Raw genomic sequence first — 62,482 nt, forward strand, 5'->3', positions numbered from 1 at the left:
AATCACATAAGCCTCCTGGGCAACAGTAAAACATGATGCTCAGCCCAAAAATGTTGTTCGAAATATCATTTCAAGTGTTAAAGCAAAATAAACTTGGCCGAGTTTTGAAAACAGTGGAAAATAACATGACTGAGTTCAACTATATATTCAAAACAGTGCGAAAATATCAACAACAAATCCCTAAAGGGTTCAAATAGCTGGCACTAGGCCCAAATATGGCATTCAGCTCAAATGATGATGATAACAATTAGTTTTCAGTTAAATACGCAGTAAAATCATCAATTGGGACAGACCAAGTCACAGTCCCCAATAGTAAAAGACCCCACGCTCGTCATCCAACGCGTGTCTCACCTCAATACAGCACTACTATATGCAAATCCGGGGTTTCAAACCCTCAGGATATCATTTACAATCATTACTCACCTCGAACCGGCGAAATCTCTAGCTCGCGATGCCTTTGCCCCTCAAATTGGCCTCCAGGCGCATCGAATCTATCCAAAAATCAGAACGAATACATCACAATATGCTAAGGGAACAAAGCCCAAGCGAAAACAATCGAAAAATATCAAAAATTCCGAAATTAGCAAAACCTGAGCCCTAGGCACACTTTTCAAAACCCAGAAATTTTCACATCAACGGGTTCCTTATCCTTCCACGAGTTCAGACATATAAAAAGTTCTTCAATCCGACCTCAAAAGGACCTTCAAATCCCAATTTAAAAGTCCAATTTCTCAAGCCCTAGTTTCTTCAATTTTAGGCTTAGTTTCCACGAGTTTCTAGGTGGATTTCACAATAAAAATGAGTATTGAGTTCAAAAATCTTACCTCTAGGTGATTCTCCTTGAATCCCTCTTCAATTTCCTTCAACAAGCTCTCAAGATGATCAACAATGGGGGAAATGAGCCCCAAAATCGCGGATGAAATGACTTAAAACATTCTGCCCAGGTCTGACCCTTCCTTCTTCGCGAACGCGGTCAACCTCTCGCGAACGCGTAGCACAAAATTGCGTTGACCAACTTTTACTCTTCGCGAACGCGTACTCAACCTCGCGAATGCGGTGCATCACTTCGCCATCCTACGCGAACGCGAGCCAGTCTCACGCGTACGCGATGCCTACCGGTCCAGCCCTCCGTGAACGCGAAGTCTCTCTCGCGAACGCGAAGGCAAACCTCCTGGACTTCCTCAATCCTTCTTCGTGAACGCAAAGAGATAAATCTCTGTAACAGCTGGAATGATTTTTCTGCAATTCGAAACTCCAAATATGGCCCGATTGACCACCCGAAACTCACCCGAGGCCCCGGGACCTCAACCAAAAGCACCAACACATCTTAAAACCTCGTTCAAACTTGTTCCAATTATCAAAACACCTCAAACAACATCAAATTATCCAAAACTCATTGAATTCAAGCCTAAGTTTTCTAAAAACTTCCGAAATATGCTTTCGATAAAAAAACCAACCAAACCACGTCCAAATGACCTGAAATTTTGCAAACACATCACAAATGACATAAAGAAGCTACAACAACTCTCAGAATTCCGTTCCGACCCTCGGATCAAAATCTTACCTATCAACCGGAAATCGCCAAAATACTAACTTTGCCAATTCAAGCCTATTTCTACTCCGGACCTCCAAAACCAATCCCGATCACACTCCTAAGTCATAAATCACCCAACAAATCTAACTAAATCATGAAAATTTCGATCCAAGCTCATATACAAATAAGTAAACTCTTGGTCAAACCTTTCAAATTCAAAGCTTTCAACTGAGACTGTTCTTTCAAATTCGTACCGATTTCCGTGAAAACCAAAACCAACAATTTACATCAGCCATAATACATCATACGGGGCAAGTCATGCCCGAGAACTGGAGATCAAAGTGTAAAAGTTCAAAACAACCGATCGGGTCGTTACATCCTCCCCCACTTAAACACACGTTCGTCCTCGAACGTACCCAGAGTTGTTCTAAAAGCCAACCTGTAGTTGAATAACTTTACCATGCATATACCCGGGGGTGATCCCACATCACCCTATCTCACATAGGTTCGATAACACAATATAACTGAAATTTCACAATCCATCCTAGCCCATAAGCCATAGAACCACATTTCCACTTCTGAAACCATCAATACTATCAAAATCCACATTTATACTGTGAATAACTCCAAACAAACTATAAAAACCATATCTGCTATCTCAGGTGCAATCACATGATATACCACATAACTCAAACACTAGCAGCGATAACTTCTAATCACAACAGCTGTACATAACAACCAAATACCGATAGGAAACCTCTTATCAACTAAAGTCTCATTCTAACACATCCATATACTGCCAATGATAAATAAAACACGCAATAAACCATAACCATTCCTCAAATCAATCATTCATAAGGTCACTTCTTCTTTGGCAAGAACCATAGCAAATTTCTAAGCCGAACCTCGATATTTATCCTCCCGGCATGCTGAAATTGAATCCGTTTGTATTCATTAATGTTCCCAATGATCTTATCTAATCCAACACACCACTCTGGTGACATGACACAACAATATAGGCCCAAGCCACAACTTGCATAACACGCGCACCAATAAGCAACGGTCCGAACATACTCAAATCATGAAAATGACTCAAATGAAAGAGTTGTACCTCAAGCTCACCAGTACCATCACAACACAAGGCTGAGGGCCCGTCTCACATCATAGAATAGAACACACGAATCTAACCCGAAAATCATACCTCCACATAATCTTCGTTGCAATGCACGACTCTATCCAAACACTGCTCCACATGAAACACCTCAAGCCACTATGCTCGAAGTCGACAACCACATATAATTTGATGTCTGGAACCAAAGCAAATTCATTACACACACGGTGAAGCAAATAACATATACCACGCAAACCCGATAGGACGTAACCAATACGACATTCACCGAGCAACACCCAATTACTCTTCCCGCTCGACTTCCACTATGAACCCCAATAGAACCGCACCATATGTGCCCATAACCAACAAATCATAACATCTCGCAACACAGAAAGGCAACTTATAGATCTCCCCAGATCACTAATAAGCTCAATAACGGTCGAATTAACCTATCCCTCAAAAATATAATTCGGGGCCCACCAATCCGACTCAAGCTAGAACGCATCCACCTTGGCCTGCCAACGAACTCTTTATCAAGGAAAAACCTGAAGTTGTTCCTTCAACTCCTTAACTTTGCCGGTTCCATACGATACGGTGCCGGTACAAAATCAATATCGAAATCGACAACCCTGCCCGGCGACATGACCGGCCACAAGAAACACATATCGAAAAGTTCCTCAACACCGGAACTGAATCAATGGTAGAAACCTCTACTCTGACATTCATCACGAAGGCCCAATTAAGAAAGGAAATCCTTCCCATCCGTCCGTTGGGTCCTTGAAATATAAACCACTTTACTAGAATATGATCTGACGCACCTCGCCACTCAACCCGTGGCATTTCCGGCATAGCCCAAAGCGCAATAGTCCAGAATAACCCATCACTGAGACAACCAGTCTAAACCCCAACATCACATCCAAAGCCCATCATACCAAGCAAAGAAAGATCCACTCGGGCCTCCAAATCCCGGTAGTTGCTAAACAGTGCTGATACACACAATCTACAACCACAACATAGCCTGAATATGAGAACTTCCATCTCCACATCCACACGGCACATGAATCACCATATCCGATCCCAATTCCTCCGTCCGAACACATGCCACCCCTTTAATACCCAATCATTCCACGAGAGATACTCTAAAATTCGTTTGTGCCACCAAGAAGACTCGAATATCAGCAGTCGATCTAGCCAGAAAATGCTGCAATACTACTTGTAAGGACGTGATTTTTTCCCTATATGAGAATTACTCCCAAAAATTCAAAATAAAATGATTTTCCTTGGTGTGCAATTTTGTGATATTTTGTGATATTTTTGAATAATTATTTGTATTTGTCTGTGCATGTTTATTTGTTAAATTAATAAAAATACAAAAATATGTCGCATTTTGTAGGTAGGATTTAATTCTACAATTGTTAGTAATTAAGTTTGTGTTACAAAAATTAAAAATTACAAAAAATAGGCATCGTTTGCATTTTTAGCATTTAATGTCCAAATATACAATTTTATGCTTAATTATTACTTAATTGTGCGTTAATTATTATTGAGAGTTAATTTGCACTTTTATAACTTAATTTAGTTCTTAATAATAATTTAAGTACTTTTATAATTTAGTTTTAGAAAAATAAAAGAAGAAAAGAGAACAAAAATACAAAGAAAAATCGAATTGGGCCACTTCTTCAATTTTCAAACCACAAGCCCAAATAATTGCCCAATCTTCCCCATGACCCGGTCCACTTCAAACCGGGTCGACCCGGTCCGCTCCATTAACCCAAATACCCAACACCCCTTCTTCATTTTTGTCCAACACAAAACAAAACCAAAAAAAAAACACAAAAACCCTAAAAAACTAAAAATGATCCCCCCCCCACTTTTGCTTCTTCTTCTCCAAACCTTCCAAAACACCCCATCCATGGCTACCCTTTCCCCCTCACGCCTCACTCACGCACACACACCACCAAGAAGCCCATCTTCTCCACGTCGAGCTCAAAAGCTCGTCTATGGCTGCGTCTTCGTCATCGACCAGTCGCCATGGCCATAACGCCATGTTTGCTACTTCTTCTGCTGCCCGCTACGTCCGGCTCAGAACAACCAACGTCACCACCCCTCGTCATCGAAACCCTAACCCCTGGGTTGCTGTCTTCCTCCTCGCGTCGCACGAGCACTCTACCAGTCGATCACCACCATCCACGTCGACCTCCCCGTCTGCTTCACCGCTGCTTTTGCTGTGTTTTTGCTCGTCGAGCACTACTTCTGCTGCATCATCTACTCCATCTTCATGGCTGCCTACCTCGTCGTCAACCCCCATTTCCGTCGACTACAGTCGACAACCAGTGACGACCCAAACAGTCCACCTGCTGCTCACGCAGCTGCTACTGCTGTCACTGCCCTCGTCGACCACTCGCTTCCATGGCCAAGCTGTTTCCGTCGCTGCTTCATCTATTTCAGCTTCCTTGCGCAAACAAACCAAACGCACCCCCAGCTGCTTCTGTTCTGCCGCGTCAACTACTGCTACTGCTTCGGCGTTGCTTCAGTTGTTTCTTAGGTTCGTGTTCGTCGTCGTTTGTTCGGGTTTTGGTCGAGGCTCATCAAAACAGTCCGTACATATTTCGTTTCGATCCGGTTAGTAGATTTTGAGTTTTATGTTTGTCCGTATTTCGTTCTGATAGTTCTCGAATCTAAAATCGGTAGATATTTGATTTTTTGTTTTGTTCATGTTCATATGTTTTGTTGAATTAATTTTCAGATTTCAAATGGAAATTTAATTAGTTGTTTTTCATGTTTATTTCATGTTTGTTTTATTGTTTAGGTAAAAATTTGTTAGTTTAATGTTTGTTAGATTCAAATTGAAATTTAATTGATTATTTCTTCAATTTGTTTCATGTTGTTATGTATTTTCCAGAAATTATTAATGTTGTTTGAGTCATTTAATCCGTCATGTTTGTTGCTTAAAAATAGATTTAATTCATGTTCATCTTTGTTTGAAGTTCATTTTAAATCCAGTGATTTAATGTGAGTTTATGTTTTGGTTTTTGATTCGTTGATGAATCATGTATTGTATTGTTAATATTGTTGTTTCCTTGCTCATCCATTTTTGGTCTGAGTTAACCAGGATTGGTTCCCGATATGGTTAATTTATTTCCATTAATTTGGAGTTGTGTTGTTCATCGTGTTCATGTGATTTGTTGTTGAAGATTGTTGAGAAATTGGTCATCTTGGCTATATTTTGGTTAAGTGATGATTAATTGATTGTTTAGAGCTGATGGGGGTAGTTTGGTAAATTGCAGTATCGTTCAGGGGTAAAAGGGTAATTACAATAAGATCGGAGGGGTAGTTTGGTAATTGAACATTATTATAATTGTTTATGTAGGCATGAGGGATAAAATATAATGGGGTGGGGTTTGATATAATTGTTTAACATAATGGGGGACAAGACATAATGTAGTGGAGGGGAATATTGTATTTGTTTATGTTAGGTATGGGGGACAAATTGTAATGGGTTGGGGTTGATGTATTTATTTAATGTAGGCATGGGGGACAAATGTTTAAAATAAAGAAAACATTAATTAGTGGGGACAAAGCATGCCATTGGGGGAATATTTTGGGCTAGAGGTTCAAGACAAGAGTCTTGCTATAAATAAGAGTCATTCTTGACATAAGAAAGGAGGAGGAGGAGAATTATTTTCTAGAGAGATTTTTGGGAAGAATATTCTTTGAGAGTAATACATTCTGAAAATCTGAAGAAGTGTGGTAGAGTTTTGAAAAGAGAAAGACAATTTGAACTTTCACTTGAATAATTTCCGTTTGCCTTTCCTCGAGTGTTATTCAAAATCAGTAAACTACTGCATCTTGTATCCGTCTCTCTTCTGCTTTGACTGCGATTGCACTTTGGTACTGCTGATTTTTCAATCTGTTACTGGGTTATTCTATTGGTCGTTACTGGTTTTGCGGTGTTGCTGAATCTGTTGTTGCTGAGTTATTACTGCTGCTGACTTCTCCTTCTTTTGTTCTTGTACTACCATTTCCAAGTACATATTTGTACACTCTCGGCTTGAAGCAAAATGAAATATTAATCAGGCTTTATTCCTGTTGAATTCCTCCTGTTTAGATTTGTGTTTGAATATAATTTTCCTTTCTTTGTATAAAAATGTAGTTGAATGATTAATGAGTAATGATGTTGCATATGTATAACTTCTTCATCTAATAATGTTAGTTTAAATTAATCAAAGAATAGTTAATCTGTTTTGATATTATTGTGCGTCAATCTCATGTTCCAGTGTTATTAAATAATAGAATATAGAACGGAAGCAATCTCTCTTTGTACAAACTCGATTGCAATTTTCTATTTGCATTAGCCGTAAATTAATAACTAATAAGTTTGACTTTTTCAGCATGTAATTAATTGAGGGATTTCCTTTTATTTTTAGAGACGAACTTAATAGAAAAATGTAGTCACTATAGGTTTATCCTTTAAAATAAAAATGAGACGAGCCTCGCCAAATAAAAATACAAAATTGCGGGGCCCTCAGTAAATATTTGCTTTAAAATTGCTTAGACTTCGGGATGGACTGTTTAGTAAAATTTCACGGCCCTACCCAAAGTAAATGATACGCTAGTCACTTTAGACGCGTATTTAATAATGTTATCTTCCTAAACTCGGGTGCACATTTATGTGACCTAAATCCCAATCTCAACAGAGTTGAAATGTAGCTATAACCACGGGTACATTGATTGTGACGTGGTTCGAGATGTGTTTCCACAATTTTGCAATTCTTGATAAAATAATAGTAAATGATAAAAGCGGTTAAAAATTAAATTTTGCACATAGGTTCAACATGTATTAAATCAGATAATCAAGCCAAATATGACAGTTGAGCGACCGTGCTAGAACCACGGAACTCGGGAATGCCTAACACCTTCTCCCGGGTTAACAGAATTCCTTATCCGGATTTCTGGTGCGCAGACTGTAATATAGAGTCATTCTTTTCCTCGATTCGGGATTAAATTGGTGACTTGGGACACCCTAAATCTCCCAAGTGGCGACTCTGAAATAAATAAATAAATCCCGTTTCGATTGTCCTTTAATTGGAAAAAACTCCTTCACCCCTTGCGGGGGCGGAAAAAGGAGGTGTGATACTACCGAAGTGTCATCAACTTAATCACATTGCCCTTTTCCTAAAACATACACCCTCGCCAAATCACCTCAGTTAGCATTACCATTTCTATAATCATCCGAAGATCATTTCTCAAATCATCTAAAATTGCTTGTGATGCCTAAGAATTTTATGACTTTTTGCTCAGAATTGAACTATAGCCTCCCGCACGCAATTGTCAATCCTCCACAGCCTACTACATATGCCATACCATCTTAGGATAATATGAGAACTTCATCTTCCTTTCGAGCCACAAACATCTACATACTCACTTGGTCAAGAACTTTCCATTGGTCCCAATGTAGAAGAAAAATCACTATACATCCCATGCTCCGCATGCCCATAGAAAGTATACATCTCCAAACCTTGGTAACAACCATCAAGAACTCTCCGAGTTCCCTTTACACAAATTAGACCTGTCAGGACTGAATCCTTCTAACTCGATCAAGCTAAGCAAGCCATCAAAACCTAAGAGCATCGCCGCAAAATATTTGAAAGAACTTATTACCTCGAACACACACAAGGAATTAATCATATCCTTACCATACCGATTCGGTCTACTATCAAACTATTCCATCTATCTAAATTTCCTTCTTATTAATTCTCAACTTGATATTCTCTCTTACTGTAGCACCACAATTCCTCAACCCAGGCTCACCACACGAGACCCAAGCACAAGACCACATTTTCTAAGACCTCTAAGCGGCTGAATACTCACTCAATTACTCCCAAAGCACCACATTCTAGAACACTTTACTCTGAGGAACTTCCTGCGAATCTAAATCTGTTACCTTTGCTTTCCTGATACTGATACATAGAATCCTATAATCCATATAGAAATATCACAAGTCTTGACCTCTTCCAATGAAAACACAGTGTCTACCCCGTATACAACTTTAAGATACCCAATTGTTACATGTAGAACCTCGAAAACATTAGAACCATTCTCGAGAGTCACTCACTCTCTTCAAACTGTAATTAGCCTGATCAACGAACAAAACCACCCATGCCTCATTGGCACTCTGACACCACAGAATGAAATCCTCATCCCAACACATCCAAGAAACTTCCTGCTCTATGCACCGAGTATTCTTTACCAACAACAACTTAAGACATGCCGAGATTTTTTTGTTTCTTACTCTATGAAGCATAATATAACCTTTGTCAAAAAATTTCCTCTACTCGAGTCATTCTCGGTCTCAATTTCCGCAAGCCATAACTAATTTGCCCGCACGCCTCAAACTGGAACCAACATAGCGCCTAACCGCGCAACCAACTACTCACAGCAGATTCCCCCACTTGGCTTGGAGCCATAGATCAAAATACACTCGATAACTCATAACACCTATACTCTATTGATGCCATAATACCATAGTGAGATTAAGCTCAAATCCTTTTGTAAGCTTGTGAAAACACAAATCATCTAGTACTTTAAATCTTCTGCAAATCTCGCACTCATTCTCGCAACATTTAAGCCCACTCTCTTAAGCAACTCGAAATTTCAAATTTCAACACATACTTTTCACTTACACATGAGATATTCTAACATACATATAAGGATTACACCACTTCAGAACACACCACAGGAGATAACCCACCTGTTTCGCCTCAATCTAACATTTCTGTATACCTTCCACCGTCATACACATTACACAATCACTTAGTCTTCCTGAGTCTTAACTTATACCGCAACATGGAATTTATTTCACTCCACTAGGAGACATGAAAAGATTCTTCACGCGCCCATAACTTGGGGCTACATATCCAATTACAATGGAAATCAAACACTTAATGGTTCATCTATCATCTAGCAGACCTTCCTCGCCACTTCCAAGACATATATATATATATCTCGCAGTACTAACATACTCATCACGTAGATATCTGACTGTCACTCCAACCAATAGGGTCAATACCGAACATATACGTTCAAAACACTTGCTCACACAATCAGCACCTCAGTGCTCAAGCCATAGGCAAAGATCCGGCCTCAAGTCATTCAGACTGGCCCAACATCAAACTCACAGAGATCACATCTCGCCCCTCGACTAGGAAATTACAAGCCATCAAGGCACATCTGATACTGAGAGCTCATGCGCACATACGAACGCGTGGAAGGAATTTCAAAATTTACTTTTCCAGCTGAATCAAGGACGCACGATAAGAATTCAAGAATGTGAAGTTTTCCTAGATGTTCTGCAGCCTCTCGAGGATAAATACAGACGTCTCCGTACCGATCCGTGAGACTCTACTAAACCTGCTCATGACTCGTGAGACTTATGTAACCTAGACTCTAATACCAACTTGTCATGACCCAAACCCTGATCCGGTCATGATGGCACCTCTTGTGAAGACAAGGCCAGCCAACTAACCCATTTCGCCTTTTCAGAATAGTTAATACTAATAAACAGTTTTAGCATAATTAAATAACCACAGTCTAAACAAAAGATTTCTTTATTAAGTGCGGAAGACAACCCAAACACAGCCCAAACCGGGGTGTCACAAATCAAAAGCATCTATTAAAGTATAAACACCACTACACGGTCTAAATTATACAAAACAGGACTGATAAACAAAAGGAAGAAACGCGGTGCTGCGAACACTGGCGGTTACCTTGCTAAACTCTGATAACTTAGCCTCCGATCAGCTCAAAACCCGCTACTGGGCGTATAAATACCTACATTTTCACACAAGGTGCAGAGAGTAATGTGAGTACTCCGACTCAATGAGTAATAAAGGTAAATAATAACTGAGTAGTAAGAAATCACGTAAAACAAACCATCATGTTGTATAGAGTAGTGTAAATCGTTTGAGAAAAATGATGAAGCTATGAAATCTTTAGAAAACATCTTAGCTCAGTTTAAACCTCTTTTAAAAATGACTTTTTCAATGGTTGCGCAAATGAATGCAAATAAATAGTGCAGAAAAGCACAGAAATCCGCCCCTCGGGCACAACACTCAATTAACAGATAATGCCAGGCAATCAGATTGATATCACATGAAGTAGCACAAACAATAGATAATGGCAGGAAGATGAAATAAAGTAAACACATAGAATAGTACCAACATCGTTGCGGCGTGCAGCCCGATCCATATATCGCTGCGGCGTGCAGGCCGATGCATTTATCATCAACGGCGCTCACTAGGGGTGTGCAGACTCCGGTAGGGGCCCCTTACGGCCCAAGCGCAATATCAAGCCATCTCGTGGCATCAAATCTAGGCCCTCGACCTCATATCAATATCAGTATAACACTGTTGTGGCGTGCGGCCTGATCCAAGAGTATCCTCACAATACAGGCCCTCGGCCTTACTAAGTCAAAATCACATAAGCCCCCCGGGCAACAGTAAAACATGATGCTCAGCCCAAAATTGTTGTTCGAAATATCATTTCAAGTGTTAAAGCAAAATAAACTTGGCTGAGTTTTGAAAGCAGTGGAAAATAACATGACTGAGTTCAACTATATAATCAAAACAGTGCGGAAATATCAACAACAAATCCCCGAAGGGTTCAAATAGGTGGCACTAGGCCCAAATATGGCATTCAGCTCAAATAATGATGATAACAATTAGTTTTCAGTTAAATACGCGGTAAAATCATCAATCGGGATGGACCAAGTCACAATCCCCAATAGTAAAAGACCCCACGCTCGTCATCCAGCGCGTGTCTTACCTCAATACAGCACTACGATGTGCAAATCTGGGGTTTCAAACCCACAGGATATCATTTACAATCATTACTCACCTCGAACCGGCGAAATCTCTAGCTCGCGACACCTTTGCCCCTCAAATTGGCCTCCAGGCGCATCGAATCTATCCAAAAATCAGAATGAATACATCACAATATGTTAAGGGAACAAAGCCCAAGTGAAAACAATCGAAAAATATCAAAAATCCCGAAATTGGCAAAACCCGAGCCCCGAGCTCACTTCTCGAAACTCAGAAATTTTCATATCAACGGGTTCCTTATCCTTCCACGAGTTCATACATATCAAAAGTTCTCCAATCCGACCTCAAATGGCCCTTCAAATCCCAATTCAAAAGTCCAATTTCTCAAGCCCTAGTTTCTTCAATTTTAGGCTTAGTTTCCATGAGTTTCTAGGTGGATTTCATAATAAAAGCGAGTATTGAGTTCAAAAATCTTACCTCTAGGTGATTCTCCTTGAATCCCTCTTCAATTTCCTTCAACTAACTCTCAAGATGATCAACAATGGGGGAAATGAGCCCCAAAATCGCGGATGAAATGACTTAAAACATTCTGACCAGGTCTGACCCTTCCTTCTTCGAGAACGTGGTCAACCTCTCACGAACGCGTAGCACAAAATTGCGTTGACCAACTTTTACTCTTCGCGAACGCGTCCTCAACCTCGCGAACGCGGTGAATCACTTCGCCAACCTACGCGAACGCGAGCCAATCTCACGCGTACGCGATTCCTACCAGTCCAGCCCTCTGCGAATGCGAAGTCTCTCTTGCGAACGCGAAGGCAAACCTCCTGGACTTCCTCAATCCTTCTTCGCCAACGTGAGACTCCACTCGCGAACGCGAAGAGATAAATCTCTACAACAGCTGGAATGATTTTTTTGCAATTCAAAACTCTAAATATGGACCGGTTGACCACCCGAAACTCACCCGAGGCCCCTGGGACCTCAACCAAAAGCACCAACACATCTTAAAACCTTGTTCAAACTTGTTCCAATCATCAAAACACCTCAAACAACATCAATTTAGGACACAATCAATACCTGTCTTCTTCACACTGCCTTCTTATGTTTTTTAAACAGACAATTCAGCTAACATATTGCTTGCATCATTTTCTTTATCTTCCAACTGCACATTTTATTTATTTTGCAATTGTTCTCCATGTTCTTCAATTGCAAGTTCATAAGATTCTGCAAAATATTTACAAGAGCTAACACAATTAGTACTTGTTACTAATCTTTGAATAAAACAAACATGTATAAAATTAAAAAAAAACATTGTCTAACCATTTGCAATAGTCAAGATCATCCCAATTAAAACATTATCTTCACTAGCATTTTCTTGGGTTCCAATATTGTCAGTAAGAGAGGGAGGTATAGAGAGATCACATGTTCCATCTATGCATTTGGAAATAATCTCACTTCTGCTTGTTCCTTCGGTATTTTCTACGTCTTGAGATTGTACTCCACTTTTCTCTTGATACTCCACTCCAGCTTCTTCCCTTGCAGCTTCAAAAGATTCTGTAACATTTGCAATTAATACCCATTCTAATAATTCTCTAAAACTAACATTCAATATATAATGAAAATTTTATCTAACCTTGATTGGCACAAGTTTGAACTCCAAATTTCTCTTTATATGACAGAGGTGTAGACAAATCATATGTTTCTTCTAAGCATTTGCATACAATCTCACTGATACTTATTCCCATTGGACTTTCTAAATCCTCCCGAGATTGCAATTCACATTTACAAAATTTTTCTGTTACTCCTATCTCTTTTGGATTTTCCTGGTCTTGACATTCTCCTACATCTTCAACTTACACTCCATCAATAGATTCTACAAATATTTGTAATCACAAAAAAGTTTATATGTATTGCGCTATTGAATATAAATTTCAATAAAAAAATTCAAAATCTATATCTAACTTTTCCCAATATCAGTGACATTCTCAGTTTCATCATCTAGATGTGCATGTCTAAAATCGCTTTCATAATGAACTTCTGCATGCACATCCATATCATCACGTTCATCACCACCTGCATCTTTGTTGATTGTAACAGTAGGCTCTGTGCCACGACAATGATCATCAACTCCATCTTTAGTAATTGGAACACTAGATTCTCTATCTATGTTCCTTTCATCAGGTTTCACATAAATCTTCAACAAAGTATCAAGCTTTGATCCTAGATTTTTCTTTAAATCCTGAGAAAGAAACTAAGTTAGAAAGTTAAGGACAGGTACTCCTAAACTTCAAGTTACAAGTAAAGAAGTTAAGGACATGCAGTCCTTAACTTAGAGTAACAAGTTCAAAAGTTAAGGACATGCAATCCTTAACTTTGAATTCCAAGTTCAAAAGTTAAGGACACTTGGTCCTAAACTTCAACTTTCAAATTGAAAAGTTTAGGATACTTGGTCGTGCACTTCAAGTTTCAAGTTCAAAAGTTCAGGACACTTGTTCCTAAACTTCAAGTTGTAAGTTCAAAAGTTAAGGACACTTGGTCCTAACCTTCAAGTTTTAAGTTCAAAAGTTAAGGATAGGCAGTCCTTAACTTATAGTTTTAAGTTCAAAAGTTAAGGACACTTGGTCCTAAACTTCAAGTATTAAGTTCAAAAGTTAAGGACAGGCAGTCCTTAACTTATAGTTTTAAGTTAAAAAGTTAAGGACACAAGTTCTGAACTTAGACTAACTGAAATTAATGATATTACCATGATTTCATTCTCAATCTTTTTTTTCTGATATAGCTATTTTCTAATTTATTCTAGTAACTTCAGCTTACAGATCCTTCTTAAAACTCTCTGATAATCTCTTAATCAAAAAACATAAAAACAAAAAAGTCTCGTAAACAAAAAATAATCAAATAAAAAACTAATGCTATTCAAAGGCAGAAAACCTACTTTAACAATTTCCTTAAGCATGGCTTCATCAAATTGTGTGAAAGAAGGCATTGAGCTTTGATCTTGAGAAATTGGCTCTTCCACACTAATAGGATATGTATCTTCTTCAACAAGAATAAATAGTGACACCTTGATCAACTTATACAACTATAATATAACAAAAAAATAAACATAAGTTTTCAGAACTAAAACAAATAAACAAAAAAATAGCTAGTAATTAGATTAACTTACATTTTCATTATGAAAGTATTTTTTTACACAAAGAATCATACTGTGGAGATTTCATTTCCGAATAATATAACATCCGAGAATAACCAGATTCTTGGAAGTTCACAAATTGCTTTTCCTGGAAAATAGGAATTACTTCCATAATCCAAACACAAAAGGAAAAAGGAAAGCCAAGTATAGTGTAGCTATCCTTGTCTTTATCTTTGTCTTTCTCTTTCTCATTCTCATTTTCATTCGGCTTCGAACAACTCTTCAATAATTTTTATAAAGTTTCATAAGAAAGAGATCCGTAGTTGAAAGAAGAGCAGAGTTCATCATCGTCTACAATTTTCATTATCTGTTCGGACACATTCCTATTCTTCCGCTTGCCCATCAAAATAAATTCAACAAAATAAATTGTTGCCAACTTCACAGCATCATCATCACTACCTACAAATGATGCAGTTGTACCATGTGGGTGACTAGTAATAAAATTAAACAAATCACCCAACTCAACTCTATCCTTTCCGGGAAAATATACTTTCGAAAGCCTATTCTCTTTTTCATGTAAACCTTTGATGTCCAGTGAGGAATAACACTTCAAACCAGTAATTATATGAAATGTGTCACATGTAAACTTAATTTCATGGTCAAAAACCTTGAATGTCATCGAATCAGGGTTATTATTTACAATTTCTGAAAGCAATACACAATGAATAAATTTACCACAGAACTTCACACTTTGTAATCGGAAAAAGTTTCCGAAAATACCATCCCTCACCTTCTTTCACTGCTTGTTTGACAAAAAACTTTTGATTGTTTCCTTATACTGTAAATCTCCTTTCTAATAGATCACAAAATTATGCCAAACATCAAAATCGAACACACGATCTCCTTCCATTATCACACTACAAAGAAGGAAAAAGAAAATAAAGATTAGGACTTACAGTTAATTGGAGGGACTTGGTCCTTACCTTCAAGTTTCAAGTAAAAAAGTTAAGGACAAGCAGTCCTTAACTTAAATTTTCAAGTTGAAAAGTTAAGGACAATAGGTCCTGAACTTCAAATTTGGAGTTCAAAAGTTAAGGACACTTGGTCCTTAACTTCAAGTTTCATGTTGAAAAGTTAAGGACAGGCAGTCCTTAACTTATAGCTTCATGTTGAAAAGTTAAGGACACTTGGTCCTAAACTTCAAGTTTCAAGTTCAAAACTAAAGGACACGTGGTCCTTAACTTTGAATTCCAAGTTCAAAAGTTAAGGACACTTAGTCCTGAACTTTGAATTACAAGTTCAAAAGTTAAGGACACTTGGTCCTTAACTTAGAGTTACAAGTTAAAAAGGTAAGAACAGGCAGTCCTTAACTTATAGTTTCAAGTTGAAAAGTTAAGGACACTTGGTCCTGAACTTCAACTTTCAAGTTTCAAAGTTAAGGACACTTGGTCCTTAACTTCAAATTTCAAGTTAAAAAGTTAAGGACATTTGGTCCTGAACTTCAACTTTCAAGTTCCAAAGTTAAGGACACTTGGTCCTTAACTTCAAGTTTCAAGTTAAAAAGTTAAGGACACTCAGTCCTTAACTTTGAGTTCCAAGTTCAAAAGTTAATATTGTTTGGTCCTTATCTTTTATGAACATAGTTAACTAAAAATTCATAAACACAGTTAGCTTATGAATTCCTACGACTATTTTTATGAAATATCCTTACATAATCAAATATATTGATTGAACCACAAACACATTTCACATTTCAATACCAAAAAGTTCTGAATAACAGCATCACAAAAATACGCTACTTCTCCGACACTGAATCAACTTATAATGATCATTTTTGAAATTTCACACATACTTGACACAACATTGATCACGATTATACATATACAAAAACAAAAATGCATAAAAGAAAAAAAAATTATCAGTTCGATCGTTCGATGTAGAGAAGATGACAGAGAAGATGAAGAAGGAGAAAGATTAACTGCAACTCGTTTGCATGCGAGGATGATACAGATGCTGAGAACACACGAAACTTGCCGTGAAATATTCGCTCTCAAATATTTCCTCTTCTGAATGAATAAAACAAGTGTTTGGGAATATAAGAATTGAAGAAAGGGTAAAACTGTCTTTTTCCTATTAGTAGTGGCTATTTTTGCTGAGCATTATAATTAGTGGATAAAAATTAAAGATCCCCTTAATTAGTGGCTACTACACGCCATTTTTACTCATTTATTAAAGAAATTTTATTTGTTGAAGCAGAGTTTTGAATAAGGCTTTTGTTTAATCAAGTGTACAAGAAAAGACTAAAAAATAAGACGGTTTTGATTATTAGTTGCAAAAAATATTCTCATCATGCTCGCGGTTTCCCGATTGGGCCCTTCGGCCTTTCACTGCTTTAGGTAATGAGGTGGGGGAGGGGAGTCCTATTTTCTTAATTAGTTAAATTTACATTAAAAAAAAAGAGAACAAGGAAGAAGAATTTGGTTGTTGATTGTTGATTGGCAGAATGTTTTCTAGGAGCTCACCATTTTTCGATCTGCTCCAACCAAAAAAATTTCGCTGCTTCACTTGTAGGTTGGGGGATGGAAGAAGGTTGGATGTGTGAAAAGGGAAAACGAATTTAAAAAAATACAAAAAGTGAGTTGGAAAAAGAACTAGATGAGAAAAACAAAAAAAAATAATTTTAGTGGGAAATATATGTGCCAAAAGCGTGTATTTCACCACCAAACATTGATGTGGTAGTGATATTTCAGGATGATACTAGTTCCATTTAAAAATAGTTCAGGAGGTACTAGGACCCACCAAAGATAAAGTATGTAATTGGAAATCCGGCTATAGATAAGGAAACACTTATGCATCCCAAATAATTACCTTGCTATGACAAAGGGCCTTGGACAGTTCCACATGAATACTAGATATTGTTGCATTTCACAAGAGAGGCCCACAAAATATAAAGAGACAAATTTCAAGCAAATGCCAAATAATATGGTCAAATATAAAACGGAAAAAATAATGCCCATGAACTATGGGATTCGGTACAATATTATGCTTCGTAAAGTCGGGCTAAAAATATCCCGACTATAAGAGGACTGTTAGAAATAAGCACAAACTTGAGCCGAAAAGTTAACCTCGGGAGAATTTTTAGCTCGATAGATGAAGGAAGGGCAATATTGTAGTAAAGCCCATAGTTGAGGGATATTTTAGGCTCTTTTCCGTTCTTAAATTTGCTCAATATGCCCCTTTTTCTTTTATGTGTCCCGCTTAGTTTATGATTTACCATTTGCACTTTCCTGTTATTTTCTTAGTAGGATTTAAAAATTAAAAAGTATATGATCTATCATATACCCACCCAACAAATAATAAAAGACTGGACATTTTGAAAAGAGAAATTTTTTTGTTTTCTTATCCTATGACTGGCAACTTCACAGAACGAGACAAACGTAGTAGTTAATGGGTAACATCATAGCAATATTTTGCAAACACTTTTGATAAATCACACCGTAATTTTGAAATATATATATATATATATATATATATATATATATATATATATATATATATATATGTAGATGTGTATATATATTTTAAATAATAGGTACTACTCCCTCTATAGTAAGTGAATTTATTTTTTGTTTTTGGCGTCCCTCTTAATAAAATACTACAACGTCCGGAAAATAAATAAGTATTTTGACTAAATTATCCTAAATTAAATTTGCATATTGCTAACTTGACACATTGCAATATGTAAACAAGGGCAAATTTATAAAACTAAAGTTAATTTATTCTTGATTATGTAAATTGTGGGGTCCAGCTCACATTTCAAGGAAGAAATTTTCTTCCTTCCTCACTTTTGTCAAAGTTGGTAATAGCAGCAGCCCATGTTTTTTGTTTTCTGTCAAAAATGGCACGCTGCAGAGATGAAGCAGTCAAATGAGGTAGGCTGTATTCTGCCTATAAAATGAGAGCTTCGGCTCTCATTTTTATCATCACAATCTCAGAGGAAAATATATCTGAGAGCTAGAAAGAAAGAGTGAGGTTTCACAGACAAGGTATAAGAAAATAGTCTGTGAAGAAAATAGAGAGTGAGTGATATTGTAGCGAGGTGAAATATCAAAAGAGGGTTATTTCTTTTGAATGTTGTAGTGGTCTTTGTAGTATTTTACTCGGGCCTACAAAGTGTAAAATCCTTACTATAGTGATATCAGTTACTCCTCTCGGGGTCGTGGTTTTTTCCCTTATTCAGAAGGGTTTTCCACGTAAAATTCTTGGTGTTATTGTTACTCTTTTATTCTTATTAATTACTGTATCTCGGTGCTACATTATTATTCCGTTTTTATTACCGTGAATATTATTTTGGTAGGGGGTTTATTTCCCAACAACTGGTATCAGAACACAGGTTCTGCTCGTTCACTAAAATACTATTCACCGTCGGTAGTACTATACTTGGTGAAAAATAAAAATGTCCGGAGTAAAGTACGAGGTAGCAAAATTCAACGGAGATAACAGTTTCTCAACATGGCAAAGAAGGATGAGAGATCTGCTCATCCAACAAGGATTACACAAGGTTCTAGATGTTGATTCCAAAAAGCCTGATACCATGAAAGCTGAGGATTGGGATAACTTGGATGAAAGAGCTGCTAGTGAAATCAGGTTGCACTTATCGGATGATGTGGTAAATAACATCATTGATGAAGACACTGCACGTGGAATTTGTACAAGGTTGGACAGCCTATACATGTCCAAAATGCTGACAAATAAATTGTACCTGAAGAAGCAGTTATACGCCCTACACATGAGCGAAGGTATGAATTTTTTGTCACATTTAAATGTGTTTAACGGACTAATCACACAGCTTGCCAACCTCAGAGTGAAAATCGAGGAAGAAGATAAAGCCATCTTGCTATTGAACTCGTTGCCATCTTTGTACGATAATTTGGCAACAACCATCTTGCACGGTAAGACTACTATTGAGTTAAAAGATGTCACATCGGCTCTTCTACTCAATGAGAAGATGAGAAAGAAGCCTGAAAATCAAGGACAAGCTCTCATCACAGAAGGTAGATACATGAGTTATCAAAGGAGTTCGAACAACTATGGTAGATCCGGAGCTCGTGGGAAGTCAAAGAACCAATCCAAATCAAGAGCCAGAAATTGCTACAACTGTGATCAACCAGGTCACTTCAAAAGAGATTGCCCAAATCCAAGGAAGGGCAAAGGTGAAACCAGTGGCCAGAAGAATGACGACAACACAGCCGACATAGTGCAAAATAATGAATGTTGTCCTCTTTATAAATGAGGAAGAGGAATGCATGCACCTGTCAGGTCCAGAGTCGGAATGGGTGGTTGACACAGCGGCATCTCACCATGCCACACCGGTAAGAGATCTTTTTTGCAGATATGTAGCAGGTGATTTCGGCACAGTGAAAATGGGTAACACAAGTTACTCAAAGATTGCGGGGATTGGTGACATTTGTATCAAGACAAATGTCGGATGCACATTGGTTCTAAAGGATGTGCGGCATGTACCTGATTTGCGGATGAACTTGATCTCGGGAATTGCTTTAGACCGAGATGGATACGAGAGCTATTTTGCAAATCAAAAGTGGAGACTCACTAAGGGATCATTGGTGATTGCAAAGGGAGTTGCTCGTGGCACGTTGTACAGGACAAATGCAGAAATATGCCAAGGTGAATTGAACGCGGCACAAGATGAGATTTCTGTAGATTTGTGGCACAAAAGAATGGGTCATATGAGCGAGAAGGGATTGCAGATTCTTGCCAAGAAATCACTCATTTCTTATGCCAAAGGTACAACGGTAAAACCTTGTGACTACTGTTTATTTGGTAAGCAGCATAGAGTCTCATTTCAGACATCGTCTGAAAGAAAATTGAATATACTTGATTTAGTATATTCTGATGTTTGTGGCCCAATGGAAATTGAATCAATGGGCGGTAACAAATATTTTGTTACTTTTATTGATGATGCTTCACGAAAATTATGGGTTTATATTTTGAAAACCAAAGATCAGGTGTTTCAAGTTTTCCAGAAGTTTCATGCTCTAGTAGAAAGGGAGACGGGTCGAAAGCTAAAGCGTCTCCGAAGTGACAATGGAGGTGAGTACACTTCAAGGGAATTTGAAGAGTATTGTTCAAGTCATGGGATCAGACATGAAAAGACAGTTCCTGGAACCCCACAGCACAATGGCGTAGCCGAGAGGATGAACCGCACCATTGTGGAGAAGGTGAGAAGCATGCTCAGAATGGCTAAACTGCCTAAGTCATTCTGGGGTGAAGCAGTTCAGACAGCCTGTTACCTGATCAATAGGAGTCCATCAGTTCCGTTGGCGTTTGAAATCCCAGAGAGAGTTTGGACCAACAAGGAGGTGTCCTACTCGCATCTGAAGGTGTTCGGTTGTAGAGCTTTTGCACATGTACCAAAAGAGCAGAAAACAAAGATAGATGATAAATCTATTCCCTACATATTTATCGGATATGGAGATGAAGAGTTCGGGTACAGATTGTGGGATCCTGTAAAGAAGAAGGTCATCAGAAGCAGAGATGTAGTCTTCCGAGAAAGTGAAGTTGGAACTGCTGCTGATATGTCAGAAAAGGCGAAGAATGGTATAATTCCTAACCTTGTTACTATTCCTTCTACTTCTAACAATCCCACAAGTGCAGAAAGTACGACCGACAAGGTTGCCGAGCAGGGGGAGCAACCTGGTGAGGTTATTGAGCAGGGGAGCAACTTGATGAAGGTGTCGAGGAAGTGGAGCACCCCACTCAGGGAGAGGAACAACCTCAACCTCTGAGGAGATCGGAGAGGCCAAGGGTAGAGTCATGCAGGTACCCTTCCACAGAGTATGTCCTCATCAGTGATGAGGGGGAGCCAGAAAGTCTTAAGGAGGTGTTGTCCCATCCAGAAAAGAACCAGTGGATGAAAGCTATGCAAGAAGAGATGGAATCTCTACAGAAAAATGGCACATACAAGCTGGTTGAACTTCCAAAGGGTAAAAGACCACTCAAATGCAAATGGGTCTTTAAACTCAAGAAAGATGGAAATGGCAAGCTGGTCAGATACAAAGCTCGATTGGTGGTTAAAGGCTTCGAACAAAAGAAAGGTATTGATTTTGACGAAATTTTCTCACCTGTTGTCAAAATGACTTCTATTCGAACAATTTTGAGCTTAGCAGCTAGCCTAGATCTTGAAGTGGAGCAGTTGGATGTGAAAACTGCATTTCTTCATGGAGATTTGGAAGAGGAGATTTATATGGAGCAGCCAGAAGGATTTGAAGTAGCTGGAAAGAAACACATGGTGTGCAAATTGAATAAGAGTCTTTATGGATTGAAGCAGGCACCAAGGCAGTGGTACATGAAGTTTGACTCATTCATGAAAAGTCAAACATACCTAAAGACCTATTCTGATCCATGTGTATACTTCAAAAGATTTTCTGAGAATAACTTTATTATATTGTTGTTGTATGTGGATGACATGTTAATTGTAGGAAAAGACAAGGGGTTGATAGCAAAGTTGAAAGGAGATCTGTCCAAGTCATTTGATATGAAGGACTTGGGCCCAGCACAACAAATTCTAGGGATGAAGATAGTTCGAGAGAGAACAAGTAGAAAGTTGTGGCTATCTCAGGAGAAGTACATTGAACGTGTACTAGAACGCTTCAACATGAAGAATGCTAAGCCAGTCAGCACACCTCTTGCTGGTCATCTAAAGTTGAGTAAGAAGATGTGTCCTACAACAGTGGAGGAGAAAGGGAACATGGCTAAAGTTCCTTATTCTTCAGCAGTCGGAAGCTTAATGTATGCAATGGTATGCACTAGACCTGATATTGCTCACGCAGTTGGTGTTGTCAGCAGGTTTCTTGAAAATCCTGGAAAGGAACATTGGGAAGCAGTCAAGTGGATACTCAGGTACCTGAGAGGTACCACGGGAGATTGTTTGTGCTTTGGAGGATCTGATCCAATCTTGAAGGGCTATACAGATGCTGATATGGCAGGTGACATTGACAACAGAAAATCTACTACTGGATATTTATTTACATTTTCAGGGGGAGCTATATCATGGCAGTCTAAGTTGCAGAAGTGCGTTGCACTTTCAACAACTGAAGCAGAGTATATTGCCGCTACAAAAACTGGCAAGGAGATGATATGGTTCAAACGGTTACTTCAAGAGATTGGATTGCATCAGAAGGAGTATGTCGTCTATTGTGACAGTCAAAGTGCAATAGACTTTAACAAGAACTCTATGTACCATGCAAGGACCAAACACATAGATGTGAGATATCATTGGATTCGTGAGCAGGTGGAGAACGAATCTTTACAGGTCAAAAAGATTCATACAAGTGAGAATCCTTCCGATATGCTGACCAAAGTGGTACCAAGAGACAAGTTTGAGCTATGCAAAGAACTTGTCCGCATACACTCAAACTAGAAACTACGAAGTTACCTCCTTCGGGTGAATAGGACTGGAGGGGGAGATTTGTGGGGTCCAGCCCACATTTCAAGGAAGAAATTTTCTTCCTTCCTCACGTTTGTCAAAGTTGGTAATAGCAGCAGCCCACATTTTTTGTTTTCTGTCAAAAATGGCACGCTGCAGAGATGAAGCTGTCAAATGAGGTAGGCTGTATTCTGCCTATAAAATGAAAGCTTCGGCTCTCATTTTTATCATCACAATCTCAGAGGAAAATATATCTGAGAGCTAGAAAGAAAGAGTGAGGTTTCACAGACAAGGTATAAGAAAATAGTCTGTGAAGAAAATAGAGAGTGAGTGATATTGTAGCGAGGTGAAATATCAAAAGAGGGTTATTTCTTTTGAATGTTGTAGTGGTCTTTGTAGTATTTTACTCGGGCCTACAAAGTGTAAAATCCTTACTATAGTGATATCAGTTACTCCTCTCGGGGTCGTGGTTTTTTCCCTTATTCAGAAGGGTTTTCCACGTAAAAATCTTGGTGTTATTGTTACTCTTTTATTCTTATTAATTACCGTATCTCGGTGCTACATTATTATTCCGCTTTTATTACCGTGAATATTATTTTGGTAGGGGGTTTATTTCCCAACAAAAATGACATTTATTTTGGACCAAAATAAAAATGCCAAAAGGTCATTCATTATGGGATGGAAGGAGTATATATTTTGATTGGCACCGTATGATACAAAGCTTAAGCAGCTGCATTGATTGATTTGAGGGGCACAACTTAGACTTTTAATATCCTGCTTGGGTTTGATTCCTAGTCTAACATTTGTTCAAAATCCAGTGTCGTCCTCATAATTCACATAGTTAGTATACTCTCCTACCATACTAGTTTGCTAATTACTCTAGCATTGAACAGGCAAAATAATGCTCTTATTAGTAGACAGTACTTTAAGATAGAGATAACCTTCCTCTCCAAATTCTTGACCATTTTGTTTTGCTTTAATTTGCAGCTCACAGAAATGGATATTGGATTAGCAGTTGGGGGTGCATTGCTTTCTTCAGTTCTGAATGTTCTCTTCGATAGGCTTGCTCCTCTGGGCGAGCTGCTGAAGATGTTTCAGAGGGACAAGCATGATGTTCGATTATTAAAGAAGTTGAGAATTACCTTGCTTGGTCTTCAGGCTGTTTTATGTGATGCAGAGAATAAGAAGGCATCAAATCTATACGTGAGCCGGTGGCTTAATGAGCTTCAAGATGCTGTGGACAATGCTGAAAACTTAATGGAAGAAATCAATTATGAAGTTCTGAGAGTTAAGGTGGAAGGTCAGCATCAAAATCTTGCAGAAACAAGCAACCAACAGGTAAGTGACCTCAACTTATGTTTGAGTGATGAACTTTTTCTTAACATGAAGGAGAAGTTGGAAGACACCATAGAAACATTGGAGTTGGAAAAGCAAATTGGTCGCCTTGACCTAAAGGCATATCTTGACTCGAGTAAACAAGGAACTAGAAAACTTTCAACTTCTGTGGTTGATGAATCTGATATTTTTGGTGGGCAGAATGAAATAAAGGAATTGGTTGACTGCTTATTATCTGTTGATGCAAACGGAAAAAATTTGACTGTAATTCCTATAGTTGGAATGGCTGGGGTTGGCAAGACAACACTTGCTAAAACTGTTTACAATTATGAGAATAAGGTGAAAGACCATTTTAATTTGAAAGCTTGGATCTGTGTGTGTGAACCATATGATGCTTTCAGAATAACAAAAGGGTTACTTCAAGAAATTGGCTCATTTGACTCTATGGTTGATAACAATCTTAATCAGTTTCAAATAAAATTGAAGGAAAGCTTAAAGGGAAAAAAGTTTCTTATTGTTTTAGATGATGTGTGGAATGACAACTCTAATGAGTGTAATGATTTGAGAAATCTTTTTGTACAAGGGGAGGTAGGAAGTAATATCATCATGACGACACGTAAAGAAAATATAGCCTTGATGATGGGAAGCAGTCCAATTAGAGTTGGGATTCTGTCTAGTGAAGCCTCTTGGAATTTATTCGAAAAACATGCATTTGAAAGCAGGGATCCTGAGGAATATGCAAAACTTAAAGAGCTTGGGAAACAAATTGTTGGCAAGTGTAGAGGATTGCCTTTGTCTTTAAAGACACTTGCTGGCCTTTTACGCTCCAAAACAGAGGTTGATGAGTGGAGACACATTTGGAGAAGTGAAATTTGGGAGCTTCCAAGTCGTCCAAATGACATTTTACCAGCCTTAATATTGAGCTATGATGATATTCCTGCACATTTGAAGCGATGCTTTGCCTATTGTGCAATATTTCCCAAAGATTATCCATTTTGCAAAGAACAAGTCGTTCAATTATGGATTGCTAATGGTCTTGTACAGCCGCTGCAACAAGATGCCACAATTGAAGATTCAGGCAAGCAATACTTTCTCGAGTTGCAATCAAGATCATTGTTCGAAAGGGTCTGAGGGTCTTCTAAAAGGAATGCATAGGAATTCTTAATACATTACCTTGTCAATGATTTGGCCCAAATTGCATCTTCAAAACTATGCATTAATTTGCAAGATAACAAAGAATCTCACATGTTGGAAAAATGTCGGCACCTATCATATTCAGTGAGATATGGTGACTTTGAGAAAGTGAAACTTGTTGGGCACATGCCCATGTTGTCCAGCCAAAGGCCCAATGGCCTAATCCTATTCTCTTTTGGTTTTCATTCCTATTTGGAATTGGATTCGATTTATTCCTATTTTGAGTGGGTTTTTGGCTTTAAGAGAAAGCACCACTCATGATCTATAAATAAGACAACCTTGGGGAATTATTCTATGCTCATTGATACAAGTCTTTGAAAGACTTAAGTACATAAGAGTGGTTTTTGAGAGAGCTTTCATCAAGAGAGAAGAGAGAAGAAAAATATTTGTTTTGCTGCAGATTTTTATTCCAAACAGCCAATATTCAAATCACGTTTTCGATTCGTTAACCGTTGGATTGGGCTGAAATTATTACTTAGTGTTCGTAACATCTTGGTCTTAGATTTGAACAGTGGAGATCGGATTTGGAGGCTCGTAGCATCTGATTTCGAGCCTTGAACAGCAGCTTCATTTTTATGGATTCTCCTCTTTCGTCAATTGATTAGTTATTGCTCTTGTTGCTATTGTTGCTCCGGGTTTAGCACTTGTTGTGTAGCCAATTTGGAGAACTTTTGTAACCCTCTTATTATTATAGTGCAGCTTTTTGGATCTTTGTGATCCCGTGGTTTTTACCTTCGCTTTGAAGGGTTTTTCACGTTAAAATTTGGTGTTCTTTATCTTCTTTATTTTCGGGTTTGCCTCTTCCTCGACATAACAGTGGTATCACAGCCTTGGTTATTTATCCGGGTTGTTACGGAATGGAGGCGAATATGAGCAGCATGGTATGTTTAAATTGGAGAAATTATAATGTTTGGAGAAGCAAGATGAAAGACTTGTTGTTCGTGAAGAAGATGCATCTACCCGTTTTTTCAGCTCATAAACCGGAGAGTATATCCGATGAAGATTGGGATTTTGAGAACCAACAAGTATGTGGATATATAAGACAATGGGTTGAAGATAATGTTCGCAACCATATTGTGAACGAGATACATGCGAGATCATTGCGGGAAAAGCTAGAGACTCTTTATGCTTCAAAAATCAAGAACAACAAATTGTTTCTGCTAAAGCAGTTGATGACCTTTAAATACAAGGAAGGAAGCCCTATCCTTGATCACATAAATGATTTCCTGGGCGTCCTTGATCAGCTATCTGGAATGGGAGTTAATTTCGATGATGAGATACAAGGACTTTGGCTTCTTAATACTCTGCCAGACTCTTGGGAAACTCTTCGTGTTTCTTTGACAAATTAAGCTTTTGGAGGTAAGGTGACCATGGAATATGCCAAGAGTGGTGTGTTGAACGAGGAAGTAAGGAGAAAATCTCAGTGTTCGTCCTCACAAGCATATATCTTGGTTATAGAAGATCGGGGGAGGGGGGATAGAACAAGAGGCTCAAGGAATACATGTAAAAGTAGAAGTAAGTCAAGGTCCAAATACTATAATATTATATGCAACCACTGTGGCAAGAAAGGACATATCAAAAAGTTTTGCCGCAAGTTGACTCAAGACACTAGAGATGGAAAGAAAGCTGAAAATAACGAGAACAATGTTGTTGTTATTGTTCGAGATGACCTTTTTATTTATGATGAAAATGTCATCAATTTGGTATCCCATGAGACGAGCTGGATAGTAGATTCTGGAGCTACCTCACATGTCACACCAAGAAAAGATTTTTTCTCATCTTATACTCATGTTGATTCTGGAGTGTTAAAGATGGCAATGCCAGTGAAGTTAAGGTGTTTGGTGTTGGCCCAGTTTGTTTGAAAACTAATAATGGTTCAACATTAGTTCTTCAAGATGTCAAGCATGCTCCAGACTTTCCTTTCAATTTGATCTCCGCATGAAGACTAGACGATAAAGGTTACCATAATGCTTTCTTTAATGGCCAATAGAAGAGCACTAAGGGCTTGTTAGTAGTGGCTCGATGAGTCAAGTCTGTTAAATTATATGTGACACAAAGCTCTATTTTTAATGACTCCATAAATCTGGTGGAAAGTGATACTTTATCAGAATTGTGGCACCGAAGACTGAGTCATATGAGCGAGAGGGGGATTACGTGTTTGGCTAAGAAAAATTTACTTTCTGGAGTGAAAAGCAAAAGGTGTATCCATTGTTTAGCTGGCAAACAGAAAAGGGTTTCCTTTCATAGCCATCCTCCCTTAAGAAAGCCCGATTTATTGGAGCTAGTACACTCTGATTTGTGTGGTCCTTTTAAAGTAAAGTAAAAAGGTGGTGCATATTACTTTGTGACCTTCAATGATTATCATTCTTGTAAGCTCTGGGTGTATCCTTTGAAATTTAAAGATCAAGCACTTAGCGTGTTTAAGGAATTTCATGCCTTAGCTAAGAGACAAGCGGGGAAGAAATTAAAATGTATTCGCACTGACAATGGTGGTGAATATTGTGGTCCCTTTGATAACTATTGCAAGGAAAAAGAAATTCGTCATCAGAAAACTCCGCCCAAGACACCTCAATTGAATGGTTTGGCAGAGAGGATGAATAGAACTCTAGCTGAGAGAGTTAGATGCTTACTTTTAGAGGCTAAACTTCCAAATACATTTTGGGCGGAAGCACTTAACACTGTTGCCTATGTTATCAATTTGTCTGATGCAGTTGCTTTGGATGGTGATGTCCCAGATAGAGTTTGGTTTGCCAAAGATGTATCTTATGATCACCTGAGAGTTTTTGGATGTAAAGCTTGTGTGCATGTTCCTAAAGATGAGAGATTGAAACTGGATGTCAAAACTAAGCAGTGCATCTTTATCGGTTATGGTCAAGATGAGTTTGGGTATTGTTTTTATGATCCAGTTGACAATAAACTTATTAGAAGTCGTGATGCAATATTCTTTGAAAACCAAACTATTGAAGATATTGACAAAGCTGAGAAGATAGATTCTCAGCGTAGTGGGAGCTTAGTTGATATTGATCCAGTTTCAATTGCTAAGGCACCTATTGCACATGAAGGAACCCAAGACAATGATGGAGATAGTGATCAAGATCAAAGTGATCATCATGGTGTAGAAGTTATGGATGCTCCAGTTGATGAAGTTGTGGTTGATCAGCAACCAATTCCTGCACAGGTAACTACTTCGAATGCCCTAGAAACCTCTCTTAGAAGGTCAACAAGGGAGAAGCAAAAGTCCATGCGCTATCCTCCTGATGAGTATGTACTTTTGACTAACATGGGAGAACCTAAGAATTATGATGAAGCCATGCAAGATACTCACAAAGATCAGTGGATCGAAGCGATGGAAGATGAGATGAAGTCGCTCCATGAGAATGGCATATATGAGTTAGTGAAGACGAAAGGTAAGAAAGCTTTATCTAACAAATGGATATTCAGAGTAAAGTAAGATAACCATACCTATGCGCCTAGATACAAGGTGAGGTTAGTTGTTAAAGGTTTTGGCCAGAAGAAGGGAGTTGACTTTGATGAAATTTTCTCCCCTGTTGTGAAGATGTCTTCTATTCATATGGTTCTAGGCTTAGCTGCAAGTCTAGATTTAGAAGTTGAGCAGATGGATGTCAAGATTGCTTTTCTTCATGGTGAGTTAGATGAGGTGATTTATATGGAGCAGCATGAGGACTTCGTAGTTAAGCTTGCAGATAAGCATGCGTTTTGTAGAAAATTGGCAGGCATGAAGCCTGTCAATACTTCCTCTACTTGAAGACACATTTGGCCCCTTGGCTGGAGGGGGAGTTTATTGGGCACATGCCCATGTTGTCCAGCCAAAGGCCCAATGGCCTAATCCTATTCTCTTTTGGTTTCCATTCCTATTTGGAATTGAATTCGGTTTATTCCTATTTTGAGTGGGTTTTGGCTTTAAAAGAAAGCACCACTCATGATCTATAAATAAGACAACCTTGGAAAATTATTCTATGCTCTGATGGTAAGCAACCTCCACTTCCAACCAAGAGGTTGTAAGTTCGAGTCTCCCCAAGAGCAAGGTGGAAAGTTCTTGGAGGGAAGAATACTGAGGGTCTATTTGGAAACAACCTCTCGACCTCAGGGTAGGGGTAAGGTCTGTGTACACACTACCCTCCCAGACCCCACTAAGTGGGATTATACTGGGTTGTTGTTATTGTTGTTGTTATTGTTCTTATTGATACAAGTATTTAAAAGACTTAAGCACATAAGAGTGGTTTTTGAGAGAGCTTTCGTCAAGAGAGAAGAGAGAAGAAAAATATTTGTTTTGCTGTAGATTTTTATCCCAACTAGACAACATTCAAATCACGTTTTCAATTTGTTAACCGTTAGATCGGGCTGAGAATTTTACTGAGTGTTCGTAATATCTTGGTCTTGGATTTGAACGGTGGAGATCAGATTTGAAAGCTCGTAGCATCTGATTTAGAGCCTCGAACAGCAGCTTCATTTTTGTGGATTCTCCTCTTTCTTCAATTAATTTGTTATTGCTCTTGTTGCTATTGTTGCTCCGTGTTTGGCACTTGGAGAACTTTTGTAACCCTCTTATTATTATAGTGGATCTTTTTGGATCTTTTTGATCCTGTGGTTTTTACCTTGGATTTGAAGGATTTTCCACGTTAAAATTTGGTGTTCTTTATCTTCTTTATTTTCGGGTTTGCCTCTTCCTCGACATAACAGTGGTATCAAAGCCTTAGTTATTTATTCGTGTTGTTACGAAATGTAGGCGAATATGAGCAGGATGGTATGTTTAAATGGGAGAAATTATAATGTTTGGAGAAGCAAGATGAAAGACTTGTTATTCGTGAAGAAGATGCATCTACCCGTTTTTTCAGCTCATAATCCTGAGAGTATATCCGATGAAGATTGGGATTTTGAGAACCAACAATATGTGGATATATACGACAATGGGTTGAAGATACCATATTGTGAACGACATACATGCGAGATCATTGTGGGAAAAGCTGGAGACTTTTTATGCTTCAAAAACCAGGAACAGCAAATTGTTTCTGCTAAAGCAATTGATGACCTTTAAATACAAGGAAGGCAGCCCTATCCTTGATCACATAAATGATTTCCTGGGCGTCCTTGATCAGCTATCTGGAATGGGAGTTAATTTCGATGATGAGATACAAGGACTTTGGCTTCTTAATACTCTGCCAGACTCTTGGGAAACTCTTCGTGTTTCATTGACAAATTCAGCTCCTAGAGGTAAGGTGACCATGGAATATGCCAAGAGTGGTGTGTGGAACGAGGAAGTAAGGAGAAAATCTCAGGATTCGTCCTCACAAGCAGATATCTTGGTTATAGAAGACCAGGGGAGAGATAGAATAAGAGGCTGAAGGAATAGAGGTAAAAGTAGAAGTAAGTCAAGGTCCAAATACTATAATATTATATGCAACCACTATGGCAAGAAAGGACACATCAAAAGGTTTTGCTGTAAGTTGAATCAAGACACTAGAGAAGGAAAGAAAGCTGAAAATAATGAGAACAATGTTGCTGCTATTGTTCGAGATGACCTTCTTTTTGTTTATGATGAAAACATCATAAATTTGGTATCCCATGAGACGAGCTGGATAGTAGATTCTGGAGCTACCTCACATGTCACACCAACAAAAAAAAATCTTATCTTATACTCATGTTGATTCTGGAGTGTTAAAGATGGGCAATGCCAGTGAAGTTAAGGTGTTTGGTGTTGGCACAGTTTGTTTGAAAACTAATAATGGTTCAACGTTAGTTCTTCAAGATGTAAAGCATGCTCCAAACTTTCCATTCAATTTGATCTTCGCAGGAAGATTAGACGATGAAGGTTACCATAATGCCCTCTTTAATGGCCAATGGAAGCTCACTAAGGGCTTGTTAGTAGTGGTCGAGGAGTTAAGTCTGGTCAATTATATGTGACACAAAGCTCTATTTTTAATGACTCCATAAATCTGGTAAAAAGTGATACTTTATCAGAATTGTGGCATTGAAGACTATGTCATATGAGCGAGAGGGGGATTACGTGTTTGGCTAAGAAAAATTTGCTTTCTGGAGTGAAACAAGCAAAGCTGAAAAGGTGTATCCATTGTTTAGCTGGCAAACAGAAAAGGGTTTTCTTTCATAGCCATCCTCCCTTAAGAAAGCCCGATTTATTGGAGTTAGTACACTCTGATTTGTGTGGTCCTTTTAAAGTAAAGTCAAAAGGTGGTGCACATTACTTTGTGACCTTCATTGATGATCATTCTCGTAAGCTCTGGGTGTATCCTTTGAAATCTAAAGATCAAGCACTTAGCGTGTTTAAGGAATTTCAGGCCTTAGCTGAGAGACAAACGGGGAAGAAATTAAAATGTATTCGCACTGACAATGGTGGTGAATATTGTGGTCCCTTTGATAACTATTGCAAGGAAAAAGAAATTCATCATCAGAAAACTCCGCCCAAGACACCTCAATTGAATGGTTTGGCAGAGAGGATGAATAGAACTCTAGCTGAGAGAGTTAGATGCTTACTTTCAGAGGCTAAACTTCCAAATACATTTTGGGCGGAAGCACTTAACACTGTTACCTATGTTATCAATTTGTCTCCTGCAGTTGCTTTGGATGGTGATGTCCCAGACAGAGTTTGGTTTGCCAAAGATGTATCTTATGATCACTTGAGAGTTTTTGGATGTAAAGCTTGTGTGCATGTTCCTAAAGATGAGAGATCGAAACTCGATGTCAAAACAAATCAGTGCATCTTTATCGGTTATGGTCAAGATGAGTTTGGGTATTGTTTTTATGATCCAATTGATAATAAACTTATTAGAAGTCGTGATGCAATATTCTTTGAAAACCAAACTATTGAAGATATTGACAAAGCTGAGAAGATAGATTCTCAGCGTAGTGGGAGCTTAGTTGATATTGATCCAGTTTCAATTGCTAAGGCACCTATTGCACATGAAGTAACCCAAGACAATGATGGAGATAGTGATCAAGATCAAAGTGATCATCATGGTGTAGATGTTATGGATGCTCTAGTTGATGAAGTTGTGGTTGATCAGCAACCAATTCCTGCACATGTAACTACTTCAAATGCTCCAGAAACCTCTCTTAGAAGGTCTACAAGGGAGAAGCAAAAATCCATGCACTATCCTCCTGATGAGTATGTACTTTTGACTGACATGGGAGAACCTGAGAATTATGATGAAGTCATGCAAGATACTCACAAAGATCAGTGGATCGAAGCGATGGAAGATGAGATGAAGTCACTCCATGAGAATGGCATATATGAGTTAGTGAAATTGACGAAAGGTAAAAAAGCTTTATCTAACAAATGGATATTCAGAATAAAGTAAGATAACCATACCTCTACGCCAAGATACAAGGCGAGGTTAGTTGTTAAAGGTTTTGGCGAGAAGAAGGGAGTTGACTTTGATGAAATTTTCTCCCTTGTTGTGAAGATGTCTTTTATTCATGTGGTTCTAGGCTTAGCTGCAAGTCTAGATTTAGAAGTTGAGCAGATGGATGTCAAGATTGCTTTTTTTTTTATGGTGAGTTAGATGAGGTGATTTATATGGAGCAGCATGAGGACTTCGTAGTTAAGCTTGCAGATAAGCATGCGTTTTGCAGAAAATTGGCAGGCATGAAGCGTGCCAATAGTTCCTCTACTTGAAGACACATTTGGCCCCTTGGCTGGAGGGGGAGTTTGTTGGGCACATGCCCATGTTGTCCAGCCAAAGGCCCAATGGCCTAATCCTATTCTCTTTTGGTTTTCATTCCTATTTGGAACTGAATTCGGTTTATTCCTATTTTGAGTGGGTTTTGGCTTTAAGAGAAAGCACCACTCATGATCTATAAATAAGACAACCTTGGAGAATTATTCTATGCTCATTGATACAAGTCTTTGAAAGACTTAAGCACATAAGACTGATTTTTGAGAGAGCTTTCGTCAAGAGAGAAGAGAGAAGAAAAATATTTCTTTTGCTGCAGATTTTTATTCCGACCAGCCAACATTCAAATCACGTTTTCGATTTGTTAACCGTTAGATCGGGCTGAAATTTTTACTGAGTGTTCGTAACATCTTGTCTTGGATTTGAATGGTGAAGATCGAATTTGGAGTCTCGTAGCATCTGATTTCGAGCCTCGAACAACAGCTTCGTTTTTGTGGATTCTCCTCTTTCTTCAATTGATTAGTTATTGCTCTTGTTGTTATTGTTGCTCCGTGTTTGGCACTTGTTGTGTAGCCAATTTGGAGAACTTTTGTAACCCTCTTATTATTATAGTGGAGCTTTTTGGATCTTTGTGATCCCGTGGTTTTTACCTTCGGTTCAAAAGGTTTTTCACGTTAAAATTTGGTGTTCTTTATCTTCTTTATTTTCGGGTTTGCCTCTTCCTCAACATAACAGTCCTCTACAAATTGGAGCAGCTGAGGACATTGCTTCCAATGCGCATCCGGCTCGATAGTTTATTTTCTCTAAGCAAGAGAGTGCTGCATAACATCTTACCAAGTCTAACATCCTTAAGGGCACTATCATTGTCTCGTTATCAGATCAAGGAGTTGCCAAAGGTCTTGTTTATCAAATTAAAACTGCTAAGATTTTTGGACCTTTCTTAGACAGAGATAAAACAGTTACCGGCTTCAGTTTGTTTATTGTATAAACTAGAGACGCTTATCTTGTCATCTTGTCATAATCTTGAGGAGTTACCGCTGCATATGGAAAATTTGATCAACTTGCGTCACCTTGACATTAGCCGCACTTCTCGCTTGAAGATGCCACTACATCCTAGCAATTTGAAAAGCCTTCATATGTTATCGGGAGCTAATGTTCTTCTAGGTGGTTGCAATGGTTCGAGAATCGGAGATTTGAGCGAACTACACAACTTGTATGGATCTCTATCAATTCTAGAGTTGCAAAATGTGGTTGATAGAAGGGAAGCTCTGAAGGAAAACTTGAGGGAGAAGGAACATGTTGAAAATTTATTACTGGAGTGGGGTGGAAGCATTGCTGACAATTCGCAAATTGAAAGAGACATACTTGATGAGCTACAACCGAATACAGACATAAAGGAACTTGAGATCAACAGATATAGAGGAACAAAATTTCCAAAATGGCTGGCTGATCATTCGTTTCTTAAACTGGCGGGATTGTCTCTTAGCAACTGCAGATACTGTTATTCCTTGCCAGCATTAGGACAACTTCCTTCTTTGAAATTCCTTACCATCACAAGAATGCATCTAAGATCAGAGGTGACCGAAGAATTCTATGGTAGTCCTTCTTCAATAAAACCTTTCAACTCTCTTGAAAGGCTTGAATTTGCTGGGATGCTGGAGTGGAAGCAGTGGCATATACTTGGGAATGGGGAGTTCCCTACATTTCAAGATCTTTCAATTATCAGTTGCCCCAAGTTGATTGGAAAGTTGCCTGAAAATCTTTGTTCTTTGACAGGATTGAAAATTTCAAGAGGTCCTGAACTCATTTTGGAGACACCTATCTAACTTTCAAGTTTAAAAGAGTTTAAAGTTGATGGTTCTCCTAAGGTTGGAGTTCTTTTTAATCATGCTGAACTGTTTACTTACCAACTTCAGGCAATGATGCAGATTGTTTAATTATATATTAGTGATTGTAACACGGGTACTGCCTTTCCTATTAGGAGTCTGCCAAATACCTTGAAAGAAATAAACATATTACATTGTGGGAAATTGAAACCGGAGTCATCAGTTAGTGAGATGATTCTAGTAGAAGCAACATGTTTCTCGAGAGATTGGTACTAAATGGATGTGATTCTATGGAAGATATATCAACTGAGTTGTTCCCCAGAACACGCTCTTTGTCTATAGATGGTTGCCGCGGCTTTAGGAGGCTTTTGATTCCCACTGAGACTGAAATTCTAGGTATTTTTGGTTGTGAGAATCTTAAAACACTTTCGGTGGCATGCAGGACACAGACAATGTCGTTGCGTGAATTGTATATAGTTGACTGCGGGAAGCTGAAGTCGCTGCCAGAAAGTATGCAGGAAATTGGAGGGTTGCCCTTCAATTTAGAACTCCTTGAGATCGATAATTGTAAGAAGTTGGTGAATGGCCTAAAGAAGTGGCGTTTACAGAGACTTCCCTGTCTTACAGATTTGCGCATCAAACATGATGGCAGTGATGAAGAGATTCTTACTGATCAAAATTGGGAGATGCCTTGCTTAATTCGATACAGATCCAATCTGAAAACATTAAGCAGCCAAGTTTTCAAAAGCCTCACCTCTCTTGAAGGTCTATCTGTTGGTTATTTACCTCAAGTTTGGTCACTGCTCGAAGAAGGGCTTCCCCCGTCTCTTTCTGAGCTAATATTATTTGAACATCATGAGCTCCATTCACTACTGATGGAAAGTCTTCGGCGCCTCCCCAAGCTTCGAAGTTTACGTATCCACGAGTGCCATCAACTCCAATCTCTTACAGAATCAGCGCTGCCATCTTCGCTCACTGAGCTGACTATCTTCGGTTGCCCTAATCTCCAATCTCTTCCAGTAAAAGGAATCCCTTCTTCCCTTTCCAAACTATCTATATCCTGTTGCCCATTGGTAAAACAACATCTAGAATTTGAGAAGGGGGATTACTGGCCAAGTATTGCTCATATTTCCAAAATATATATCGATGGAGAATACCTTTAATAATTAAAACGAATGGTGCTCTAACAGATGTGAGTTATTCTTTTTTTTTTCAGTAGCTTTTCATTTTTCTGTTTGATTGCTTTTAATTCTTCTTGTTTATTAAGTATTGTTGAGCAGTATGGAACATCTATTGCCACCATAAAGCCGAGAAAGCATATTTATCATGAACATACGTAGCTATGTCAGTCGGATATGCATAGTCTTTGTTAAACCAGTCTTGCTTGAAGATTTTCAGTTCATGTATTGCCTGAGGTTTCATATATCTCAATAGCAATCTATGTAATCTTGTTTTCTTTTTTGCAGTGAGTGAGCAAGGAGGAGGAGCCTCCTTAAATGCAGAAGTCCAGTACAAGTCAAAGGTGTATTACTTTGTTTGTTAATGGTAATATTTCATAGTTATTACAAAAAAAGAAAACAAAAATCTGAAGTTTGTTTCTCAAATAATTATCCTCTGGAAGCTTCAGCACCATATAATATTGTTATGAATGAGTCTTTTTTTTATAGGCAAGAGTGATGCAATTTATCAGCCCTTTGATCTGATGGTGTCATAGTTGAAAGGATATCTATCTTGGGATTTTCTGAGGTAATACTGCTTCCTTTCAAATTTATTTTCCATTCTATATATGCTTTTGTGTGCAATCTTTCAGGCAGTGTATGGTCCTGTAATTACAAATTTACGTGCTGTTTCAAAATGGTGAGGATGGAAATGACATTTGATGCCTTGAAGCTAATCATTTTTCTTCTACAGGAGGTTGATTGGAATGATATTATCAGTGGCGGCTCAACCCTAAAGCCACTAAAGCAGTGGCTTTAGGCCCCCAAAATATTAAGGCCCCAAATTTACTCAAACTATATATATAGTATAGATGATTATGTATTTATTATTAGTGATAAATAAAATAGTTTTAATCCTTTGTTGTCAATTTTTAAAGTTTATACCAAAAAATTATAGATTATTAAATTTGCATTTACTTCCTAATTTTTATTATTCTTTTTTGTTACCTCACGCATGGTGGATGGGCTCAACTTCTTAATTTGTCTAACTCACTTCAACTTGAATCAATTTTGTTTATAACTATGATTTTGTAGAATCTCCTTCTATTCTTTAAGTGCTTTTTAGACAATTTTTCAATCTTAAGCTAATGAAATTATCAAAGGATTAGATATATATGAAAAAGCATTTCTTAACATCGAATGTCTTTTAAGGCCTCATTTTAAATTTTTGCTTTAGGCCACATGCAGTGTTGAGCCGCCTCTGGACATTATCCCTCAAGTTTCATCTCAAAGGCATGCATTTTATTCCTCTTGGAATGTCGAGCTCCAATAATAAGGAAAAGTTTTGATGGTCTCTTTGCTCAAATTAAGAAAGAGAAAAGCTGTTGGAAAATCAGTGGCAGCTAGCATCTTTGGTCATTCTTTCTTTGATCATTTGTCCGGCTACGTCCCATTCTATTTTGTATAATGAATTCTAATTGTAGACTGCTCTCCACTGACACTGTGCTCAACTTCAGCAGCCGAGCATTATGTTATTCTGCGGACATGCTATGCACCTAACTAGTTGTAAATTAGGCCTTTTCTACTCTGATTCAATCTTTTGGCCTATAGAAAGTTAAAAGACAATTATTCGTCGTCTGTGTTGAAACTGTTTGATCTTTGTGTTAAATCAAACTTGTAAGAGAGAATGTTTCCCTAAGCATGATAGCCGAATACTGTATTACAGATAACAGATTGCATTATATGATAATTTCGCACTACATTTTGGTCTATGAAGGTCTTAACTAGTTGTGAATTAGTAAATCCACCGCCGTGCCAATTTTCTACATGATAGTTGTTATTTTGAACACTCACATGACACCAGCGAGGTGTATCGAAAATTTGAGATTACCCACTATATCATTTTGTCCTTTCAAAAAAAAAATGAAATCCCATCTAATAAAAAAATACATAAAATGATATCATCACACACTAAAACGAACTAAAGTTGTTTTCACTTCATGAATTGGGGTGGTGTTAAATGGCCCCAAACAAAGACACTTGATAAAGTTGTACTCTGGAGAAGACTCGCCAGAGTCCTCTTGACTTAGCAAGAAATTGAGGACAAAAATACTTTAAGATCTTCAAGTCTTGGAATTTTACGGTCATCATCTTTTTAGACAATATATTCTTCAACTACAGTTCTAGATGCTATATATCCTGGCCAAATAACAAGCTATAGGCAAACAACTATTTGATACACACTTTCAATTCCTAGTAAAACTTTGCACATCATGAAGGTGTTAGCAAAAAAATTCTGTTTTTTCTTGTTTTTCACTTTGAGAATCACCAAGTTTAGTGTCAGTGTAGGAATTTGCAGAGAAAATGAGCAACAAGCATTGGAGAGTCTGAAAATAGAAGCATATGATCCCAGAGATCTTCTCTCTTCTTGGATTGTTGGAAAAGATTGTTGCAAATGGCTTTAGGGTTGTGAATCCAGAGAACACCTATTCTAACGTTGGCTTGCCTAGCAAGTGGAATGTTAGGCGACATCACGATCCCGACGGTGGGAATTCCGGGTCGTGACATATCGTACATTGTAATATAGTGTTATGTTAGATTAATAATAAACGAAACTATTATCCAAAATCTATAAAATAGGAGAAATTTCAAGAAGAAGCTTGTCTCAGCTTCCTGAATAGTAGTAATCAATTGAATCTTGTACTGTTATCAAATTCCTACAACATAGAAGAAAATAGAAAAGTTGTATTAACAGTCCAAAGTATAAGCATAACGTCACACTCAGATATAACACAACCGCGAACCTATCTTACTATGACTAAAATATCAGTTCTGATAGTTAAGAGCATTGGGCGATGAAAATGACTAGTGCTCTTTCTTCCCTTATATTTTGCTGATAGTCGAGGTATTTGTCAATTCGATAAAGAATGTTAGCACAACTTTTACTTTTACCAACTGAGCTAACAGCTATAATAGCTTACATATTGTTACCAAAATCCTGACAAAGAAAGAAAAAAATGCCAAGTTGATACCCGAAAATCATACATAATAACATATATAGTGCTGATGTTTTTAGGTGTTAAATTATTGGGAGGCAATTTTTTATTATTTTTGATAGATAAGAAACAAACTTTTTGTCGCGTATTGTTTTGATTCTATTAGAGCTTGGCATTCAAGAATGGAAATATATGTGCAAATATAAGGATTTTATCACTATTTCTTATTGTCATCTAACAATAAATTTCGTCCCAAACTGAAGATGCTTCCTCGGCTTCATAGCGCAGAAGACGCTACGCACTACTCAATACGATTTCACAAAGGAAAAAAAATTAAAAACAACCAAATAGAAGTAACAAAAAATTGGAAGTTACTAAAGTAGAGAATAACTTACACTTCGAGGTGAAGTGAGGGACGAGGGAATACCTACTTCGAGTTGTGACCAACCTTGAGGTGTATTACGAATAGATAGATTTTTCAGAGAGGTGAGGCTTTTGAGAACTTGTCTGCTTAATGTTTTCAGATTATTTACTTCAAAACGTCAAATAGAGCAAGACAATTTCCAATTTTCATCAGCAAGAATCACTTCGTCACTATCATCATGAATGATGGTTTAATCTGTGAGACGGCGAAGTCTCTTGGACTGAGGCATAATTTTTATTGTTATTGTATGGACAATTGTTTATAATTAACATTTAGGCAACGATTCCATCACATTTTTGCTTGAACATTCATGTGTAGTTGGATTGAAAGAATCGTTCTCTCTCTCTCTCCAAACGCTCACTGCCAACGGTAACATAAGAGGATCTCAACAGCGACTAGTTCAGTCGCCGGCGACCACTCTCAGCCCAGGTAAGTCCCCTCGCCCCTCTCTCCTCCCCATCATCCAACACCCCTCTCTCTCCGCCCATCTCTCTCACCCCGCCTCTCCTCCTTTCCAGTCTTGTCTTCTCCCCCTCTTACTCCCGCGAGACACGGATCAGTCGCCGGCAAGTGGGAACAACCACAGTTAGGTTTCAGGCCTGATTGCAGTGCCGTGGTGACACACAAACCAGACCCGTCTTCAAGCCAGAGGTGCGGATTCTTTTCCGGCGAGGTCAAGCTATTTTCATGTGGGTACAGATTTCCGGCAGGTTTCATAAATCCCGGCGACTCCTGAATAGCTTTCCGACACGACGCAGCAGGACTTGTCTGACAGTATCGGTTAGGACCGGTGGCTTTGGGCGGCGAGCGAGACGGGCACGTGCTAACAGTGAAGAACAACCTGAGTATCAGCAAGGAACGACAGAAGTTGGACGCGGACGAGCTAGGTGGACGCAATACAATCGAGTATACTAAGACAATTCCCAGGTTATACTCGCGGGAATTGGTACCTCCTGTTTACCTATTTCCCTCTACTGTGTTAGTAAAATTGTTGTCCTTTTAGTTCTAATTAGTTTAGTCACCGTATTAGGGCGCCTGCAGTGACATCTTGTCTTATTCTAGTTTGTTTTGTGGTGTCTGTTAGCGATTTCCCCGAGTACGCCGGAGTTATAGTGGCTGCAGTCTAGGATGGTCAAGTGAGTTCATGTCCTCAGGATGTGCGGGGGATGGGTCGGGAGGTAGGGAGGGGGCTAGGAGGTGGGTTGGGATGCAAGGGAGGTAAAGGGAACAAGGGTGTCCATCGGTTGAGAATTGGGTCATGGAACATAGGTTCATTGACAGGTAAATCTATAGAGCTGACGAAGATCCTCAAGAAGAGGAGGGTCAATATAGCATGTGTCCAGGAGACAAGGTGGGCAGGGTCGAGTGCGAGGGACGCGGATGGGTATAAACTTTGGAACTCTGGAACCCAGAAGGGTAAGAATGGAGTAGGTATATTGGTGGATAGGGAACTTAGAGAGTCTGTTGTTGAGGTTAGACGAGTGAATGATAGATTGATGATTATTAAGTTGGTGGTTGGTCAGTGCACCATAAACGTTGTTAGTGCCTATGTGCCACATATGGGCCTAGATGAGGAGGTTAAACGACGCTTTTGGGAGGGGTTGGATGAGATTATACGTCAGGTACCACCTACTGAGAAGTTATTCATAGGAGGGGATTTCAATGGCCATATTGGGTCGACCGCCGGTGTGTATGACGAAGTGCATGGAGGCTTCGGTTTTGGGGAGAGGAACGGAGGAGGAACCTCATTACTGGACTTCGCTAAGGCTTTTAGGTTGGAAGTTGCTAACTCTTGCTTTCCGAAGAGGGATGGGCATTTGGTTACTTTTCAAAATGCGGTGGCGAAGACTCAGATTGACTATCTCCTCCTCAGGAGGCACGACAGAGGGTTGTGCAAGGATTGCAAGGTGATTCCAGCTGAGATACTCGTGACGCGACATAGGCTCTTGGTGATGGACGTTGGTATTATGGTGAAGAGGAGGAAAATGTCTACTCGAGGAAAACCGAGAATCAGGTGGGGAGCTTAACTAAGGACAAAGCTCAAGAGTTGGAAGGGCGGTTGTCGGTTATGGGAGCTTGGAGGAGCAGTGGTGACGCGAACTCTATGTGGTCAACGACAACAAACTGTATAAGAGAGGCTGCGAGAGAGGTGTTAGGGTTCTCGACGGGTGTCTATGGTAGGCACAAATGAGACTGATGGTGGAATAAAGTGGTACAAGGTAAAGTGGAAGCGAAAAAGGAGGCGTACCAGACGTTAGTGGGGAGCATAGGTGAGGGGGAGAGGCAAGCATGCATGAAGAGGTATAAGGTAGCTATGAAGGAAACGAAGCTGGCAGTCACGGAGGCTAAGACTGCGGCATATTGTTGTATGTACGAGGAACTAGGGGAAAAAGGAGGGGAGAACAAGTTATTTAGGCTGGCCAAGCTGAGAGAGAGGAAAGCTCGAGATTTAGACTGAGTGAGATGCATCAAGGACGACGATGGTAGAGTATTGATGGAAGATTCCCAAATTAAGAGGAGATGACAGACTTACTTTCAAAAACTTCTTAATGAAGTAGGGGATCAGGATATTGTGCTCGGTGAATTGGAGCATTCCGAGAGTCACAGTGACTCTAGGTACTGCAAGCGCATCAAGGTTGAGGAGGTCGTAGGAGCTATGAGTAAGATGAGTAGGGGCAAAGCGACCGGGCCTGACGAGATTCCGGTAGAAGTTTGGAAGTGTGTGGGGAAAACAGGTTTGGAGTGGTTGACTAGGTTGTTGAATGTTATTTTTAAGGCGAAGAGGATGCCAGATGAGTGGAGGTGGAGTACGGTGGTCCCACTATATAAGAACAAAGGTGATATCCAGAGCTGTAACAATTATAGGGGTATCAAATTACTGAGTCATACTATGAAAGTATGTGAGAGGGTGGTTGAAGCAAGGTTGAGGATGACGGTGTCCGTCTCCGACAACCAATTTGGTTTCATGCCGGGTCGTTCTACTACAGAAGCTATACACCTTGTTAGGAGGTTGGTTGAATAGTACAGAGATAGGAAGAAAGATCTGCACATGGTGTTTATTGACCTAGAAAAAGCGTTTGACAAGGTTCCTAGAGAAGTTCTCTGGAGAAGCTTGAAGGCAAAAGGCGTGTCGGTTCCCTACATTATGGCGATTAAGGATATGTATGATGGAGCAAAGACTCGGGTTAGGATAGTAGGAGGCGACTATGAGGATTTTCCGGTTGTTATGGGGTTACACCAAGGTTCTGCGCTCAGTCTGTTCCTATTCACCCTGGTGATGGACGTGTTAACACATCACATTCAAGGGGATGTGTCATGGTGCATGCTATTCGTCGATGACATAGTTCTGATTGATGAGTCGCAAACCGGTATTAACGAGAGGTTGGAGGTTTGGAGACACGCTCTTGAATCTAAGGGTTTCAAGCTTAGCAGGACAAAGACAGAATACCTAGAGTGCAAGTTCAGCGCTGAGCAGAGGGAAGTGGGCGTGGATGTGAGGCTTGAATCACATGTCATCCTGAGTAGAGACAGCTTCAAGTACCTTGGGTCGGTTATCCAGAGGGGAGGAGAGATCGACGAGAATGTTACACACCGTATCTGGGTAGGATGGATGAAGTGGAGGTTAGCATCTGGAGTATTGTGTGACAAAAGAGTGCCACTGACACTCAAAGGTAAGTTCTATAAAGCGGTGGTTAGGTCGGACATGATGTATGGGGCTGGGTGTTGGCCAGTTAAGAAATCACATATCCAGAAGATGAAGGTAGCAGAAATGAGAATGTTGAGACGGATATGCGGGCATAGTAGGATGGATAAGATTAGGAATGATGATATTCGTGAGAAGGTGTGCGTGGCTCCCATTGATGACAAGATGTGGGAAGCAAGGCTCAGGTGGTTCGGGCACGTTTAGAGGAGAAGCCCAGATGCTCTGGTAAGGAGGTGCGAACGGCTGGTTGTGGAGGGCTCGAGAAGAGGTAGAGGGCGGCCTAAGAAGTATTAGAGGGAGGTGATTAGGCAGGATATGACGATGCTTCAGATTTTCGAGGACATGGCACTTGATAGAAACATGTGAGGTCGAGTATTAGGGTTGTAGGCTAGGAGGTAGTTGAGTATTGTCTTATGTCATAACTTTGGGAGACTAGTTTGGTAAGGTTATTTTGCTTTTGCTTTGTATCATTCCTCTTGATTTCATATTTTTCTTATTTTTCATATATATATATATATATATATATATATATATATATTTCATATTATTTATGTGGTGTTACTAATATTGTCTTCTTTTGTCCTTTTGTCTTCTTGAGCCGAGGGTCTTTCGAAAACAGTCTCTCTACTCTTTCGGGGTAGGGGTAAGGTCTGCGTACACACTACCTTCCCCAGACCCCACTAGTAGGATTTCATTGGGTCGTTGTTGTTGTTAACATTTAGGCAACCTATTAATGCAAAAACTCCTTTACGTACAGTGTTAGTGTATAGAAATATTGCTCAACCAATCTAACGAGGCTAGCTATTGAAAGAAACTTACAAAGAAGTATTGCTTCCATCTATTGTGCATTACTACTAATTTTGCATTATTGCTCAACCAAACTTACAAGAAGTAAGAAATACCATATAAGCAACATGCTATAATCTCTAACACCATCTTCAGTTATCAAAGTTGAGTGGAAATGATATGTAGTTTGAGTCAAAAGCAATGAATTTAGTTGAATCCGTCCTAAATTGACAAGTAGACTATAGGTCCAACTTCCAAAGAATGCATGCACATCTTTCACTAGCCAACTTGAGGAAAGAAAATAAGAGACTATTGAAACCTCACTTTCTCTTCTCATTAACATTTAATATTCTCTCCTCAGAATCTCCTCTATTTCTTGTACATTTTACAGTGTATTTACTGTTTGCTCTAACCCTTTACGTCCAGAAGTTCAGAATACTCAATACAGAAAGTCCAATAATTATGTTGTCTTTTGCTTTCCGTTGGCCAAACGTATCCAGAGCAGAAAGGCCTAATGGAAAGTCCCTTCTCAGAGTAACTTAAATATCTCAACAACTTTCCCTTCTCGACAACTCAGAAAAAACAAACTGAAAACAAAAGAAAAGGACATGTTAAAACTCTTATCCAATCAATGTACTACTATTCCAGCAGCCCACATTTGTATGATTCCTCTAGACAAGTACTCAACAATCATGGTTTTATCTGACTACTAAAATGATTCCTAAACTTATTGCCAAGTGTAGAAGTTTCAATATGTCATAGCTCATAATCATTTTTTTATGCTGAAGAAGTTAGAAGAACAAAGCAACATCAAGGGAGCCAAGCTGCCATGTCATCTGTGATATTACTGGTTTTACGATTAATCAACAACTGAAGGCTTCTCAATTATTCAAGATCTAGCATAGTTTCAACGACACCATGATACGTCCGTTTTGTTTCCTAACCTTAAATTAATCTCTGATGCAAATTAATGCTGATTTTCAAGTTCCAAGCTGCCACATGAGGTTGACTCAAAAAAGGAAAGGAAAATAACACGACCAGATCAGATAAAATGAAGTTGGAAGGTGATAATTTAATATCCATTCAACTATGCTCAAGAATTTCGGAAAACAAGAACATTCATCATATTACCTATCAAATGCAGGGTGGTTAGAAACTCAAAGATCAAAATGAATAAAGCAATATGTGATGAAAAGGAGCTGAGTTTGGAGTTCCTCTTCCATTCATGCTCTTCCTTGTGATTCCATGAATTGACTGGAGTTTAAGAACAACGAACAGAAGATTGAACAACTGCAACAATGACAATGTATCAACGGCCAAATCGAGCTAGTAGAAAAGCAAAGGAGAAATCCTCAAAATAAACTGCCAAGTTATCTAGACAGGAAAGTGCAATAAACGTGTTAGGACTGCATCATATTTCGAATAGCTAATATGCATCAACTATAGTAGAAGAACTAATAAGAGATGGCTTTTTTCTTGGTTATGCTGTCAATGATTGAGAGGGGCATTTCACATAAGAATGATCCTTGACAACTCTCTGCCAAAAAAAACTTGGCACAATGCCAAAATCCTCAAAAAAATTAGAAAAGTATACAAAAGTTCTACAGATGATCATACCCTAATCGTTAAGCTAAAGTCAGCATGCTTAAGTTTCTTGGTTTTTTTATTCTTTTTCTTTTACATTAGTAACTTCAATGTAGAGATGTTAAATAACAAGGAGATAAAGCGTATATTCATTCAACTTGTCTTTTCGTGTCCAAGTTGTTAAATTAAGAGATCTGTATTTTTCATGTCCAAGACTAAATGAAAGAAAAATTGAAGATAGAAAAGGAAACCCAAAAAAGAAAAAGAAAATTTAAAAATTAGCAGAGAATAAATGCTCAAAGAGGACATAATCTTTTCCCATCATTTAGGCAAAATTGTAAATGCTCAACATAAGAATTAATACTTACACAGCCTTTGATGTGAAACTTCAACGGCAGGCAGAAACTTTTCCTTATATCTGAGATGGTTGTCCAATTGATAATGGAATCGATAGCAGGAGGCTATTTCTAGACATTGAAGCGAAGTGAGGCACCTAAGACCGACTGTTGGTAGTAGATGGAGCTCATCATGGTAATATAACCTTAGCTCAGAAAGAGACGAGGGAAGCCCTTCTCTGGCGGTGATAAAACTTCATTTCCTGAAATTGGGACATAAACAGTTATCAAAAAGAACTCCAAGCTTAGGAGAACCAACAACTTTCAATTGAGTTCAGGAATCAGGACATTTTGAAATTTTAAGGTAACTGCCCAATCAACTTGGGACAACTTTCAATTGAAAGAGAACAAAAACTTATTTAAGCTGAAGAACAAAAACTTATTTCTGTCAAGCAATGCAGTGCAATCAAGTGAAATTTTTTTAAGCTGAAGAACTTGATAGAGAAAACGAATGTTAATGCAGCAAACTTTAGTCAGAGCAAATCAAAGGTGAACTGTATAATACACCGAGCTAGTGTCTCCTCCGCTATAACAAAATGGATCTATTTTAATTTGGGCAAATATCAGTGCTAATTCTTTTAACTGATGTTGGAAACTCAACATTGGAAGAAACTGCAGTACAAAATTTTGCACAATATTTTCTTAGAGTGATCAAAGAAAAGCAGTACTGTCAAATTCCACACAAAAGAGTAGTACGTACTTTTCTTCACTTACACTTTGCTGACAAACCACATTCAAGGTTATTGTCCATTCGATAGATAATGTCAACAAAACTGTCCATTCACCAATGGAGCCAAGAACGGTAATAGCTAGCATATTGTTACCCAAATCCTGATAAAAATAATTGCTTATAAGCTGATATCCAATAATCATATTAGGAAGCAAACTTTTCTATTTTTTTTATAGATAGGAGGCAAAGTTTGTGTCACATATACCTTTGAATTATATTAGAGCTTAGCATTCAATAGTGGACATGTGCATTACTCTAAACCACCTCCTCCTCGCTCATCTCACTAATAAGGGGAAAGAACAAGAATACATGAATTTCTATTGAGATGAAAGTTCAAGCAATGCATGAACTAAAAATCTACAAGATGAAGAGCGAGAAATATGACTGTTGCGGAAGCCAAATGTATATAGTGTGAATAAGTCACAACTATTATACCAAAAATTATGACAACCACCAAATAATAAATAAGATAATAAAGCAACAATAAAGGGAACACCAGAATTTACGAGGTTCGACTAATTTTGCCTACTCCTCGGACACAACCAATATTTTATTTCACTCCAAAAATACAAGTGAAATAATACTAAAGAGAGAAGATACAAATGCCTTAAACAGATGAGAAGGCAAATGAGAGGTGTGTTTCAATCCTAAACATTAGGCCTTCTTTTATAGGGGAAAAATCCCCCCCAAACTTAACTCCCAACCAATGTGGGACTTTGGCATTTTGCCAAACTTCAACAAATCTCCACCTTGGCAAAATTCCACATTTTCAATTCTCTCTCAATAACAAATTTTGGTTGTGTCTTCATCTTCAATCTTCAGTGTTCAACAATGTTGATCAAATCCAAACAATGTTGAAACTTGATCGCAGTCACCACCTTAGTTAGCATATCAGCAGGATTCTCCGTAGTATGAATTTTCTTCACTGTGACTCCTCCTTCTTCTATGATTTCTCGTACGAAATGATACCGAACATCAATGTGCTTCGTCCTTGCATGATAAACTTGGTTCTTCGCTAATTGAATAGCACTTTGACTATCACAAAAAATTGTGATACCTTTTTGTTCAACACCAAGCTCCTTTAGCAATCCTTGAAGCCAAATTGCCTCCTTCACAGCCTCTGTAATAGCCATGTACTCTGCCTCTGTTGTAGACAAAGCAACTGTTGACTGCAAAGTAGACTTCCAACTAACTGGTGCTTTTGCAAAAGTAAACACATAACCAGTAGTTGATCTTCGTTTGTCCAGATCACCCGCAAAATCTGAGTCACAATATCCAACTACAGACTGATTGTATTTCTGCTCAAAAACTAACCCGATATCTACAGTATTATGAATATACCGTAGAATCCACTTCACAGCTTGTCAATGCTCCTTCCCTGGATTGTGCATATATCTGCTAATAACTCCAACAGCTTGTGAAATGTCAGGCCTTGTGCAAACCATTGCATACATCAAGCTACCAACAGCATTTGCGTATGGTACCTTTGACATATACTCTCGTTCAGCTTCATCCATTGGCGACATAGTAGTACTTAGCTTAAAATGGGGAGCAAGTGGAGTACTAACTGGCTTAGTCTTGTCATCTATGCCAAAACGTTGTAGTACTCTCTTCAAATATTCTTTCTGAGATAAACAGAGTTTCTTTGAACGTCTATCTCTAATTATCTCCATGCCAAGAATTTTCTTTGCCTCACCCAGATCCTTCATCTCGAACTCCTTCTTCAGTTGATTCTTCAATTTATCAATTTCTTCCGAATTCTTGGAAGCTATCAACATATCATCAACGTATAGGAGAAGATATACAAAGGAACCATCTTTAAGCTTGCGCAAATACACACAATGATCGTATTTGCTTCTCTTGTACCCTTGCCGCAACATAAACTCGTCAAATCGCTTGTACCATTGTCTAGAAGATTGTTTCAATCCGTACAATGATTTTTCAAGTTTGCATACCATATTTTCTTTTCCAGCAACTTTGAATCCTTCTGGCTGAGTCATGTAGATTTCCTCCTCCAAGTTTCCATGTAAAAACGCAGTTGAACTAGTTCCAAATCCAATTGTGCTACCAAAGCCAACATAATTCTAATGGAGGAATGTTTTACAACTGGAGAAAACACTTCATTGTAATCAATTCCCTCCTTTTGAGCATATCCTTTGGCCACCAATCTTGCTTTGTAGCGAACATCTACTTGGTTAGGAAATCCTTCCTTCTTTGCAAATACTCATTTGCACCCAATTGCTTTCTTTCCCTTCGGGAGATTGGCCAATCTCCATGTATGATTCTGATGAAGGGACTGTATTTCATCATTCATGGCAATCCTCCACTTATCTTCTTCTGAACTTTGGACAGCGTCTTTATAAGTAGTAGGAACATCATCAACTACAATTGAGGTTGCACAAGCAACCGTCTCTATGAGACGAACAGGTTTCGTTATTGTTCTTTTTGGCCTGCTGGTTGCTATTGATTCAAGTTGTTGTTGAGGTTCCTGAGTTGGAATCTCCTCTACTGGCTCTCCTTCCAGAGGGTAATCTTCATTTGTTTCCTCCTCTGCTTCTTGTGTAGGAAAAATAAATTTTCCCTCAAACTCCACCTGCTTAGAAGCACCTTTATTTTGTTTGGTGTCTTCTGTTACCTTATTTACCATAGCAGATTCATCAAAGGTAACATCTCTGCTGAATATTACTTTCTTTGTCATAGGACACCATAAGCGATATCCTTTGACTCCAGAAGTAATTCCCATAAAAATAGCCTTCTTTGCCCTTGGATCCAATTTTGACTCCGTCACATGATAATATGCAGTTGAGCCAAACACGTGCAAAGAGTTATAATCTACAGCAGGTTTTCCATACCATTTTTCAAATGGTGTCTTGCCATCAATAGCAGCAGATGGTAGACGATTAATGAGGTGGCATGCATATGTAACTGCCTCAGCCCAAAATTCTTTGCCCAAGCCAGCATTGGACAACATACACCGTACCTTCTCCAGCAAGGTCCGGTTCATACGTTCAGCCACTCCATTCTGTTGTGGTGTATGTCTGACAGTGAAGTGTCGGACGATGCCATCATTTTGACAGACCTTATTGAAATGATCATTTTTGTATTCACCTCCATTGTCTGTGCGAATACACTTGATCCTCTTGCCTGTTTGATTCTCCACCATCGTCTTCCATTTGAGAAAAATTCTCAGCACTTCATCTTTGTTTTTCATTGTATACACCCACACTCTTCGAGAAAAATCATCAACAAAGGTTACAAAATAGTGCTTCCCACCCAATGAAGGTGTTTTGGAAGGACCCCAAACATCAGAGTGTACATAATCCAAAATGCCTTTAGTATTATGGATCGCTGTACCAAATTTAACCCTTGTCTGTTTCCCTTTGACACAATGCTCACAAAACTCCAAGTTGCAAGCCTTTACTCCTTTTAACAATCCTTGATCTGATAGAGTTTTCAAGGATTTTCCTCCAGCATGTCCCAAGCGCATGTGCCATAGCTTGGTTGCTTCTGCCTCTTTGTCGTCACTGGATGTCACTGTCGTTGTCCCAATAACTGTACTGCCACGATAGCGGTACATATTATTATTCTTCCGATTAGCCTTCATTACCACTAGTGCACCGGAGCATACTCTCATCACTCCATTTTCTGCAATGATTTTGAACCCTTTTGATTCTAGGGCTCCTACAGAGATGAGATTCTTCTTCAAATCCGGTACAAATCGAACATCTGTTAATGTTCTGATCATTCCATCATGGTTCCTTAATCGTATTGAACCAATGTCATATGAGGTAAGAGGGTTGTTATCCGCTGTGTGGATGACTCCATATTCTCCTTCTTGAAATTCCACAAACCAGTCCCTGTTGGGACACATATGATGGCTACAAGCCGAGTCCATCAACCATATGTCTGATGATGTTAATGACTCTGTTGTAACTAATGAGAAGTCTGAATCATCACAATCAGCTACATTTGAATCCATAATGGCCTTTCCATTGTTATGTTTGGCCTTATTCTTCAACTTCGGACAGTCTTTCTTCCAGTGCCCTTTTTCTCGACAAAAGGCACATTCATCTTTGCTGGGTCTGGATCTTGACTTGGATCTTCCCTTCTTTGTCCTCGTTTGATTTTGAGGACGACCCCTCACAAATAGTGCTTCTCCTTCTCCGCCCTTCTGTTTTTCTCGCTTTCTTTGTTCATAGCTGTACAAAGCCGAACAAACTTCTCTAAGAGAAACTTCGTCATTTCCATGGAGTAGAGTAGTTTCAAGGTGCTCGTACTCATCAGGAAGTGACGCCAACAACATCAAGGCCAAGTCACCATCATCATAAGTTGTATCCATATTTTGCAAATCTGTGACCAACTTATTGAAACTGGTGATATGTTCATTCATCGTGGTACCAGGAACATAGGTGAAGTGAAACAGTCTCTTCTTCATGTACAATTTATTTTGACTGTTTTTCTTCAAAAATTTATCCTCCAGTGCTTTCCATAATTTACTTGCAGAAGTTTCCTTTGTGTATGGATATTTCTGCTCTCTAGCAAGGTAGGATCGAATGGTACCGCAAGCAACACGGTTGATAATTCTCCAATCTTCTTCTCCAATAACATCTGGTTTCTTTTCTTCAATGGCCAGATCTAGCCCTTGTTGAAAAAGGACATCTAGAACCTCGCCTTGCCACATCCCAAAATGCCCGGACCCGTCAAAAATTTCTACCGCAAATTTCGCATTTGACACAATTCTTGTCATAAGCGAAGATGCCAATGATGACGTATTGTTGACACTTGATGTAGATTCTTCTTATTTATTGTCTCCCATATTTGACACAAATATTATTTAATAGCTGACGACACAAATCAAGATTATTCCTTTCTGATGTAGAAGATCAGACTAAGCTGCAACCACAGAGCATACTCAGACAGAACCTTGACTCAGTTACCAAGATAAATCTTTTCTGATGTGGAAGATCAGACTATGCTGCAACCACAGAGCATACTTAGACAGTACCTTGGCTCTGATACCAATTGTTGCGGAAGCCAAATGTATATAGTGTGAATAAGTCACAACTACTATACCAAAAATTATGACAGCCACCAAATAATAAATAAGACAATAAAGCAACAATAAAGGGAACACCAGAATTTACGAGGTTCGACTAATTTTGCCTACTCCTCGGACACAACCAATATTTTATTTCACTCCAAAAATACAAGTGAAATAATACTAAAGAGAGAAGATACAAATGCCTTAAACAGATGAGAAGACAAATGAGAGGTGTGTGTCAATCCTAAACATTAGGCCTTCTTTTATAGGGGGAAAATCCCCCCAAACTTAACTCCCAACCGATGTGGGACTTTGGCAAACTTCAACAATGACAATAATACATGAATTCCAATTTAGATAAATTTCCAAAGACAATAAACATATGTCTGACATATATGTGTGTGCTAACAGATTACTAGTTCATTAATATGACATTAAGCTATCAACTTTCTGGAGCAAATATGTGAATTCCTGCCAATACCAAATCTTTTTTACAATGTTTCAGTTCCAATATAAGGATTTTATCACCTTTTCGTTTTGTCATATAACATTCAATTCATCCCAATCTGAAAATGATTCCTCGGCTTCATAATGGCATTATAAGCTCCACACTGCTTCACAAGATTTAACAAAACAAGCATGGAGAAGTAACAAAAATAAAAAGTTGTTGAGATAAAAAAGAGAAAGAGTAACTTACATTTATCAAAGCACCACTCGATATAATCATTACAGATATTCCTCGTCGACTCTTATGGTGGGAATGTGAGCAATATTTGGCCAGTAATCCCCCTTCTCAAATTCTAGGAGTGTTTTGAGCAATGGGCAGCGGTAAATAGATAGTTCAGAGATGGAAGAGGGCATCCCTTTGACTGGAAGAGATTGAAGTTTAGGGCAATGCTCGATGACCAGCTTAGAGAGGGAAGACGGCAGTGCTGATTCTGTAATAGATTGGAGTTGATCGCAGAACCTGATATCTAGACGTTGAAGCGAGGTGATGCGCCGAAGACCTTCGGTCGGTAGTGAATGGAGCTCTTCATGGCGATCTAATGTAAGCTCAAAAAGAGATGAGGTAAGCCCTTCTTCCAACAGTGACTGAATTTGAGGTAAATTATAAGTATATAGAGATTCAAGAGAGGTTAGGCTTTTGAGAACTTGGTTGCTAAATGTTTTCAGATTGTGTATGGTAATTCGTCGAATAGAGCAAGGCAACTTCCAATTTTCACCGGCAGGAATCTCTTCGTCACTGCCATCATGGTAGATGGTTAACTCTGTGAGACAGGGGAGTCTCTGTAAACCCCACTCCTTTCGCCCATTCACCAGTTTCTTGCAATTCCAAATCTTAAGGACTTCTAAATTGAAGGGCAATCCTCCTTCAGGAAAGGACTCTATTTCTGGACAATTATTCAGAAATAGCTCCTTAAGAGATGGAACAAGTTCCTGCATATGTTCTGGCAGCGACTTCAGCTTCTCGCAGTGCATAATATCCAAAGTACGCAACAATGTCGTTTGAGCCACCGAAAGTATTTCAAGATTCTCACATTTATTATGAAAAAGAAACCTTCCATTTATGCTGAGAGCTTCAGTCCCATTGGGAATCAGAAGCCTTGTAAGGCTGTGGCAACTTTCTACCCTCAATTGGCGTGCTCTTGGGACCAACTCAGGTGATATCTCATCTATAGAATCACATCCTTCTACTGTCAAACTCTCAAGAAACATGTCACTTCCGCTAGAAATCATCTCACTAACTGACGTCTCCAATTTCAAATTCCTGCAATCATATATGCTTATTCTCTTCAAGGTGCTTGGCAGAATGCTAATTGGTAAGGAGGTAATAGAGTGACAATTGAAAATATCTAATTCAACTATCTGTTTCATTCCCTGAAGTTGAGACAAAAACAGTTCAGCATGATCAAAAAGAACTTCAACCTTAGGAGAACCTTCAACTTCAAACTTTTTTAGACTTAAAAATTCTATAGGTGTCTCCAGATTGAGTTCCGAACATTTTGAAATTTTCAATTTTATCAGCGAACGGAGATTTTCAGGCAACTTTCCAATCAACTTAGGGCAATTTTTAATTGAAAGTTCCTGAAGTGTAGGAAACTCGCCATTCCCCAGTGCGTGCCACTGCTCCCACTCCAGCATCTCTGCAAATTCAAGCTTCTCAAGAGAGTTAAAAGGCTTTTTGGAAGATGAACTACCATAAAATTCTTCAGTCACCTCTATTATTCGATGCATCCCTTGAATTGAAAGGAATTTCAAAGAAGGAAGTTGGCCGAATGCTGGCAAGGAATAACAGTCCTTGCAATTATTTAGAGACAACTCCACCAGCTCAGAAAATGAATAATCAGCTAGCCAATATGGAAAGTTTGTCCCTCTATATCCGTTGATCTCAAGTTCTTTTATGTTTGGATTTGGATGAATCTCACCTAGTATGTCTCTTTCATTTTGTGAACTGTCCGCAATACTTACACTCCACTCCAATGATAACTTTTCAATATGTTCCTTTCCTCTCATGTTTGCCTTCAAAGCTTCCCTTCTATCCGCCACATTTTCCAACTGTCGAATTGATAGAGTTCCATACAAGTTGCATAGTTCACCCAAATCTTCCATTCTCGAACCACTGGGATCACCTAGAAGAAATTTAGCTCCCAATAACACATGGAGGCTTTTCAACTTGCTCAAATGTAGTGGCATCATCAAGCGAGAGCTGCCGCTAATGTCAAGGTGACGCAAATTTATCAACTTCTCCATCTGCCGCGGTAACTCCTCAAGGAATTCACAAGATGACAAGAGAAGTGTCTCTAAATTATAAAGTACACAAATGGATTCTGGTAACTGCTTTATCTCTGTCAAAGAAAGGTCCAAAAATCTTAGGAGTTTTAATTTGATAAACAAGACATCTGGTAACTCCTTGATATGATAATGAGACAATGATAATGCCCTTAAGGATGTTAGTCTTGGAAATATGTTATGCAACACCCTCTGGCTTAGAGAAGAACGATATAGCTCGATACTGTAGATTGGAAGTAATGTCCTCAGCTGCTCCAATTTGTAGAGAGGTTCCAACTTTTCAAAGTCACCATAGCCCATTGAATAGGACACGTGTCGACTTCGTTTCAACATATGAGACTCTTGGTACTCTTCCAACCTAACACAAAGTTTTGAAGACGCAACTTGGGCCAAATCATTGACAAGGTCATGCATTAAGAATTTCTCTGCATTATTTTTAGAAGACTCTGGGACCCTTTCGAAAAGTGACCTTGATTGCAACTCGAGAAAGAATAGGTTGCCTAAATCTTTAATTGTTTCATCTTTTTTCAGCCCCTGTACTAGACCATTAGCAATCCACAACTGAATGACTTGTTTTTTCCGAAATGGATAATCTTTCGGAAATATTGCACAGTAGGAAAAACATTGTTTTAAATGTAGAGGAAGATCGTTATAGCTCAACATCAACGCTGGTAAGATGCCATTGTCGGGTAGCTCCCATACTTCACTTCTCAAAATACGTTTCCACCCTTCAACCTCTGGTTTGGAGCGCAACATGCCAGCGAGCGTCTTTAGAGCTAAGGGCAATCCTTTGCACTTAGCTGCGATTTGTTTCCCGACTTCTACATGTTCTAGATGCTCATTAGGATCCATGTTGTCAAATGCATGTCTTTTGAATAAAGACCAAGAGACATCACTAGACAAAGTATCAATCCTTATGTGCTCATTACCCATTGTCTTGGCAACACTTTTCTTACGTGTCGTCACGATGATCGTACTTCCTGCATCTCCTTGAACAAAAAGATTTCTCAAGTCATCCCATGCATTATAGTTGTCATTCCAAACATCATCCAGAACAATAAGAAATTTTTTGCCCTTTAAGCTTTCCTTCAATTTGACCTGTAGCTGATTAAGATTGTTATCAACCATTATGCCAATTTCTTGAAGTAACCCTTTTGTTACTCTAAAAGCATCATATGGTTCAGACACACAAAACCAAGCTTTCAAATCAAAATGGTCTTTCACCTTCTCATCATTGTAAACAGCTTTAGCAAGTGTTGTTTTGCCAATCCCAGCCATTCCAACAATAGGAATTACAGTCAGTTTGTTTCCAGTTGCATCAACCGACAATATACGGTCGATCAATTCCCCTATTTCATTCTGCCTACCAAAGATATCAGATTCATCAACCACAGAAGTTGAAAGTCTTCTAGTTTCTTGTTTAACTGAATAAAGATACTCTTTTAGGCCAAGGTGACCAATTTGCTTTTGCAACTCCTCCAGCGTTTCAATGGTGTATTCCAATTTCTCCATTATGTTAATAATAAAATCACCACTCAAACACAAGTTCAGGTCACTTACTTGTTGTTTGCTTGTTTCTGAAAGATTTTGATGCTGACCTTCCACTTGAAGTCTCAATACTTCATAATTGACCTCTTCGATTAAGTTTTCAGCACTGTCCACAGCATCCCGAAGTTCATTAAGCCACTGACTCACGTTTGGATTTGATGCCTGCTTATTCTCTGCATCACTTAGCACAGCCTGGAAACCACACAAAGTCCTCCTCAGCTTCTCTAAGAGTCGAAAATCATGCTTTTGCCTCTGAAACATCTTGAGCAGGTCACCCCGAGGAGCAAGCCTATCAAAGAGAACATTCAAAGCTGAAGATAGAAATGCACCACCAACTGCTAAGCCAATCTCCATTTCTGAAAGCTGCAAAGAAAAACAATGAATCGCAAAATCGTTAAGAATTTGGATAAGATTAATGTTTCTATCTTAAAATAGTCTCTGCTAAGAGCTTTCCTTTACCTATTCAATGCTAGATTAGTTTGCTTACAGGTATGGTTCATTAACAGTGTGTTTTGCAGTAATGCTAGAGTTAGAGTTGAGGATGACTTTCTTCCAATTTGGGACTAAAATATCACGAAACAGCTCAAGTTTTACCATTCAAAGTCAATGCTACTTGATGTGCTAACTAACTTATTATTTAAAAGAGAACAAAGTATAAGGACGGAAACAGTCCAACAGTTCAAGTAGCATTGACTTTGTACTTTAATACTGCCAAATTGATTGATATAAAATTCTTAGTCCTCACTGACCTTACCCCGTCTCGTCATTGCCTGCTAAGCAAAATTGTTAGGTAATATTATCTATTGTTATTATTTATTTATCTATATTACATTATAAACTTAGTTATCTCTATTAGAGAGGTTATCATTTAATTACATACATAATTATCATTTGCATATAAAGTAATATATTAAGCACCAATCTTCCCTATTTTCGTTCCCACTTCTTCCTCCCGCATTCTGTGGATTTTCCGGAATGGAGTATTGTTATACCAGTAGGTATTCAGCCAACAAGTTTAAATCTTCCTCGAGGCGGTTCAAGTAATGGTGCTTATTGCTTAGACCTCCCAAGTGATGGATGAAAGAATGGAAAAAAGCATGGGAGAAAATAGATCCTATAATTGAAATTAAAGTGATTGGGTGTGAAAACCATGAAAACATTAGCTTAACTCTATTTACATCCATTAAAAAGCTTTGAAACTTTGAATTCGAAAATTGGGTTTCGACAAAATTATTATTTATTTAAATTGAATGTTGTTGCAAACAATTGAGAATATCTTTTGGTATTTATCTCAGTTTTGAGGGAGTGTGGTACTTCGAGTTGATTTTAATTGAAATTTCAGATTGAAACTCAAATAAAAAGAAAAAGAATAAGTTGTATGTATTTTGTATATCGGGTGTACAAACGACATAGAAAATACATAAATAATTGTATGCAAATTGTACGTGTTTGACCAAAAAAATTACATACAGATAAGTTGAATGTAAATTATAATTTTTGACCGGATTCTGTACGACAAAAATTTGTCTACAAGAATATATAAATTGTTGCTTTTAACCGGATTTCTATAGATTTTGTTTTAAAAAAAAAAAAGAAAAAATGCATAAGTACCCCCTGACCTATAGCCAGATTTCCAACTACACACTTTATCTTTGTGGGAATCCTATTACCTCCCTAAACTATTTTAAAGTAGAATTATTTGTACCCTTAAAGCTAATGTGGCAGAGTGTGTGTATTTCACTCTCCTTGGGAGACTGAGAAGCAAGAAAAAATAATTTTCAGATTTTTCTTTTGCTTTTTTTTTTTACCATTTTTAGTTACTTTTTTCTTTTTCTTTGTCTTTTTCTTTTACTTCTTTTTTCGTTTCTTATTTAATTCCGGTGGATATTCATTCACCGGCGACTTTTTCTAACCGTTTTTCTTCTATTTATTCTGTTTTTCTTTTTCCTCTTTCTATCCTTCTCACACACAAATTAAAACTCTCAAAAAGATCTATTTACAAGCAAAACAAAATACACTCAGATTTGGGGGAAAAAAAGTCATCATCGTAAAACCTTCCCATGCCTAAAAAAATTGAGGTATTAAAATTTTAACTGGAAAAAGTCCTCTCAGCTTATATTCGTTTTTCTTTCTTTTGCTCTCCCCCCCCCCCGCACACACACACACACACACACATACATATATACACACACACACACATACATACATACATAAATACATACATATATATATATATACACACACACACACTCAGATCGGGATAAAAATCTATCACCGGATAATTTTTTCCGGCGGTGACCAAAACGAAAAGAAAGAGAATGAAATAACAAAAAAATGAGAATAATAATAAATAAGAAAAAAAGGATGAGAAAAAGAAGAAAGAATAAAAAAAGTACTAAATATACATGTGACAGTGCATGTAGTCAGAGGCGGATCCAGAATTTAAATCTTATGGCTTTAATTTTTGAAGTTTTTAGCGTTGAATCCATTATATATTTAAAGTTATGGGTTTGTATCTACTATTTTTACAATTTTAATAAATTTTTACATATAAATTTTTACTTCGCATCGAAAGTTATAGGTTCAGTTGAACCCGTTAATGATACACTACATCCGCCTCTACGTGTAGTTCACCACTTGCCAACAAGAGTTTGGTTGTCTAGTTTTAGGGTAGTATTTATTCCATTTAAAAAATGTTTAGGAGGGTAATAAGATTCCTGCAAAAATAAAGTGTGTAGTTGGAAATCCGGGTATAGGTCAGGGGTACTTATGTATTTTCCCTAAAAAAACCTCTAGTTATTTTTTATAAATAGAAAAACCTACTTAAACTGGGTAAATATTATTCTAATTTTGTATATGTAGGAAAATCCCAAAATTTAAAAGAGAGCGAAATTCTGGAAAGACCCAATTCACCCACTCTGGTTGTTCAAAATAACAACTCTCATGTCGAAAATTGGCACGGAAATTCACAACTAGTTAAGACCTTCATAGAGCACATCCAACAAATCAAAATTTTCAATACAGAAGTAGGATAATTATGTCTCTCTTTAACTTTCTATTGGCCGCGGAAACGTAGAATGAGAGTAGAAAAGGCCTAATTTACAACTAGTTAGTGTTAGGACCGAAAAAATCAGGTGTCATACGGAAGCTAGCAAAGCAAACTTTGAAGTCCGACAACAGAAAAAAAATCTACCAAAAGAAACACAAACATTTAACGCGGTTCAGTCAATTGACCTACGTCCACCGCTAAGATGAGCAATCCACTATATAAAAAGAGAGTGTAAAATATCGATAGAACAACCTCACGAAGAGGCAAACACAAGTGACACACTAACACTTGTCCTGTAGAGTTCTCTCCCTAAACACGACTCTCAAACTCCGTATGGCTACATTGTGGATGCTGAATGAGAAGGAATGATTCTCAATTTATAGAAGTCCAAACCTTTTCTTACAAGAAAAAGGACTAGCCAAATATGAGATATTTGTAATTTCCTTCTACAAAAAGAAAAACCCAATTAAAGTAAACATATTCCACTTTCCTTCAACAAATAAGAAAACCAAATATGATAAAGAAAATTATGACAAATATCTAACAGTTAGGTGCATGACATGTCTGCATAATAACATAATGCTCGGCTACTGAAGTTGAACATAGTGTCAGTGGAGAGCAGTCTACAATTCGGAAACTAAAATTCATTATACAAAAATAGAATGGGATGTAGCCGGACAAATGACCAAAGATATAATTTAGTGACTGAAAGTATGAAGGCGATGCTCAACCCGAGAACAACATTGATGCTTCAACGTTCGGAATAAATGTTTACTGAAGGTCCAACAGCTTTTCTCTTATTAATTTGAGCAAAGAGACCATCAAAGCTTTTCCCTTGTAAGAGGTTGTATCTGTTGAATAGGACAATATCCCACATCGGCTGGGAAGTAAATTTGGTGGGAATTTTTTCCTATAAAAGGAGGCCTAATGTTTAGGATTTAAACACACCTCTCATTTGCCTTCTTATCTTCTTAAGGCATTTGTATCTTCTCTCTTTAGTATTATTTCACTTGTATTTTTGGAGTGGAATAAAATATTGGTTGTGTCCGAGGAGTAGGCAAAATTAGCCGAACCTCGTAAATTCTGGTGTTCCTTTTATTGTTGCTTTATTGTCTTATTTATTATTTGGTGGCTGTCATAATTTTTGGTATAGTAGTTGTGACTTATTCACACTATATACATTTGGCTTCCGCAACAATTGGTATCAGAGCCAAGGTACTGTCTAAGTATGCTCTGTGGTTGCAGCATAGTCTGATCTTCCACATCAGAAAAGATTTATCTTGGTAACTGAGTCAAGGTTCTGTCTGAGTATGCTCTGTGGTTGCAGCTTAGTCTGATCTTCCACACCAGAAAGGAAATAATCTTGATTTGTGTCGTCAGCTATTAAATAATATTTGTGTCAAAGATGGGAGACAATAAACAAGAAGAATCTACATCAAGTGTCAACAATACGTCATCATTGGCATCTTCGCTTATGACAAGAATTGTGTCAAATGCGAAATTTGCGGTAGAAATATTTGACGGGTCCGGACATTTTGGGATGTGGCAAGGCGAGGTTCTAGATGTCCTTTTTCAACAAGGGCTAGATCTGGCCATTGAAGAAAAGAAACCAGATGTTATTGGAGAAGAAGATTGGAAGATTCTCAACCGTGTTGCTTGCGGTACCATTCGATCCTACCTTGCTAGAGAGCAGAAATATCCATACACAAAGGAAACTTCTGCAAGTAAATTATGGAAAGCACTGGAGGATAAATTTTTGAAGAAAAATAGTCAAAATAAATTGTACATGAAGAAGAGACTGTTTCACTTCACCTATGTTCCTGGTACCACGATGAATGAACATATCACCAGTTTCAATAAGTTGGTCACAGATTTGCAAAATATGGATACAACTTATGATGATGGTGACTTGGCCTTGATGTTGTTGGCGTCACTTCCTGATGAGTACGAGCACCTTGAAACTACTCTACTCCATGGAAATGACGAAGTTTCTCTCAGAGAAGTTTGTTCGGCTTTGTACAGCTATGAACAAAGAAAGCGAGAAAAACAGAAGGGCGGAGAAGGAGAAGCACTATTTGTGAGGGGTCGTCCTCAAAATCAAACGAGGACAAAGAAGGGAAGATCCAAGTCAAGATCCAGACCCAGCAAAGATGAATGTGCCTTTTGTCGAGAAAAAGGGCACTGGAAGAAAGACTGTCCGAAGTTGAAGAATAAGGCCAAACATAACAATGGAAAGGCCATTATGGATTCAAATGTAGCTGATTGTGATGATTCAGACTTCTCATTAGTTACAACAGAGTCATCAACATCATCAGACATATGGTTGATGGACTCGGCTTGTAGCTATCATATGTGTCCCAACAGGGACTGGTTCATGGAATTTCAAGAAGGAGAATATGGAGTCATCCACACAGCGGATAACAGCCCTCTTACCTCATATGGCATTGGTTCAATACGATTAAGGAACCATGATGGAATGATCAGAACATTGATAGATGTTCGATATGTACCGGATTTGAAGAAGAATCTCATCTCTGTGGGAGCCCTAGAATCAAAAGGGTTCAAAATCATTGCAGAAAATGGAGTGATGAGAGTATGCTCCGGTGCACTAGTGGTAATGAAGGCTAATCGGAAGAATAATAATATGTACCGCTATCGTGGCAGTACAGTTATTGGGACAGCGACAGTGACATCCAGTGACGACAAAGAGGCAGAAGCAACCAAGCTATGGCACATGCGCTTGGGACATGCTGGAGGAAAATCCTTGAAAACTCTATCAGATCAAGGATTGTTAAAAGGAGTAAAGGCTTGCAACTTGGAGTTTTGTGAGCATTGTGTCAAAGGGAAACAGACAAGGGTTAAATTTGGTACAGCGATCCATAATACTAAAGGCATTTTGGATTATGTACACTCTGATGTTTGGGGTCCTTCCAAAACACCTTCATTGGGTGGGAAGCACTATTTTGTAACCTTTGTTGATGATTTTTCCCGAAGAGTATGGGTGTATACAATGAAGAGCAAAGATGAAGTGTTGGGAATTTTTCTCAAATGGAAGACGATGGTGGAGAATCAGACAGGCAGGAGAATCAAGTGTATTCGCACAGACAATGGAGGTGAATACAAAAATGATCATTTCAATAAGGTCTGTGAAAATGATGGCATCGTCCGACACTTCACTGTTAGACATACACCACAACAGAATGGAGTGGCAGAACGTATGAACCGGACCTTGCTGGAG

The 62,482-nt window shown here is 38.5% G+C and overlaps 2 protein-coding genes and 1 pseudogene across 9 annotated transcripts; 2 read left to right on the forward strand and 1 right to left on the reverse strand.

Annotated features, from left to right (window-relative positions):
• The first annotated feature begins 24,033 nt into the window (after nt 1-24,033).
• Nucleotides 24,034-37,886, forward strand: LOC104215155 (uncharacterized; annotated as a pseudogene).
• Nucleotides 37,887-40,784: 2,898 nt separating this feature from the next.
• Nucleotides 40,785-41,645, forward strand: LOC138877248 (uncharacterized). Its single transcript, XM_070156841.1, has one exon. The coding sequence runs from the start codon at nt 40,785-40,787 to the stop codon at nt 41,643-41,645; it is 861 nt and encodes a 286-aa protein (XP_070012942.1).
• A 2,517-nt stretch (nt 41,646-44,162) lies between these two features.
• LOC104215156 (putative disease resistance RPP13-like protein 1) lies at nt 44,163-56,735 on the reverse strand. 8 transcript variants are annotated; one of them, XM_070156720.1, is made up of 8 exons: nt 56,655-56,735; nt 52,555-56,558; nt 52,386-52,468; nt 47,022-47,099; nt 46,801-46,917; nt 46,060-46,289; nt 45,239-45,397; nt 44,163-44,694 (listed from the first exon to the last, which is right to left on the reverse strand). In XM_070156720.1, exon 2 carries the CDS (start codon nt 56,547-56,549, stop codon nt 52,584-52,586), a length of 3,966 nt encoding a protein of 1,321 aa, XP_070012821.1. In that variant the 5' UTR covers nt 56,550-56,558; nt 56,655-56,735; the 3' UTR covers nt 44,163-44,694; nt 45,239-45,397; nt 46,060-46,289; nt 46,801-46,917; nt 47,022-47,099; nt 52,386-52,468; nt 52,555-52,583. The 8 variants fall into 8 exon arrangements, with proteins under 8 accessions (XP_070012821.1, XP_070012816.1, XP_070012817.1 ...); XM_070156715.1 differs by having other exon boundaries at nt 46,787-46,917; XM_070156716.1 differs by lacking the exon at nt 52,386-52,468 and having other exon boundaries at nt 46,787-46,917.
• Between the last annotated feature and the right edge of the window lie 5,747 nt (nt 56,736-62,482).

This window comes from Nicotiana sylvestris, chromosome 9 (genome assembly GCF_000393655.2).
Source record: "Nicotiana sylvestris chromosome 9, ASM39365v2, whole genome shotgun sequence".
Classification (NCBI taxonomy): domain Eukaryota; kingdom Viridiplantae; phylum Streptophyta; class Magnoliopsida; order Solanales; family Solanaceae; genus Nicotiana; species Nicotiana sylvestris.

Bases quoted from the DNA above. Each gene is read 5' to 3' on its own strand.
- LOC138877248 (XM_070156841.1), top strand. From the start codon at position 40,785: ATGGGTCGGGAGGTAGGGAGGGGGCTAGGAGGTGGGTTGGGATGCAAG.
- LOC104215156 (XM_070156719.1), bottom strand. From the start codon at position 56,549: ATGGAGATTGGCTTAGCAGTTGGTGGTGCATTTCTATCTTCAGCTTTG.